At 46.0% G+C, this 71,717-nt stretch overlaps 4 protein-coding genes and 1 non-coding gene across 7 annotated transcripts; 1 reads left to right on the forward strand and 4 right to left on the reverse strand.

Moving 5' to 3' along the window:
• Positions 1–326: 326 nt before the first annotated feature.
• Positions 327–2,816, reverse strand: LOC124683268 (probable 1-acyl-sn-glycerol-3-phosphate acyltransferase 5). 2 transcript variants are annotated; one of them, XM_047217825.1, is made up of 3 exons: positions 2,080–2,816; positions 1,529–1,659; positions 327–844 (listed from the first exon to the last, which is right to left on the reverse strand). In XM_047217825.1, the coding sequence occupies exons 1-3, from the start codon at positions 2,703–2,705 to the stop codon at positions 402–404; spliced, it is 1,200 nt and encodes a 399-aa protein (XP_047073781.1). In that variant the 5' UTR covers positions 2,706–2,816; the 3' UTR covers positions 327–401. The 2 variants fall into 2 exon arrangements, with proteins under 2 accessions (XP_047073781.1, XP_047073789.1); XM_047217833.1 differs by having other exon boundaries at positions 1,529–1,655; positions 2,080–2,161.
• Positions 2,817–23,777: 20,961 nt separating this feature from the next.
• LOC124683285 lies at positions 23,778–34,838 on the forward strand. 2 transcript variants are annotated; one of them, XM_047217846.1, is made up of 11 exons: positions 23,778–24,212; positions 24,304–24,400; positions 26,510–26,554; positions 26,698–26,893; positions 26,924–27,023; positions 31,117–31,213; positions 31,301–31,396; positions 32,096–32,343; positions 32,432–32,512; positions 32,593–34,152; positions 34,249–34,838. In XM_047217846.1, the coding sequence occupies exons 1-11, from the start codon at positions 23,797–23,799 to the stop codon at positions 34,730–34,732; spliced, it is 3,420 nt and encodes a 1,139-aa protein (XP_047073802.1). In that variant the 5' UTR covers positions 23,778–23,796; the 3' UTR covers positions 34,733–34,838. The 2 variants fall into 2 exon arrangements, with proteins under 2 accessions (XP_047073802.1, XP_047073798.1); XM_047217842.1 differs by having other exon boundaries at positions 32,593–34,838.
• Positions 34,839–40,721: 5,883 nt separating this feature from the next.
• TRNAK-CUU lies at positions 40,722–40,794 on the reverse strand. The gene has a single exon. It is a non-coding gene; the product is annotated as a tRNA-Lys (tRNA).
• An 8,785-nt stretch (positions 40,795–49,579) lies between these two features.
• LOC124682592 (U-box domain-containing protein 19-like) lies at positions 49,580–50,174 on the reverse strand. The gene has a single exon (XM_047217249.1). The coding sequence runs from the start codon at positions 50,093–50,095 to the stop codon at positions 49,580–49,582; it is 516 nt and encodes a 171-aa protein (XP_047073205.1). The 5' UTR covers positions 50,096–50,174.
• Positions 50,175–50,191: 17 nt separating this feature from the next.
• On the reverse strand, positions 50,192–51,664 carry LOC124652576 (U-box domain-containing protein 19-like; the record flags this gene model as incomplete). Its single annotated transcript, XM_047191616.1, has 1 exon — positions 50,192–51,664. A coding segment is annotated over exon 1 (1,473 nt), but the record flags the coding sequence as incomplete, so codon positions are not given.
• Positions 51,665–71,717: the final 20,053 nt, after the last annotated feature.

Raw genomic sequence — 71,717 nt, forward strand, 5'->3', positions numbered from 1 at the left:
GCAAAAAAGATCATTTTGTCCCTAGCTTGTACTAATAAGAATTCACACCGAATTCTGGCAGTATGTCGATGTTCATCTGATGAAAGGAAAGTCAAGAGCTAAAATCAATTTATGTTTAGAGTATATCTGATTCTAGACGGACGGCAATTTTGACATATTGTGAAACAAATTGACGTTGAGGGATAAATCAAGAATTCTCTCTCAGAACTCATCAAAGTCGCTATATGTATCCATAATGCAGGGGAAAATGGTAATAGAGCTTCCTTCTCCTAGAAAACATCTCATCAAAGTCATCTTGCTTAATGAAAAGTTGAAAACTATACATATGACTGCAGCGAAAAATCCAGCAGTAAACACCTTCAGATATACAGTTTTCGGTTGGACAGTTTTTAGTCCGATAGTTACAGCATCTTATACAATACATTTTTGGCACGGAGGGAAGACATCAGTTCGGTTGGATGTATCGAGTAGTAAGTAATAACTGTAAGGTAAACACAGCTTACCACCACATAGATCTTGAACCACACAGATGAAAAGAGAGTTAGGTACAAGAAAATGCCTGTCAAGCTGACTATTGCGAAAAAGTTAGCAATGCATCTTAATGTGGATATATCTCCTTCACCTCCTTCATCAGGGAAGTGACCTCGGATGGAAAAATCTGACAGAAGTTCGTCCTTTTGCCTGAACCGTTCTACAATCCAATCAGCTACTTCATCTTCTGATGTAGGGATATTCTTGAGCTCAACAGTCCTGATGTGGATGTGGACTTCCGAAGGATCGATGCCATATACATTGTCTAGAAAATCGGGTTGTCGATGCTTATATGCCATTGTGACGTCGTAAACTGCATGAACCAGCATACCCAGACTTCAAAACTCAAGAGTAAAAAACACTTTTTAGCAATGTTGCACTCGGTATATTTTTGTGTGGAAAAAGCACAAGGCAGTTCTAAATTGGGGTTTTCAGGTATTTTTTTAATGTAATTGTGTTCAGGCTTCAGAGTTTCAGGAATTTAAAACCATATCGTTCTAGGTCCATATTATACTACAATTACTCGGAATGCTACCACATGTATGTTTGTCCACCAATTTATTTGAATCACAATCTTACAACATCATTAATATTTTTTTTTCTTTGAAACTCATGCAACCTTTCATTTATCATATGATATTTTTACATCATTCAGAAATGACAGGAGCAAAAGTTTAGGAGGATCGTCCAGGCAAGATGTACCCCTTGTTAAATAAATCAGATATATAATATACCATTAAAGTCGAAAAGAGGATATAACTAATATTCTTCATAATCATCTAAAAAATCATAAAGTTTATTGGTTTTAAGAATGTCTACTCTGTAACAAGAACAAGTCCTGACACGCAAGGACTGGTTACTGTAGATTCAGACTTACTGGTTCAGATAGAATGCTGGTAATGAAATAAACAAGAGAAACTTTTGCAGATAACTTAAAAATATTAAACACTTCGTTGATAGCAGAGAAATAAATATAGTGGGGTGTAGGGTTGGTTACCTGCATCTAAGGAGCTTCTGAGCTCTTCCAAACAAATAATGAACCCCTTTGTTTTCGGAAGAAGGACATTCTCTAGTACAGGCAGACCATGCTCGACTGCATATTCTTGACTCTTGATGCATTTTTGCTGACTAAGAAAGAAGCACCAATAAGCAACAAAGTATAAGAAATATAAAAATAATGCACAGTTAAATCATGGCACACGCAATAGAATGACGGAGCAATCTCGAACACACGCTTTGGTGTGTGTCTTTGTACATTAGAAGAAGGCCGCAAAGAAAGCGGGTAGAGTACAGCACATAGCAAAGCTACAAAAAGGAGAAAAGAAAGCGGAGAAAAAAGATGCAAAAAGGCAACTATACAAGGCTAACATTTGTTAACCTTTCCATGCAACTATACAAACAAAGAATAAAGAAAAAATGACAGGTGCACTTCAATACGGCTGTCTAGGCTGCCCATCAATAGACTTCAAAAAATGCAAAAAAGGAACAAACATATGAAATAATATTACAATCAAGCATGATGATTACATGAAAGACAAAAAATCTTACGTATAATCCGTGCCTTCTGGAAAAACTGCCAACCATAGAGGATCCCTGGGGTCCCTAAATTTTGATAATCTGTTCTGTATAGTTCTTTCATCAATCTCCCATTTTCGTTCTACTGGGATAAACTCAAAAAGATGAAATGCCCAGCTAAGAACAGGTAGTTTCATCAAGCTGCTCTTTAGGATATACTTGATATATCCCAATTGGCCTTTCCTCAATGCAAGATTCCACAAGTACATCCAGTCAACCTCGGTTCTGTGGTTGGCGAATAACAATACACGCTTTGCTGGAGGCACATTTTCACCAGAAAAAACTACTTTGGTCTTGTTTATTTTCTCAAACAAAAATGGCCACAATGATAACCACATTCCAAATAGAAAAGAAGTTATCTTTCGGCTGTAATGCACGCTGAACAACCGTACAAGGAAGGTAGTTACAGGAGCTATGTAAACTATCAGCAGGAATGCTGTTGACAGTATGGTTCCCACACACGCTATGCCACGGAATCGTCTCATGGGAGTCAACGGACGGTGCTTTGGTCCATTGTTCATAATAGGTGAACCTACGAACTGCAATTGCTTTGGCTTTCCATTGACATGCTGATGTTGGGAACCACTTGAATCATTCATGTTCTAGGACACTAAACTTGATCCTTGAACACTATTCAAGATTCAACGCAGGGTTAAAAATCAGCACTGCTCAGACTATCTAAACACCATGTTGCGTAGGAGCAACAAGAACTGCAAAAACAAAACAACATAATTGATCAAATATGTGTGACAATGATTCAATTCATTTGGAGGGAGATGGTAGCAGTGACGGTCATGGATATAACAAAATTATCAGATTTTGATCTTCACTATTAGCAGAAGCTCAAAAAGGGATACTGATCTCGGAATAACTGATGCATTTTGAAAAAAATCTGCAAAACTCTCTCATACTGAGAGTACGAGACAGTATGAGAGAGTTTGACACAAGATTATTGAGATCAGATGAGATGAGATTGATGTTTCTTGTCATTTGAAAAGGGCGAAGGGAATGAATGCAGCTTCCATCAATTTGTTTTTTAGATGAGTGGATAATGCAGTCAACGTTTTTGAGCCATAGGGTGTACCGTGAACGGAGACGGGGAGACTAATATCGGGGCTATGGCTTTGTAGTTCACATACTTGCACCTTGGCACTTGGGTGGCTTCTATTCGAATTCCTCATCTTAACAAGGTGAAAATTGAAAGGGAAACAATGTTTGAAGCGTCCTTCTTGATTTGTGAAAGAAATAGGAGTGTGTGTGTGAGCAGGTAGGATCCTTAATTTATTCCTTGTACTGGTATACCACAAACACCAAACGATAACATTAACGGTTTTGCTATTTCTCGGCCGATATTTCTGAACATTGATATTTGTGCAAGTGCAAAGTTAAGTGAAGGTGAAGATCAATATTGGATATCTATAAATATGGACCGAGAAAAAACTATTTCTAAGTCGACTGAAAAATAGTCACCCCACCTCGAAAATTTAAATCCTTGGGAGTCTATATCAAGTACCAACCCAAAAAAGAAAACAGCATGTGACCATGCCACTTGTAGTATATTAGTAGTACATCATGGCAAAAATTGTGCTCGTGCACCTTTCGGCCAATCTGCAAAAGTAATACCTAACGACTGATCTCACCTAACTAATATCTGGTACATATATATTATGTAGAACTGAAGATTATTTTCTTGCTGCAAAGTGATCAACCGACACAATTACCGAATGATTTTTGAACCCAAAAAAATGTTACTCGTACCAAAACGAGGAAAGATATTTCGGCAAATAAAAACTGATCAAGATCAGAATTGGTGCTGGGTGCATCTTAGACAGCAATCAAACAGTTGAGAGTCAACACTAATTCTCGGGAGAAAATACTTGGACGCCAGCAGAAGAGAGCACTAACCTTTTACATGAAGAACAGGGATCCGCGCCGGCCGGAACTGTGGCGACGACTGAGGGGGGGGGGGGGGCGGATCGGTAGTTGTGCTGAGAGAGGCGCACGGTGAAGCAGAGGCCGGGTTGAGGTGGTGGTCTGGTTGCGGCGAGGGTGGAGCGTGGGATGGGAAGAAGGTGGAAGGCAAGAGGAGCGGAAGGAGTGGATGAAAGGGGAGGAGGGCCGGCGGCCAGGCACTCCGGTGAGACGATGGATGGAGTGGAGAGCCCGCGCAAGGAAGAGGTGGAGAAGAAGAGAAACAGTCAAACCCACGGACCAGGTTGGCAGCTTTGCTTGTCCAGCCTGCCCCACTGCAGGTATGTTTCTTCTCAACACCCCACCTTGATGCGACGTTTGGCACGATCAAACTAGACCGGCGGCAGATGTTCTTTGACGTCGGACCCAGCAGGGGCGGCCGCCTTTGGCATGGAGCTGTGTAGGATATCTTTTCTTTTTTACATTCTCTCTTATAATCTGCAGATTGTATAATAATGTTGTTATCTTACTAATACTCGTTTCAATTTAGAAACAATGCATATAAATTATTCAAAATTAAATAATTGTAAGTTTGATCAAGTTTATAGTTCCGAGTATGGACATCTACAATATCAAATTAATATAATGGATTGGCCATAAAGTATATATTCACGGTGTATTCATTGTTGATCTTTTCTTTTAGTCAATCTTGGTAAGCTATGACCTTTGAATAAATCTACATTACTTGTTTCTTGAAACATGGTGATACTATATAATAATAATTTATGAGTTAATAATTGGGAAAAACTCTTGTTGGATAAGACATGTTCTATAATTAGTAAAAATAAAATATAGAACTATGTATTTCGATAATTACCACAGGATGATATAGAATTATTTGTCAAAGATAATACTGAGAGATAATCTATCACATAACCTTTTTTTTCACCATCTCTAAATAATCTAGAATGCGGAAAAAAGAATGGATTGCCGATCAACCATTCTGATGTTACACACCATCTAAATAAGACAAAAGCATGCTATATCTTTTCAGCAAACCTCAAACTATGTAGCGATTGAAATAGAATGGGAATTTTTTATCTTAATGTAAACAGCTTGTATCATAGAGAAAATATATCATATCTTCGTACTAAACTATTAAATTTTAGGACAAAATCATTATCTTGCAGTGTCAATTAGGATCTTTTTTTTTTGTTGCCTGGATGTAACTTAGGATCATTGTTATACCGAAAGACACAGAATTTTGTTCATCTTTTCTTACCTAAGAGATGACCATTTAGTGATATTTTTGTTGATTGTATGAGATATCTTTTTCTTACTCACATACCTTTTAGTTTAAGATTAAACGCTATACATTTCACAAGCATTGAATTATTAATTTATATAATAACACTAATATGTGTACTTCTAGGTGCAATGCGCACGGGCGTATAACTGCAATGTGTCCTTCCAAGTGCAACATAGGTGTATTTCCAAGTACAATACATGCATACTTCCAAGTACAATGTGTGCATAGAGTAATATGAAATCCTGTTCAAGTAAGGTCGTATCTCTCGCCCTGCTACAGTAGTTGAGAGGCTTTTCTTCATCGCCGGGCCGCTCTGATGTCCTCTCCGCCGGAATAGCCGGCCGGAGTAGGGAAGGAGCAGGCGCCGGAGTACATAGCTGTAGTGGTAGGTCTAGGTTTTGGTCCTTTATGGCGCTTGACGTCTATGCCAGGAGGGAGGCGACGGATCTTCTCAGTCAGATCTGGAGCCGCACCATCTTCTTCCCCTGCTTCAAGGTGCTCCGGTGGTCGGAGCCGGTGTTGAGGAGGTGGAAGGGAGAGGAGATCTCCATAAATAAGGCTGATTCGGCGGGATCTGGTAGTCAAGGCCGGAACTGCAAGTTTCTCCCCCTGATCTGTCATGGTGGCGTGATTGGGGAGGGGGCGCATGAAAGGACACGGATGTCGCCTAGAGGGGGGTGAATAGGTGGTTTAAAACTTTTACGAGATGGGCTTAACAAATGCGGAATAAAACTAGCGTTTACTTTGTCAAGCCCAAAGCCTATATACTATGGTTCACCTATGTGCACCAACAACTTATTCTAATCAATACAAGCAACTATGTGATAGTAAGATATATAAACTTATGCTAAGAAATACAAGCAACTATGTGATAGCAAGATATATAACTTCAAGCACGATGGCTATCACAAGGTAAGGTGCATAAGTAAAGAGCTCGGGTATAGAGATAACCGAGGCACGCGGGAGACGATGATTTATCCCGGAGTTCACACTCTTGCGAGTGCTAATCTCCGGTGGAGAGGTGCGGTGGCTTAGTGCTCCCGAACGCCACAAGAGGCTCCCCTTGAGGTGTGGTTGCTCGATGCACACCAACGCCACAAAGGCCTCACCCCAAGATGCGGTACTCACACCACACACCGAGCTCCACGAAGGCGCCTCACCTAAATCTCCGGTGACCCTCGCCACAAAGGCCTAGGTCACGGTTCCACTAAGGGATTTCCTTCGAGGCGGAAACCGGGCCTTACACAAAGGTTGGGGCACACATCCACAACTTAATCGGAGGCTCCCAACAAATCACCACAAAGGTCTTTCACCACCACGAATCACCGTGGAGAACTCAAACCGATGCACCAAATGCAATGGCAAGAACACCACAAAGATGCTCAAGTCCTTCTCTCTCAAATTCCAACAAAGCTACAAAAGCTATTGGGGGAATAAGAGAGGAAGAACAAAAGAAGAACACAAAGTTCCCCAAGATCTAGATCCCAAATATTCACTCACAAAGAGATGATTTGGTTTGGTCAAAGTGTGGATCTAGATCCCCTCAATCTTTCTCTCAAATAGATGCAAGAATCATGGGAAGGGGAGAGAGATCTCAAGCTTCAAAATGTCAACAACAATGGAGGAGAGAGGCTTGAGAGAGAGGAGGAAGAAGCAATGCAAAAGGTGAGAGAGAGGGGGCTTAAAAAGGAGGCCCAATTTTTCTGCCCGTTGGAGGCTGCAGCGTGCGAGGAAGGAGGGACCGGTAGTACCGGCCAGGTTGGGCCGGTACTACCGGCCAGTGTTGGCAGGAGGCAAGTTAGCAATTCAAGTTGAGCCCTTAGCTCAACATTCTCCTTCAAGATAGATGCTTCACAAGAAGTAGAGTTAGTAGCACAAGCATCATCACAAGACATATTAAGAAGAGAGGGTAACATAGCATGCTCTTTTAAATAAGAAGCATGGAGTTGCTCATGTGACTTGGTGAGGATAGAGTGTTCGCTCTCCAAGGCCTTGTGGGCCTTGTCTAGATCATCTAGATCCTTAACAAGTTTATCATGACCAACGCCAACTTTGGAATTTTCCTTTTTAAGCATTTTTACTTGAGCTTTAGCATGGTCTCTTTCCTTAGTGAGTTTAGAAACTATTACATTTTGAGACACTTCAAGGGTTTCAAGTTGCTCTTCAAGAGAGGCTACGATCTCTTGTTCTTCTTCAAGATCATTCTTTAGGGATGCTACATCATTGGCATACTCTCGTTCAAGAGCACCCTTTTTATCAATGGTGTTCTCATGCATCCAAATAAGTTTTTGGCTCTCAATAGCGGTAGTCAAGATTTCAAAGAAGTGAGAGCAAGCAATTTTATCTTTGCAAAGAACCTTGAATACACTCTCACCCTTATTGCGTAGAGAGACAACCCAATCCTCTTCTTCATACTCATCCTCATCCTTATCACCACGAGGAATATTAGGTTCCACGATAGGAGATACCGTGGAACTCTTGGCCATAAGGCATATATGAGAACCGTGAGATAAAGATGAGGAGTTACTTGAGGCTCCTTTCAAGATCTTGTCTTGACCACTAGAATCTTTGGTTTCCTCTACATTGTTAGTCACACAACAACTAGAGGAAATAGAAGTATTTTTATCATGGCCACAAGACAAAGCAAGCATATCATCATTAGATTTATTTAAGCAACTTACACATGATATGCATGGACTATCAACACAAGCATGTAAATCATTTCTAGTGCTAGATGTGTTAAAGTCCAAAGATGAACCATTGCAATGAGATATAGATGAAGAATCATCAATAGAAAGCTCAATATCAACATTGCAATTTCCATCACCACTCACCATATCATTACCTTGTGTATTGCCACACATTGGTGAAGTGGATGAAGATGAAAACTCATCACGGCCAGAAGTGGAAGCAATACAATCATCCTCAATAACATTGGACACATCATATTTATCTTGAAGCTTTGTCCATAATTCATGAGCGCTCCCAAAAGGCATGATTGAAGAAGTAACTACATTGCTCACAACAATGGAAAACACATGAGAAGCAAGAGCATCGAGACAAGAGTTTTTCTTCTCCTCAAGAGATAAATTTTGAGGATCCTTAGGAGAAGAAAAACCCATGTCAAGAATTCGCTCCATGTCCGGGAAATACCCCGCAAAATATTAAGCACATAAATTTTCCATAGATCATAATTTGTGCCATCAAATATAAACAAGTTATTGTGATCTAATCCCCTAACCGACATCTTTACTCTCAAGGCGGTGAAGCCTAAGAATGAGAGACCTTGCTCTGATACCAATTGAAAGGACACGGATGTTGCCTAGAGGGGGTGAATAGGCGGTTTAAAACTTTTACGAGATGGGCTTAACAAATGTGGAATAAAACTAGCGTTTACTTTGTCAAGCCCAAAGCCTATATACTATGGTTCACCTATGTGCACCAACAACTTATTCTAATCAATACAAGCAACTATGTGATAGTAAGATATATAAACTTATGTTAAGCAATACAAGCAACTATGTGATGGCAAGATATATAACTTCAAGCACGATGGCTATCACAAGGTAAGGTGCATAAGTAAAGAGCTCGGGTATAGAGATAACCGAGGCACGCGGGAGACGATGATTTATCCCGGAGTTCACACTCTTGCGAGTGCTAATCTCCGGTGGAGAGGTGCGGTGGCTTAGTGCTCCCGAACGCCACAAGAGGCTCACCTTGAGGTGTGGTTGCTCGATGCACACCAACGCCACAAAGGCCTCACCCCAAGATGCGGTACTCACACCACACACCGAGCGCCACGAAGGCGCCTCACCTAAATCTCCGGTGACCCTCGCCACAAAGGCCTAGGTCACGGTTCCACTAAGGGATTTCCTTCGAGGCGGAAACCGGGCCTTACACAAAGGTTGGGGCACACATCCACAACTTAATCGGAGGCTCCCAACAAATCACCACAAAGGTCTAGAATCCGTCTAGGGTTCCAAGAACCCAAGAGTAACAACCTTCTTGCTTTCACCACCACGAATCACCGTGGAGAACTCAAACCGATGCACCAAATGCAATGGCAAGAACACCACAAAGATGCTCAAGTCCTTCTCTCTCAAATTCCAACAAAGCTACAAAAGCTATTGGGGGAATAAGAGAGGAAGAACAAAAGAAGAACACAAAGTTCCCCAAGATCTAGATCCCAAAGATTCACTCACAAAGAGATGATTTGGTTTGGTCAAAGTGTGGATCTAGATCCCCTCAATCTTTCTCTCAAATAGATGCAAGAATCATGGGAAGGGGAGAGAGATCTCAAGCTTCAAAATGTCAACAACAATGGAGGAGAGAGGATTGAGAGAGAGGAGGAAGAAGAAATGCAAAAGGTGAGAGAGAGGGGGCTTAAAAAGGAGGCCCAATTTTTCTTCCCGTTGGAGGCTGCAGCGTGCGAGGAAGGAGGGACCGGTAGTACCGGCCAGGTTGGGCCGGTACTACCGGCCAGTGTTGGCAGGAGGCGGCGGAGGTGGTGAGCTGCGGGCTGGGAGGGGAGGCCGGAGTCTCCGGCCGTGGTACGGCCGAGGTACCGCCGGGCTCCAAACTCCCCGGCAACCATCCGTGGCACACAGAGCCACTTCCGGTACCTCGGGCGGTACCGAGCCCGGAGGCTCCGGCCATGGTGAGGCCGGTGGTACCGCCCGTGCCTCCGGCGGCTGCCCCTCCTCCCCTTTTTCTTTCTTTTACTTTTCTTTCTTTTATAAACCCAAATATGAAATGCAAATATCTTGAGATTGTAGAATCCAAACGAGATGAAACCAATTTCGTTGGAAAGAGGTTGACAAGAGCAATCCCTACAAAAAGTGAAAATATGGAAACTAGTAGGGGGTGATTTTCTATTATTTTTAGAGGTGCAACACCTCAACATGAGAAACCGAGAAAATCACCAAACTTGAAAACGCAACAAGTGATCTATGCGAAATCCGTTTTCGAAGAACTAGAGCTTGTCATGAGAATAAGCACAAGCTCTAAAACATCACATGGATAAAACCCAAATAACAACCAAGAAAGGTGATGCAAGGATGCAAAGGTTTGAGCTCTCTCCGAATGATACGATGAGTTACTCACTCGAGAGCCCTCTTGATAGTATGGCAACTAAACTATAAACCGGTCTCCAACTACACTATGAGACCGGTGAGAAAGAAACCCTATCAAGAGCAAACCTTATACTTGCGCATTCCACTTGAGCTCGATGATGACGATATTGACCTCAACAAGATGGAACGCCTTTCTTGATCGTGCTTGCTTGATGAAGTCTTGTGGATTGCTCCCCCATAATCCACCATGGGAGAGCTTCTTCTTCGGCACATCTTCACAAATCCATGAACACCATATGGATGGCAAGCTTCAAGCATATGATCTCTTCGGGTTGGCTCATCTTGAACTTGCACTTCATTTCTTCATTCTTCATCATGTTGATGTCTTGAGATAACTTGAGGGCTCACTTCATCTTCATCTTCAAGACATACTTGACACTTGATATCCTTCATCAATTTCTTCTTATTGCAACCTAATACAAACATGTTGATGTCTTGAAGTAACTTGAGGGATCACTTCATCTTCATCTTCAAGACATACTTGACACTTGATATCCTTCATCAAATTCTTCTTATTGCAACCTTGAAGTCAACATATGGTTCAAGAATTGCCTATGGACAACTCCTACAAATATAACTCAATGCAAACATTAGTCCATAGGGATTGTCATTAATTACCAAAACCACACATGGGGGCTCCATGCACTGTCAGCGCAGCTCTTGGTCGTCTGGCCACTGGATCTGAGCGGCGATGCTTCTCACCGGAGGTTCTCTATGGCGCCACTGTCGCCGTTCTACATGGCCGAAGGGCGGCTCCTCCAACCTCAAGTGATGGCTCTCGGCCGTCACTTCCAGGTCTTCTTCTGGAGGTTTCATACGGCGCCTCTGTCGCCGTTCATCCTGGCCGAAGGGCGGCCCCTCCAGCCTCGAGCGACGGCGCACGGCCGTCACCTCCAGGACTCAATCAACCTCCGGCGGAGGTTATCTAGCTTTGTCGTGGTTAGCTCCCACCTACATGCCCCAAGTGGTCTCGTCCCCGGCGGCATGCAAGTTGACCATGTCGTCGTGGTGAACAGACAGATGAGATCTCCAGGCAGCTCAAGGAGCAAGCCATCCAGGCCGGTCTCCGGCATGACGAGGAGATGAAGGAGGCCAAGGCAGCTGCTGAGGCTAAACTCGCTGAGGTGTTGGAGGAGTCCGCCAACGCCAATGCGGTGCTGCTGGCGGAGCTGGAGGAGGAGCGGAAAAAGCGGAAGGCGGTGGAGCACCGGATGGAGCTCATGACCACTGATCATAAGGAATATGATCGGCTGGTCATGCAGATTGACGCGTTGGCTCTCAGTAAGCTTCTGCCTTGTTCCTTTTTTCGCTTACAAGCTTTTTTCTTTTTCGTAAACATATTTGTGTTCTTTTTCCTTCCAGCAGATTGTTTTCCGGTAACTTATCCTTATGTTTCTTTCTTGTTCCTGCAGAGCACTTCCCGGACTCCCAGCCGCACGCCGTAAAAAAGGTGATGGAGGACCGGGTGGCGCGAGAGTTCCCGAACATGGATGCGCACTGGGATGGGTACGACTATTTGGTCGCACTCTCCGCCCGAGTGCAACATATGTGTTCCGTGGACCGGAGTCTTGCCGACCTTCCGGATATCGCCATCCAAATCTGCAAAGTGATGTGGCCTGGGGAGGCCGTACCAGCCAACGTCACGCTCACCGCCGATCGGCTGAGGGATGCAGGGCGCCGGATCCGCGAGTGGCAATGCTCAGCGGCCCGTGCCGGAGCGGACCATGCCTTGCGCATCACCTGCTCCTGGTATGAGGACCTTGACCTGGATTCCTTCCACAGCCTCCGCCGCGACGCTCCAACGGACACGGATCCGGTCCTCACCGCAAAGCGGAAGGACCGGGCCTACCAGATTGCGGAGTCCGCGCCGATCCGCACCTTCATCCCTCCTCCTCCTGGGGTCCAAGATTGGCTCAGCGACGAGGAAGAAGAGGAGGAAGAAGATGAGGATGCCGAGGACGCGCCCCCGGAAGCTCCAGAGGCCGGTGCTGCTCCCCCTGAAGCCCCTGTTGCTTGAATATTACCCTTTGTGCCTATTAACTTAAAACAATGTCGTCAAATTCTACCCCGGTATGCCGGGGTTTATGATGTAACATAAAACTTAGCTGTTCTTTTTTGGTGCTACTTATGCCGGTGTCTCTTTAACCGGTATGTTATTAAGTCAAGGTTGTTTATGAGCTTATCATATTGCCTTTGTTGTTTGACTTTTTCTTGCACTGTGAAGATTCCGGAATTGTTTCCGCATCCAATTCGATGCACACTTGGTTCTTTCCCTTTGCCTCTGCCTACCTCTTTTGGCTGTTTTGACGTATGAGTTACAAAGTTCTTTTGCCAAGCGAACATTTTCTTGAACTTAGGAATAATTCGAAATTTTTCACAAAAAACCGGTTAGACCGGGGTTAGATAAGCTTTTCCGGATTACTTGTTCCCACTTCCTCTTTTCGCAGTTCACGTGCTTAATTCCTACCGGTTTATATTGCTTGCCATGAAGCCGGTTTGCGGACAACGAGCGAGTCGAAGACTCGGTAGGTTTAGCACGTTACTAAACCGGAAGAAGAGATGTTCAAGAAGCAACCGGCAAACAGAAAAAATAAACATATTTCATGCAAGTTTGATAGAGGCAGTCCCCGAGAAACATTCGAGGTGCCGGAGTCTTTTATTCATAGCATAAGGTACAAAAAGGAACTTCTTACGGTACAACTTCAAGAGTAGAAAGGACGCAACAATGCTATGTTCCACGGACGCTTGGTCTCATCTCCGGATTTGTCCGCCTTTCCTTCTTTCCATTCCTGTGCATCAATTAGGTAGTAGGCATCATTGTGTAGTGCTTTGCTTACAATGAACGGCCCTTCCCAAGGAGGTGAAAGTTTATGCCGGCCTTCAGTGCGTTGCACTAGGCGTAGCACCAAATCTCCTTCCCGGGAAACTCTCGGGTTAACCTTCCGGCTGTGATAGCGTCGAGGTTTCTGTTGGTAAATGGCTGTTCTTGCCAGTGCCAGTTCTCTTGCTTCTTCTAGCAAGTCCACATCGTTTTCTCGGGCCTCTTTTACCTCTTGTTCGGTATAGAGTTGCACCCTTGGTGAGTCATGGAGAATGTCGGTTGGTATTACCGCTTCTGCTCCGTAAACCATGAAGAATGGAGTGTATCCGGTAGACCGGTTTGGAGTTGTTCTTATGCTCCACAGCACTGCCGGCAGCTCATCGAGCCAACAGCCCGGTGTCTTTTGGAGTGGTTCAATGAGTCTTGGTTTTATACCGGAAAGCACTAGCGCATTGATTCTTTCGACTTGGCCATTGCCTTGTGGGTGCTCCACTGAGCACAAATCCAACCGGATGTTTTTGTCTTCACAGAATCGCTTGAATTCTCCTTGGGCAAAGTTTGAGCCGTTGTCAGTTATGATACTGTGTGGGTATCCATACCGCATGATTACATCTTTTAGGAACTTCACCGCTGTGTGGCCATCACACTTTGCGATAGGCTTCACTTCCAGCCACTTGGTGAATTTATCCACCATTACCAAGATGTGGGTCATGTTTCCCCTTGCGGTTTTGAATGGTCCAACCATGTCCAGGCACCAAACAGCAAATGGCCATGTTAACGGTATGGTTTTCAGGCCGGAAGCTGGGGTATGATTCTGCTTGGCGTACCTCTGGAAACCATTGCATTTTCTTACCAGATCCTCAGCATTGTCCAAAGCCGTGGGCCAATAGAACCCATGCCGGAATACTTTTGCTACCAGCGCCCTTGATGAAGCGTGGTGCCCACATTCTCCTTGGTGGATCTCCTTGAGCATCTCTTTTCCCTCTTCCGGTTCCACACATCTTTGAAGGACACCGGTAACACTTCTCTTGTATACCTCGCCATTGATGAAGGTGTAGGCCTTGGCTCTCCGCTGGATTCTTCTTGATTCAGTTTCGTCAACCGGCAAGGTGCCGTTGATCAGGAATTCCTTAATAGGTTTAACCCAAGATGGTGCTTCTCTAACCACAAACACCGGCACATCTATATCCATGCTGTCCACAAGCATTGCTTCTTCCGGTATGGGCGTTGCAGTCCCCAAGCTTACCGGTGGAGTCCCCGGGTTCTGTTGGAGCAGTCCCGAGTGTGCCGGAACAGTCCCCGGGTTTCCTTCGTCGATGTCCATTGGCACCACATGTGACTCCGGTACGAAAATTGATTCCGACTCCGGGCTTGGCTTGATTGATGGAACTCTTAAGTGTGCCAAGGCTATTCCAGGAGGAATTTCTTGCCTGGACGAACCTAGCTTGGACAAAGCATCCGCGGCATCGTTTTCAGCCCGCGGCACATGGTGAAACTCACATCCTTCGAAGAAACCGGCAATCTTTTGCACATGAAACCGATATGAGGCCATGTTGGCATCTTTTGCATCCCAATCTCCGGAACACTGCTGCACCACAAGATCTGAATCGCCGTAGCAAATGATCCGGTGCGCACCGATTTCTTTTGCGACCTTAAGCCCATGTATCAGCGCCTCATACTCGGCGACATTGTTTGATGCCCTAAAGTGCACTTGCAAAACATACCGGAGATGATCTCCCTTTGGTGAGGTGAGTACCACACCGGCACCTAGACCCTCTTTGAGCTTGGATCCGTCAAAGTGCATCTTCCGATGACTCCACTTTGTGTTACGGTGGCTTGTACTGCATTTCCGCCCAATCAACTAGGAATTCAGCTAAAGCTTGTGATTTTATGGCATCTCTTCTTTCGTATACCGGCACGTACGGTGACAACTGAATTGCCCATTTTGCAATCCGGCCACTGGCATCTTTGTTACCCATGATATCTGAGATGGGTGCTTCACTCACCACTTTCATGGGGTGCTCCTCGAAATAATGCTTGAGTTTGGTGGCGGCCATGAACACACCATAGGTCATTTTTTGGAAATGGGGGTAGTTTTGCTTTGAGGAGGAGAGCACTTCGCTCACGTAGTATACCGGCCTCTGCACGGTTTTTCCTTCCTCTTCTCGTTCTACCACAACCACAACACTAACCACCCGGTTCGTTGCCGCTATATAAAGCAACATGGGTTCCCTTTCCAAAGGTGAGGCCAAGATTGGGGCTGTTGCAAGCATGGTTTTTAGCTCTTTGAACGCTGCGTCTGCCTGTGTGGTCCAGACAAAAGTATCCGATTTTTTCATTAAGGCATAGAGCGGCAAAGCCTTTTCTCCTAGCCTGCTTATGAACCGGCTTAGCGATGCCAAGCTTCCGGTAAACTTTTGCACATCTTTTAGTTCTCGCGGGACAATCATTCTTTCTATTGCCCGGATTTTTACCGGATTGACTTCAATGCCTCGGCTTGACACAAGAAAACCAAGCAGCTTACCGGCAGGGACACCAAAGGTGCATTTTGCCGGATTAAGTTTCATCCAGAACCGTCTTAGGTTGTCAAATGTTTGTCGGATGTCATCGATTAAGGTGTCTTTTACCTTAGTTTTTATCACAATGTCGTCCACATAGACTTGCACATTCTTGCCGATTTGATCAAACAAGCATTTTTGCATACAGCGCTGGTACGTTGCACCAGCGTTGCGCAAACCAAAAGGCATAGTAACATAGCAATAAGCCCCGTGCGGGGTAATGAACGCAGTTTTTATTTGATCTTCCTTTTCGGGGGATTTGGTGGAAACCGGAATACGCATCCGAAAAGACGACAACTCACACCCAGCAGTAGAATCAATCACTTGATCGATCCGAGGTAAAGGGAAAGGATCTCTTGGGCAAGCTTTGTTGAGGTTGGTGTAGTCGATGCACATGCGCCACACCTTTGGAGCTTTTGCCTCCAGGTTCTCTTCTTTTTTCTTTTCAACCATTACCGGATTGGCCGACCACTCAGTATGTGTGACTTCCACGATGAAACCGGCAACAAGCAGCTTGGTAACTTCTTCTCCAATGATTTTCCTCCTGTCCTCAGCGAACCGGCGTAAAGGTTGACGCACCGGCTTAGCATCCTTCCGGACGTTTAGAGAGTGCTCAGCCAGCTCCCTCGGAACACCTACCAAGTCATCAGTAGACCATGCAAAGATATTCCGATTCTCACGGAGGAAGCTGACGAGCGCGCTTTCCTATGCTTGGTTCAGGCCGGCACCGATACGGACGGTGCGCTCTGGGTAAGCCGGATCCAGCACAATGTCCTTTGTCTCATTCGTCGGCTTGAATGCCGGCGTGCCCAAGTTTCCACTCATTGCCGCTAAGCTCAGCTTTGAGGATTGAGCCAGCGCTACAACAGTTTGCATCCTTTTCTTTTCCTCCGCTATCACCAGCGATTCAGCTAGGTTTGATCCGGTGGAAGCAGTTTCCATTGAGACTTTGTAGTTTCCCACCACAGTTAAGGGTCCACGAGGTGCCGGCATCTTCATCTTGAGGTAAGCCGTATGAGTTGTGGCCATGAAAGCTGCCAATGCCGGTCTCCCAAGCAGTGCATGGTAGGGACTGTCCAGGTCCACCACCTCAAACAGAATGTTTTCCACCCGGCAATTGTCACGTCCTCCGAAAGACACATCCACCCGAACTTTTCCTACCGGTGCACAGGACAGGCCCGGAACGATTCCATGGAATGTTGTGTGGGTTGGCTGCAGCATGTTTTCAGTTATGCCCAGTGTACGCATCGTATGCTTGTACATGATGTTTATGCTGCTGCCGTTGTCTATCAGCACTTTGCTGAACTTGACTCGAGTTTCCGGCCCGCGCATGATTGGGTCCACAACAAGAGCATAACCACCCGGATTCGGCATGATTTTAGGGTGATCTTTGAACGACCAGGTGATTTCCTGATCTGACCACAGCATGTATTTGGGTACTGCTGGCATTACCGCGTTCACTTCCATGGAACGGCGATGCATGCTTTGCCTGTCGGTTGGTTCGGTGACAAAGACAACCATGCACAAATGTGGGTCCTCGTAAACATTCCGGCCTAAAGGTGCCGGTGGAGGTGGTTGATCACGATTCTCCTCCACCCGGTTAACTTGCTGGTGTTGTTGTACCGGTATGGTGTTGGCTCCGGTAAGAGGTGGTGGTGGTAATGGGTGCTGATGCAACATATCATGCGAGGGTGGCAGTATAGTGGAAAACCGTGTGCTTGCGCATCTTTTGCCGCACCCCTCAACATCAAGTGCTTGATCCATGAGCAATCTTTTGTCAAATGGTTTGCCGGCTTCGACGGATGTGGAGTATGAAGCTTGCACGGCTGGTCCATTGCCGCTTCCAAGGTGTACCTCATATGTTCTTGCCAATCTTTCTTCTGTCCCCACTTTTCCTTTTCAACCCACTTCTTTTTAGGACCCGCCCACGGCTGCGATCCGGTTTTTTGCCTTTGGCTTCCGCTGGGGCTGGAATTTTCCTGCACTGCGGCTACTTGCTGCGGACCATATCTTAGATCCGGAAAATCTTCCCTTCTCTTGTTATGCTGGTTATCCCGGTTATGATCTTGCCGGGGTTGTCCTGATTGTGCTGGCTCGGCATGCACTGCCGGTTGCAGCGGATCTCCCAACGCATAGTTTTCCGCCACTCGCATCATTTCAGCCAATGTGCTTGGCATATTCCTCTGTAGCCTTTGCCACAGTGGTGATCCTCTCCGGCATCCTTGACTGAACCAAGCAATCGCTTGTGCTTCAATCACTCCTTCACATGTGTTTCTCATTGACTTCCACCGGGTGAAATAATCCCGGTCTGTTTCATCTGCACGCTGCTGGCACAAAGCGAGCTGCTGGGGCCGGTTTGGCCTCTTGTAAGTGCTACTGAAGTTGCTCACAAAGGCTTCCTCAAAGTCCAACCATCCATTTATGCTTCCTGCCGGCAAGTTGTTTAGCCAGATACGCGCAGGTCCCACCAGGTAGGATGGTATAATTCTTACGGTCCAACGCCGGTTTACTCCGCCGCCTACGACATAAACAGCTGTGACATAATCCGCCAGCCAATCTTCTGGCTTGGTCGTGCCATCATATGTTTTTGTGTCCCGGGGCAATTGGAAATTGCGCACCGGTGGCTCTTCTCTCATGATCCGTGGGCCAAAACACTTAGGGCCAGGAGGACCTTCGGATTCAATCATCTCGGAAAGATACACTCTATCCAGCCTGTGCCTCGCATCCTGGCCTGGTAGGCATCTTTCCCCCAGCCGTTCCCCCAAAGGGTTCCGGCGGGCTTTAGTTCGTTCCACCTCGGAATCTGCCTCATCATATCTTTCCGGTTCCGCGGCTCTTGCCTGCCGGTACCTTGGTGGTGGCATTTCTTCTTCAACATACGCTGCCCTTGCAGCTCGATAATTTTGCCCGGTCTCATGTCTACCGGCATGATTGTTTCCGGCATAACCATTTCCGACATGATCATCTCCGGCATAGCCATTTCCGGCATAACCGCGACCTGCTCCATAGCTTTTTCTTCCGGCATCATGTGGCCCGGCTTTTTGTTTTCCAGCAAGGACCGGATCGTACACGGTCATCTGCCGCGCATTCACTTCTTTTTCTCTTCTTTTATCCGGATGGGGGGACGACGCCTGCCCATTGGATTTGCTTCCGGCAACTTTTGTCGACCGGGCTGATTTTGCCTCGAGCGCTGCTTTGTTCATTCTAGCAAGCTCATCATTTTGTGCCTGTATCACATCGAGTAATTCTCTAACTCTATCCTGCTGCTTAGCTAATTCATCTCCAGATAACGATTCACACATTTCCATTGCGGCCTTAGCAGCTTTTATAGTTTTATCCGGGCTACTGTACTTGGGTTTCTCTACAATGCTCACAGATATAGAAGTACTCTTGCCGGCAAGAACTTCCTTACGCAGATTATGATCTAGATTGCGAGCCTTAAGCCGGTTTTCCGGCATCCTAGCAGCATGAGCGCTAACAGAAGCAAAGCCATGGGCAGCGTTATACTCACGTAGGGTTAGGTTCAGCTCGCGCCGAGCCCGGATGATGTCTGCGCCACCGGTAGCGGTGCCTTGCGCGTGGCCTCCGGCTCCTCCCGAGCCTTTGCCGGGTCGATGTTCCGCGCGATGGGCGTTGCCGGCGTGTGCATCGCCGCTTGGAGAGGGGTTTCCGGTGGCGCCGAAGATGCTCCCGCGGCGCTGCGTCACGCTCCAGCGGTGGCTTTGCCGGACGAGTCGATGCCGCACGCTCAGCTCCTTCTTCTACAGCTCCTTTGCCGGTGTTGACCGCGCCAGCCATCATGACCTCCACGCTACCGGCGGCACGGCCAGCACACAGCCACCTTGGCGGATCCGGCGCCACTAGCACCGGCGAGAGGTACTGGCGCACAGGGACGGTGCCGAAGTAGACGCGGTGGCTGCCGAACTCGATGGTGCGGCCGTTCTGCGGGAACTTGCCGCCGTTGGCGAAGCAGCCTGCGTTGTCGTTGATGAAGTCCATGTTGTAGATGCGTTGCACGAGCGCGGACACCGTGCGCTCGCCGTTGACGTCGAGGATGCCCGCCCGAATATGAACTCCAGCAAGCGCCACTTCTTGCCCCACGGTGGGCGCCAACTGTCGTCATGGTGAACAGACAGATGCCATAGGATGGCTTAAGTTGGGGCCGAGTTGGACGCTAGAGGATTCGGGGGAGGGTTTTGGATCAAGTAGGATGAACTTCCGGGTGCTTTCCTCAAGAACTTGGCCAAGGCCAGAGGTAGAAGAAGAGAGACACAAGGATGAACTCCGTTCTAGATCTTCTCTATTCCATGAACAAGGTTACATGAGGTTTTCTCTCATACAAGCTAGTGCTATCTCATCGTCTATCTTCCGCGCCCGTGAAGGAGGCTGCCCCCTCTCCTTATGTAGGGGAGAGGGTGGCTTACAGGGGAAGAAACCCTAATGGCATCTTTGAACAGACAAACTACTTTACAAAGCTACTTTATAAAGCTACTTTAATCATAGGTGACGCCGGTATCTTCTTTAAACAGGGAGGCTGATGTCCTCCGGCTTCTTTGGACGTCACCTTCGTCTTTTACGTCACGGCTTCGTTTAAAGCCACTTTGCTTAGCTCATCTTTGTCTTCTAGCTCCTGAAGGAATCTTTGACCAGCTTGCTCATACCGGTAGTCCGGTATCTTGTTAGCTCATTCCGGCATGTCCTTCTTTCGGCATACCGGTATAGGCTTCCTTAGCTAAAAGCCTAAACTGTCAGTCCGGAATGAAGATCAAACCGGTATCTTGATGGCTCAAACCATCCGGTTTGGCATGCCTTTGGCATACCGGGGGTCATCCCCCCAACAGACCACGGCGAGCTCTGCAGTGGTGGAGATGGAGCTGGACCGGATTGCTTTTCCTGTTACGTTCACAAGGTCCTGTAATTTCTAGTTTTCCTTTGACCCTTTCTGTAAGTTGTACTGCCACCGCTTTGACTGCAATGAAGCTCTAGGCCCTTCGAGGCCTCCCCTGTTCAAAAAAAAGTACAATGTGTGCAGTACATGTATACTAGCAATCACTAAAACCTGGAAGACGACCATAGTACCCACATCCTCCTGAGTTATTCTTTATCATTATCCCACTTTTTTTTTCAACACATGACGAGTATGAAGACGGCCATGCATAGCGGTCCATGCAGTGGGAGTAGACCTGGCCATGGGCAGCCCGGCCCGGTCGGCCCGTAATTCTCGGGCCAAGCCTGACCCGACCATGCCTGTGGGGTGGGCCTGGGTCTGATTTTTTGGCCCGATGGCTGGGCTGGGCCGGGCCTGGGCCATGATTTTACGCGATTTAAGGAAGCGGCCCGGCCCGAGGTCCGACGGGCTTTCCTTATGATGGGATGGGCTTGTGCCAAGATTTTCGGCCCGACGGTTAGGCCGGGCCGGGCCTAGGCCAAGATTTTTCCCGTCGGGCTTTGGTCGGCCCGTTACTTGAGGAGCAGATAGGTCATCATACCGTGGTTCTTTTTACAACTCATGGCGAGTATAAAGGCGACCAGAGTGATCCTAGGAGAAGATGTTAAGCAGAGAAGGTGCACCGGGAACCTTTGGCGAGATCGTGCTTTTTCTAGTGAAAAATTGAGTTCTTTTTCTTGTATGCTAGCTTTATCCGTGAAAGCATTGATGGGCCAAATACTCTTGTGGGCCGCGCTTTGTCAGCCCTCTACCACGAGTATGATATAAGGCGGCTAAGGCAAACCCTAGTTGACGCCCGTTGCATTTGTACATACGTGACACCCACACCCTATTCATTGCACCACGCACGCACGAGCCACTTCTTGGTTGATTCCCCCGCTGCCACCGCCACCTGCAACCGCCTACTGCCGCTACCCGCGCTCTCCGTCGCTAATGCGTCGCCTTGCACCCCGCCCTCCTCAAATTTCTGCCTTCGTCGTTCCTCCACGCCCCCGACCATCCCTCTAACCCCTTCCTCATCATCTTTTTCTTTGGCACCAGTAAGAAAAACCCTAACCCTAAGTTCTCGCTGCCCCAACTTCGCAAACCAACCCTAAGTTCCAGAGCTCGGCTCCACCTCGCTCTAGCCTCGCCGCCTCCTTCTCCGCTGCAGCTCCCTGCCGGTCGCATAGTTGTTGTCGTCGCCAGCTCGTCGCGTTGTCGCTGAGAAAGCGAGGAAGGTGTCGCTTACAACTGGGCATGGGTAGCCCGACCCAAAAATCCTGGGCCGGGCTTGCACTTCGGGCCGAGCCAGGCTCGGCCTTCATTTTTGCGTGTTTTAGCCTGGTCGGGCCGGACTTTTTGCTCGTTCAGGCCGAATTTGGGCTTAAATTACAGGCCCAAAGCCCGGCCTGGCCCGGCCTGGCCCGAACTTTGCCCAGGTGACTGTCGCTCACCAACCACGCGGGCACCACCCTCGCTAACAGGCCGGCCCGCATGCCTAGACGGAGTATGCGGCGGGGATGTTCAGCAACGTCCGGCCTATATAGGATTTGGCCGAAACCGAACAAAAGAGAAAGATCGACACCGAGGGCGAGCGATTAGTTGGGCCGGCCCACCAGGAATTCAGCGTCGGCCCCGTAGTTGGCACGCGTCGATTAGGGGCTCCGGCGGCGGATGGGATTTGCTGGAGAAGTCTAAAAAAATCTCCCCTGCGCTCATCTGTCCCTTCACTCCCCTCCTGTGTTTTACTACTCCAATTTTATTCTGACGGAAACCCTGCTGTGGGTTTTGCGCTCGGGAAGGGGAAAATCGCCTCTGCTGCAGGTACTTTCTTGTCCCCAGCGACCAGCATCCGCCTCGATTCCTCCCGCTACGCAGGCGCCTGGCCCTCTAGATATTCCGTGTAATCGGCTTTGTTGCGCGCCGTTCTTGGTAGATTCCTTTTTGGTGAATTTGGGGGAGCGCAGTATGATCAAATCTAGGGTTCTTACCGCTGGCGCCTTTGCCGATTTAGACGAGACCTATTATGCAAGAGTTTTTTTCTTTCGATCCTTGCGGGGTTTCTTCCCAAGAAAATCGCATCGTTTCCGTGGGCGCAATTATGTGTAGGATCTCTCCGCTTGTTTCCAAAGATTGTACCTTTCTTATGCTGCTTATTTGTTGTTAATAAAGAAACCCCCGCAATCGTTTGAAGAAACGCTTCCTGTAATTCTGCGGAAGGGTCCTTAGATTCATTTGCAACACTTTCACCTACTGGCTTCGCAGAAATTGGATGATTGGCAAAGTTAGTCAGTGCTTGTAAATTTTTGTAGGGACGGGTACTAGTTCTTAAATGAATCCGCTAGAATACATCCTTGTAGTTACCCCAATGAAAATTAAGAATGCTTAGCATTCCAAGTAGGTTAGACATTTCGGTTGGCAATAGCTGAGATAGATATGCCAAATACTGCAAATGATACAATCATTCTTTAGTTTATTTATCATCAGATAATAAGAGCTCTTCTGCTAATAGTCTTTGGTGGACTATATTTTGGGACTCTCCAATTAATTCGACATGTTCACTGAATCCATTATGAAAGGCTAGGTTTAGGTCAGAAGCAAAAGGCTATGCCTGATATCTAAGTCAATGAACAGCTAACTACTATTCAACTTGTGAGTTCAAGCAGAGTTCAAAACTCCAGATTCTGTACCAACCCCTACCCCCGAATTAACTAGATAATGAGCCCTAACTAACAATATTAATCTTATGTCCCGGTGGGCTAATAGTTGACGTATCTCATGCTTTGGAATTCAACAATGATGACAGTTTGCTCTTTGATTTTACTTAGATAATTGATTTGTCGCCTTCTGTTGACCCTTAATAGTAGCACAGACGCACAGTACTTTAGGTTCCTTTCGTTTGGCTAGGTATTAGTGTTCTGGTCCATGCTGGATTTGTTAGGAGGATTCATAAATTTAAATTGATGAACTGTTGGTCTTCATTGAAGTAAAATCTATTATTTTATCACTGCTAGAATCCATCAACCAGGATGTTTGATGACGATGACGATGATGTGGACCCGGGATTCAATGTTGTTGATAAATATCACTTTGAGGATGGCGATGGCGACCCTGTTTGTTTCAGTGTTTTGCCTCTGAAGTTCGGTGAGATTGGTGAAGTAGCACGTCTTGATTCCAAGAAGGTTCATTTGCAAGGGCTTGCGGACGGTCTCCTCCTTAAGGTGCACAAAGAGGTAGTGGCTTGGAGGGTTGGACTTGACAATGAGCAGCCAAAGATCTTGGCGCTTTCAAGTGAGGGCAAGTGGATAGAATTGTTGAAACCACGGAAATGCTACGAGAATACTGTTCGATCTATATTGATCACGGTTCAGATGCTCCACTTTGTAAGGAGGTGGCCTAGAAAACGAAAGACAAGCCTTTTGGATCACCTGTCTGAAGTTTTCAGGTACTCCACCCACATGCTTCTGCCTTATAAGTATATCATTGTCAGGTCATTAGTAACTCATATGGTTTATGATTTGCTTGTTTCTTTGTAGTAAATTTGACATCAAGCCTTCTGAATATGACTTAAAGAAGCACCGTTCCATAATCAAGCTGTTTGCAGAGAAGGATCCGACCTTGATGAAGTCAAAGGTATGCATACTGAATCTCGATGTAAACATAGGGTTGTAGTACTATATTCGCATGCTTTAGGCACCAATCGGGGTGCAGGAAATTTCATGGGGAATGATTCCCGCAGGAATTCTTGCAAATGGCCCAAATTCCATGGTTTGGTGGCAGGTGATTTAGTACGTGAAGGTATTGAGACGGACAAGGCACATGGCTGTGGTGTTATAGTGGCATGAGTGGGGGCACACACGGTCCAACACTAGCAACATAAGGGGATGGTCTACGTCTGGAGTATGAGGGCAGGGGTGAAAAATTATTCTATACAGATGTTGTTATTGCCTAGGTAGTCATTGGTGTGTTCGTGCTTCTGTGCATGTTAACGCAAGCCTGTCGGCAACTCCCATATTCACAAATGACAGTAGCAGATTGCAGTGCATAATGACTGCGGATGAGGTGCACAGCTGAGTATGCTAGGATTATATTAAAATTAAAGAAAGCTAGAGGTAGCTATTATCTTGTTATAGAATTATAAATAAGAAGTATAACAGTCTCATATCAGTTAGCTAGTGCCCCATCTATATAAGTAATGAATTATGCTAAAAAGAACAATCTTTCTGGAGTGCCCCATTTATACAAGTGTTCTTGTAATCAAGCCATCCAAAATTATAAATATGGTACCATTATAACTCCCAATGCATAGGATATGCTTCTCCCGATCCAGCACTAATGCACGGTATTGCTATTATGGGGCCTGTGCTCCACGCGCCCACCTAGGCCCACGACTATATGTGGTGAGAAGGTTGTTAGGATTGTATTATGGATCATTAGGGATGCATGAATTACAATCATACAATCCCATGCAGGCAACATGATGCAAATCGGATCATAAGTAGAGCAGTAAGAGTATATAGGGTGGGAAGTATGATAAAATGATCATGCTTATGATTGGTGGGATAATGATTCTGACAACAGGCTATCAAGCATGCAAAATTTGATACACCCTTTCCTGGTTTGGGTTCTGTTAATCTAATTGGTTATATTTTCTCTATGCACGTACTATCCTTTTTGTTGTAAATAATTAATTTACAGAATGCAAATGATGTAAGATTATGATAAAATTTTAATTGAACTTGATGTATAAGTGCACCAACATTAACAGACACATTAGTCAAACATATGAATATATCTTGTAGACTACTTATGTCAATGCACAGTTGCACAATACAACTCCATGAAACATATATATGTTCTCAAATCTGGTAGGAGTCGTGATCCTACAATCTTGACCCGTCAACTGACAACTTGGACTGTTCATCAGTAAAGAAGACACGGTTGTATACACTACCCTCTAAAATTCTTCAATGGATGCGTTCCCATTGATGTCATGCCAGTTTACTTTGGTCATGTCCAGTGGGATCAAGTAGTCCAAATATAAGTATATATAGTCTTTGTAGTGACGTGTGCTGTGATGTCATGCTTTATAAGTGGCTTGTGCAACAAGGATAAGTTGTCACTCATTCTTTCGGTGGTTGTAATGTTGGTTCATTATTATGTGCAACTTGTGTGGTGGTAACATGGAATCTCTCGGACATGTTTGATTTACCTACCCCTTGAAGTTGTACTTACTTGGGATATGTACCTATCATCTTGGTGGAAAAGTATGTATTTAGACTTTGTGCACAGAAACATACCAAGTAGTGCCATGTGGGGCACAACCTACAGTATGAGGCAAGCCCATGTGGCAGACTGGCAGGAGGCCAGGCGGTGCGGTACATCCTTCAGACATGCATCACTAGGGATTAGCTTCCCTTTCAGATGTGTTTCCTTGAAATCAGGGATTAGGGCAGTTTGTTCCTTAGTAACTTCTGTTGCATAGCCTAGAGGCATGTGGCATTATAAACAAATTAAGCGGATAATTCCCAAAACTCCTTTGGTTCCAGTTGACATGGTTAGTACCTGTTGCCCCTGTTGAGCACAGTTACAACTTACAACCTTCGTTCCAATCCTCTTCTGCGAAAACCCGAAGGAAATGGGAAGGAGTTGCTTGTTATTGCAATGATTTCGGACTTTGTTATTTACAATTTTTCTCTGTTTATTTAGTAGGTGTCTTGACATGACTTTTTCTGCAAACAGATTCTTCAAATGTTTACTGAGAATACCTCCAGGAACATCAGAGAGGTACATTATGAAGCTAATCTTCTGATATCTGAACGTAAAAAAATCAGACCAGATATGCATTCTTTGAAATCTTTTAAAATACTGTTGAATCTTGTCATTGTAACAGTTTTTGTATTTATAATTTGAGCCAGTTCATTTTACAGGCCGTGCGTACCAAAAAGCCGACTGTTATGAGCAGTAGTGACGACGAAGAAGACTTGGACAATGATAGTGATGATGATTACACTGGCCAAGAAGACAAACGTGATGCTGATTATAGCTGTGATGATGACGATAGTGATGATCAAGACAATGATGATGACAAGAGCAATGATGATTACAGCTGCAATGATGACGATAGTGATGATGATGGTGATATTGGCAATGTTGGTGATGATGATGGTGATATTGGCAATGTTGGTGATGATGATGGTGAAGCTGGTACTGATAACTTATGTGCGATATGTGACAATGGAGGGAAATTGCTAAGGTAAGGATGCTTAATAATTGATGTGATCAACATTTGCATTGGACTGTGCGACAGTGAGGGTAGTGTTAAACCAATTGATCATGTGTTTCTCTGAAAACCTTAGGGCTCCTTTGATTCAAAGGATTTGCATAGGAATTGTGTAGGATTTGGTTCCTATGGGAAAAATTCCTATATATGTTGTTTGATTCATAGGAACATATCCTATAGGAAAAATTCCTATAGGAATCTTGTAGTGTAATTCCTATAGGAAAAAAGCATTAGCTCATATCTCATGGAAAAATTCCTTTGCTACAATCAAACAAACTTCATCTTCCTATAGGTTTCAAGTAGACATGCCATTCCAATCCTATACATTTTCTATTCCTATGCTTATCCTATCCTTTAAATCAAAGGAGCCCTTAGCATTTTTTTCTTGGCTAGTTCAGAAAGGCGGAAGATATATGTCATTTAATGGGTTATGCATATGGGATGAATGTGGCACTTCGTCTAAAATAAACTAGATCATACCCTGCGCCATCTGCGGGAAATTATGGAAAGTAATATGCGAAAAGTTAGAAGCATCCAAAATTATTGATCGAGTACAAAGACCATAAACTGAATTTGTGGTGCGTGGAAAGATACAACATTTGCAGTTGCAAACTTAGGTCAGAGTAACACAATAGTTAAAATGGCTTGTATACCATAATAGGAACATTAGTCACAAAGAAAACCGAGGAATAATTCTAAGTTTCTTGATATGGCCAACTTAGCTGAGTAAGCAAATTCTGTAAAATATATATGAGGCTCAACCATGTCGGGCCTAGTAGGTCATATAAAAATGAGGAGTGACTATATGAAAAGAACTGTATATGTTTAATACAAAATCATTAATTTTATGGAGAATTTTTTGTGCGGGGTACAACAAAGAAAACATTTTGAAATGTATGAATCAGGTAAATAAGTTTAATGCACATAGGTAGAGGCTGCTTTTATTCTCCCAAAAGTTCAGTTCAACAAAACAGTAAAACTAATTATGTAGAACTGGATGGAGTAGTTCTTAAATAGCCGAAATTTGTTCTTGCAAATTGTAAGCAAGCATGTAATAAAATATGTGTCGATGACATATCATAAACGTTTAATGCACAATCTTAAATCGACGGAGATGGCATACACCCTTCAAGAAAAATTACATGGTAAGGTAATTTAGTAGAGCTTCAGTTCAGTAATTAATAGTCTGGTAGTAGACCCAAATAATTTGTGGCAATTTAAAAAGGTGAACAAATGGGACAGGAACATGGTTTGATCGCACAGGTAAAAAAGGATTTTGACTATCGAAACCTGTAAAAAATCTTGTACTGAAATTCAGTTGCACACAACTGCACATCTGTAGATAAATTCATGTGGACACTCTGATCCATTTGGTGTTGGAATAAGCATCTGGCTCTTCCCAAAAAGCTCGCAAAACACTTGAAGCTAGTAGTAATGCATAGGCTAGTTATCTTTTAGTTTGGTTGGCTTTTGAGCTTTTGAGGTGGCAAGTTTTTGGCAGCTGTTTGCTGAGTGTTGGTTGTAATGCCTGGCTTAGCTTTTTCTCTTTGGATTCGTGTTAAGACCTTTTAGCTGAGGGAAAATTTGATGTAGGACACCGTTATTTTTCAATCTTTGTCAAAACACACCGTTGGAACGCGTCTTTGCTAAGTACCATTATAATTTCGTGACACCTTTGCTACATCACACTATATGGCCCAAAACGGAAAGCTTGAATTTTCAACAGGGGAAATTACCATTGTACCCACAAATATGCCCAGAACTTTGCCGAACAGTTTTTTTCCTACCGATCAGTGCAGTCTCATTCGTCGTTGATCGATGAACCCTAGCGCCATCAAGCCCATTCTCCATCTCGCCGCCTGCCGCCATTGAGCTTGTCTCCTTTGCTCCTAACTCCAGTATCGCCTGGCCGTCCCCCACCTGCGGCCCCCAGTCAGGCCCCCATGACTGCGGGCTGCAGGGTCGCAGGGTGACGCCCCGGCCTGTGAGCAGTACAAGCCCTGCACCAACGCTTCCGGCCGCAGTCATCGGCGCCCTTGTGCTGGATCACGGCACTGAACAGCCACTTGGCCTGGGTCCCCGGCAGGGCATTTCTCCCAAACTGTTTTCACAGTTGATGATCCGTTTTGTAGTCTGTAATTCATGTCCCCGTCATTTGTATAGGACGAATAATAGTTCTGCTACAAGCCTACAAGAATTGATGTTCTGGTGTACTCGTACGCTGAATTTTTGATGATCACCGGACACAAGTGTGCCATTCACCGGACACAAGTTGTTGACAGAGATTGCTTCAGTTTCATAAATTTCAGTAAAAAATTGATACACACAGACTGCATGGGGTCAACAATTGATTTAGAGAAATAAAAACTGCTGAAATCTGGACGTAGGCATCGCAAGTACAAAGGTGAAACTTTCCATTTTGGGCCATGTGGTGTGTTGTGGCAAATGGGTTACAAAATGGTATTGGGCAAAGACACATTTGGGTGGTGTGTTTTGGTAAATGCCTGAAAAAAACGGTATCCTCTAGCAAATTTCCCCTTTAGCTGAACACTGGGTTTCATTTTGAAATGAAATGGAACCGGGGAGATGTGATTGCAGCTTCTCGTCCAGTTAATTAACCAATCATTAGAATAATACTACAATGGTCAAGAAGTTAAAACTTAAAATGAGTATCCCAAGTTTACCGACTGAGTGGGACTTATAAAAGGAGAAGGGGAGGGAAAGGGATTAGAGTTAAAGATCCTATGAGGAACATGGATAATTCAGTTAGTTGGTTGCGTTCAGCGAAGGCAAAATGTTCCAGTTGCCCTTAGCGAGGTATGAACGGCAATTTTTTCTTGCGCAATGTTGTGTTGAAAGGGAAGAAAACACTCCAGACTAATGGAGAGGAGATATCGTCAGTGTCTGTTCGGTACATCTGTGGCGAACAAAAAAAAAAAGCAATGGAAGCCGGAAGAAAATACGCGGTGTGTCTTATGGCTGCACCTAGTCCGGCCGTCTGCTAAATAGAACGCTTGAAGTAAACATGAGTGTTGCGTTGGGAACTAATTAATAGTGTTAACACAATGTTGCCGTTGGATTAGTTGGTGATTAGTATCACATAGATGGTGAGGTCAATAAAAATAGAAGAGATGATTTATCATAGCTGCATAAGTAAGTAGGATGATGCGGCATACTATGATTGCTCGGTGAAGATCTATGATGTGGATAGCTTGCATGTTCAGAGAATTGCGTTTAGTGGGTTGCTCTAATTTAGATATTATAGATAATACTGTAAAGAGTTAATGATTAAGGGTCTGATTTTAATACTGTAGAAGGTTCATGATTAAGGGTGTACGTATAGTATTGTAGAAGGTTCAAGATTAAGGGTGTATGTATGTAGTGAGTGAACCACACATTCATAGGAATATGCTAAGATAACATGTGGCTCCAAAGGTAATGCTAAGATAACATGTGGCTCCAAAGGAATATGCTAAGATATCATGTTAAAGACACTAGAAGATCTCATTTCTGTTGGAGATTGTAAACGTAATCTCCTTTATTTCCCTAGGAAAAAAAAGTCATTAATAGCCTGGGTCATCTATTTCCTATTTTTGCAATAGAACATATATCTATATTTCTTTCTCTCATTTTCAGCTCTTGATTCTTTGCACTGATCATATGATGACCTCTACCTCTCTTGAACAACCCATGCGCTATTGCCAGATGTCTTAGTGTGTAGTGGCATTTGTAGTACCAACCCCTTTTTATTTATTGTGGAAACCGTTTAAAAAAATCGAGAAACAATGTTGCTTAAAGGTTGACTGAAGTTGAAAACTTGAGGAAAATATGAAAAGAAAGGAAAAGGAAGAGGCACCACACTAGAAATCTAGAATACACTGGTAAACCTCTAGTTACCAGCTAGCCTAGCCGGGGGACTTGGGATTTGCCCAAAATCCAACAAATTGAACAAGTAGGACGTCCATTAATTCCATGGAGTCTTTTTTGTGTCAGTAACCTATAAACTTCAGGCATATAGCCTGCTTTTGTTTAATCAATAATTTGATTATATTCTTGATTTATGTAGCTGTGTAGGACAATGCAAAAGGGCCTTTCATCCCAGAGAGAAAGATGGAACAGAATCTAATTGTGAAACTCTTGGTTTAACTACTGCACAGCTAAAGGTACTTTCAAGGTTATGACTAACTTGTCCTGCAGCTCTTTTGTTTTCCTGGTTCAAATTTGTGACGGCCATTTTTACATATTCACAGGAAATTGATCATTATCTGTGCAAGAATTGTGAATATAAGCAACACCAATGTTTCAGCTGTGGAGATCTTGAGCCATCTGATGGGCCAAATGCTAAGGTAACATCTTGCATCTTTTCTTATAAGAATGTGAACATGTGTATTGTTGGGATCACGGGGCTTTCTGTAGCTGTGGAGTTCTCCCGTTGAAGGATAATTCTTACCTTCATATAGCGAGTATGCTTGTTGCTTATTTTCTATTCTATTTAGTGTTAGACAAACAGCAACTTGTATTACCAGGAGGCCAAAGGCCACATTATATAGCACTACAAAAGACTTGGCACAACCGCACAAGAATAGTAAACCTAGACAAATACGGACTCATAGAGACCTAGACCAATACTAATACTCCTTAACATTTAGCACCCTTCATCATGTGCCTTACTAACTGAAAACATTCAAATCCAGTTTCATGATTTCTTTCATTCTCATGTATTTTGAATTCTGAGCAGCTGAGCTGTGTTGTTATTGGTGCCTTCTTCCTTTTGTGCTTTTCTGTGAGGCATAAGCCTCCATAAATACAGCTACACGTGGGGGAAATATGCAGGAAACCCCTTATACAAGGGGATATTAAACAGTTACTATAGGGAAAGTATATACATCTCAAACACTGATGTGCATGTGATTGAGTCTCATGGGTATAATCCTCGAGTGTGTTCCAATAAAATTACGATACGAAGTCCCCTATCTGAATCTTTATTCTTTTCATATCCTCATAGTTCTTGTCCTTCCAAGTTTCTTAATTGTGCATTCTTCTAGGTGTTCCAATGCTATAAAGCATCTTGTGGGCACTTCTACCACCCCAGTTGTATTGCCAAATTACTTGAGCCAGATGACACTGATGGAGCTTGTATGTTGGAGAAAAAGATTGCTGCCGGTATGTCATTTACATGTCCGGCACACTGGTGCTCTAAATGTGGAAAGATGGAAGACAGCGCTAAAATAGCACAATGGCTTGCGGTCTGCAGACGTTGTCCAGTGTCATATCACAAAAAGTGTTTGCCAAGGTGCTCTGTGTTTTTGAACTTAGTTGCTTATAGTTTATATAGTTTGTGTGATTTTCTCATTCTCATTACATCTAATGGTTTACCACAGCGACATTTCCTTTGAGAGCAAGCGTGGCAGAAGAATACGTGCTTGGCAGCTGGATGATAAAAGGGTTATCATTTACTGTGGGTATGTTAACTCTTGTTTGTTTTGCAAAGCTTTAACTCACTTGCTCCTTGGAATAAATGACTTCTGTTTAAATCTCACAGATACCATAAACTAGAAAAAACTACTGGAACACCTCGCAGAGACCATGTAAAGTTACCTTCTATTACCGAAACGGACACCATTGGATCACATTGCATGGACCATACACCTTCTGTTGCAGAAATTGATAGAACAAGAGATCTTTCTAAGAAGAAAGCAAAAGTGACTGGTAAAAGGAAATTGAACACCGATCAAGGCTCAACAGGAACTACGGAGATGTCAAACAAGCTATGCAGAGAAGAAGCCGACCAAACCCAAAAAGTAGCTACGAGTAACTCAAGGGAACATATTAGTCGAGAAGGGAGAGGCGTTCTCAAGAATGACACCACCCATTTAAGTCTGGCGCACAATGATGAGCAGAACAACTACATTGCGGAAGGAGAGGCTGAAGGTGATAAAAACAACACCAAATCTGGAAAAGAGAAAGAGACTCATAGGGTAGAAAATGCATATGAACATGACTTGATTCTTGAAAAGGAGAAGATTCCTGAGAAGGGAAGTATTAAATCTGGTTTAACTATTGGGGGGTTTGCATCAGGGCATGTTGATGGCCGCTCTCGAGAAAAGCTTGCACATGTGAAGACAACTACTTCAAACAGAATAGGTACCCAGCAAGACTCTGAATGGGATGGTGACCAACAAGTTGATAGAAGCTATGCGGGCAAGCAGGAGCTAAACAATCCCCAGTGCAATGGTACTCACAAAGCAACAGAAATAGATACTTCAGGTGACAAATCAAGAATGAGTCAGGAACACAAGGAACAGGCAGCTGATTGTAAGATTTTGAACTTGGAAAGGAACAGAGAATTTTTTTACATAAAAACTGAAAGAGATGATTGTCGCAAAGCTCAAGATCCTCAGTGTCTTCATAATCACGAACCGGATGCTCTGGATTACAAGTTGAGAAGCCGTGATCTCGGTAGTTCTTCCACATCAAAAAGTCATCCTCGGCATAATGATGATCAGAGCGCTTCAAAGACTGAACTCAGATCCAGAGACGGTAGGGGACCAGGTAGAAAAGAGTGGAGGAGTAATATGGGAGTGAATTCTTATAGGGGCAATTCACCCTCGGAGAGAAGACACCCTCAAAAGAAATCGAGGGTCAATTCTCCGGAAGGTCGAAGAATGGACTATGATAACTATCATCCTAGAAGCAACGACCAACACAATCGTCGTGAGGATTATTCCAGTGATGTTGATGGTTATAGGAGGAGGCAGAATCGTCGTGAGGATTATTCCAGTGATGGTGGTGGTGATAGGAGGAGGTCGAGTCGTCGTGAGGATTATTTAAGTGATGGTGGTGGTGATAGGAGGAGGCCGAATCATCGTGAGGATTATTCCAGTGATGGTGGTGGTGATAGGAGGAGGTCGAGTCGTCGTGATGATTATTTCAGTGATGGTGGTGGTGATAGGAGGAGGCCGAATTGTCGTGAGGATTATTCCAGTGATGGTGGTGGTGATAGGAGGTCGAGTCGTCGTGAGGATTATTTCAGTGATGGTGGTGGTGATAGGAGGAGGCCGAATTGTCGTGAGGATTATTCCAGTGATGGTGGTGGTGATAGGAGGATGTTGAGTCACCGTGAGGATTATTGCGGTGACGGTGATGCTGGTAGAAGCAGGCCGGGTCCCCGGCACAGTGATGGTGATGTTGGTAGAAGGAGGCTTAGTCCCCGGCAATCAGAATTTTCTCCTCCTGCTTCATATCCGACAAGAACGGAGTATGGTGGTCACAGAAGGCATGATCCCCCTTCATATGATGGAAGGCATGACCCTTATATGAACTCAAGAGAATCAGAACATGTAAATTATGCAATGGACCAACGAGGCGTTCCCTTCCATGGTAATCCACCCAATGTCCAGTATCATGAATACACCGATCTCGAGTATGGCAGACACAACACTGCTCCTGTTGATAGGTATCCTCTCCAAGAGGACTCTACTGGATTCTATGGTGGGCATTTCAGCGATTACGGAGAGGGATCAGGTTATCGACAAAGGAACAGATTAAACCCGGAAGATAGGGATTTGTCTTGTGGTCCGGTTACGGAAAAGTATGCCCTACGCCTTGACCGAACGAACCATCATCCAGTAAGAAGGCAAGGCGGACTTCCGGATGCAGGCTTCTCGCGTGATGCTTGGTGAGACGAGTACCTATGTAGATGAGCCCTCCTGCCAGGTAGGTTGCTAATGTTGTGATTCTTGTCCCAGTCAGCCTAAAAGCCCTGCAGGAAAATCAGCTGTTAAACCTTAGCCACCCAGGTAGAACGGCTTGGGCTCATCACACTTTGTACCTCTTGCTTCTGGCGACTTAGAGTTGGTTGTTTTTTGGTTTTTCCCTACACTTGGTTCACTGTCACGCTTGGTCAAATGGTTTAAAACCCAACACCGAACTGAATTATCAGTCAACCGATCTGCTGGTACGAAATCATGGGATGTGAAACCACTCGTCTAGTTTAAGCAGAACTGGTGTTGCAGCTGAAGTCTTTGTCTATTTGTATGGGAAAAAGAATACTCCGACGGGGAGAAGTTGAGAGAAGAAAGAAAGTAAGCGTAATGGTGTTTGCTTTAAGCAGGTGTTTTTGTAAATTTGTAAGTGCCCAAAATGGAACCCATTTCTAAGGCTAAGAGCATCTCTAACGGAGCCCGTAAACGGGCCAAAACCGAAAAATAACCGTCGTTTTACGGGTGCGGGGCGAAAAACGGCGCCGATCAGTGACCGTAAAAGGGGGGCAAAACCGAAAAACTTTTTTCGGGCGAAAACTCAAAACGGCCTGTATTTGTAGGGGTCGATCGAGCGAACCGAACGCTCGAGTCCTATCTAGGGCGCGCTGAAGTTTCAGCTGACGCAACCGCTCGCTCCTTCCCCCAAGCTCCCCGCGCCGCCACCACACTCTGCCGTCGCTGCCCCGCCCAATTCGCCCGAGCCCTGCAACCCGGAGGTAGCGCCGGTCGCCCCGCACCCCGTTCCTCGCCCAACTCTGGCTGCCGCCCCCACCGCCGCCGCCGTTGCTCCGTCGGAATCGAGGATGAGCTTGGGCGACGATTTCGATCTGTTGGATTCGTCGAGCTCCGACGATTCCGACCTCGAAGAGCTGCTCCACGATGACGACTTGGAGGCCACCATGCTCCTCCTCGCCGTCAAGGACCTGGAGGATCGCGCGAAGCTGCTGAATCGGAGGCGCGGCTCCGTGTTCGGCCGGAACCACATCCAGCGGAATCGCCTCCTCGGCCACGAGCAGCTGATGGAGGACTATTTCGCCGAGGTACCTACCTATCCTGCCCATCTGTTCCGTAGGAGGTATCGCATGCGGCGTAGCTTGTTTGTCCGAATTGTCAAGTACTGCGAATTGCATTCGAATTTCTTCAAGCAACGTAGGAATGCCGCCGGGGTGATGGGTTTCAGCGCTTTCCAAAAGATCTCTGCTGCCATGAGGGTAATTGCGTATGGCATCTCGACGGATTACACCGACGAGTATCTTCGAATTGGAGAAGATACTACCACGGAGTCAGTCCGCAGGTTTGCTCGCATGATTATCAAGTTGTACGGGCCTACCAATCTCCGAGCTCCCAACGAGGATGACACCAAACGGTTGATGGAGATAAATGAGAAAAGAGGTTGGCATGGTATGCTTGGTAGTCTTGATTGTATGCATTGGACATGGAAGAATTGTCGAAAAACATGGCATGGACAGTACTGTGGCAAGAGCAAAGATGCAACCATTGTCCTTGAGGCCGTAGCATCACAAGATTTGTGGATTTGGCACTTTTTTTTTGGTTTGCCGGGGACACTCAATGACATCAATCGTCCTGCAAAGGTCTCCTTTGTTTGCTAAATTAGCAAATGGAGAAGCACCCACTTGCAACTACAAGGTCATAAACAATGAGTACACAATGGGATATTACCTAGCCGATGGCATCTATCCGAATTGGGCAACTTTTGTTAAGTCTGTCAAGGATCCCCAAGATAGAATAGAAGCTGAATTTGCCAAGGCTCAAGAAGCAGCTCGCAAGGACATTGAGAGAGCTTTTGGTGTTTTGGAAGCAAGGTTTGCCATACTTCGTGGCCCATCCAGATTTTGGGACAAGAAAACCCTTGTCAACATCATGACATGTTGTGTGATTCTTCACAACATGATCATCGAGGATGAAAGAGACTTGAGGTTGCCCTGCTTCTATGACAATGTTGGCACCCGAGTGGAACCCCAACGCAATCCGGATCGCATTGAAGCTTTCCTGAGGCACATCGGCAGATTGAGAATTCCAGTACCCATGCCCAGCTCGTCTATGATCTGAAGATGCACCACTGGCAGCGACATGGCCGTCGCCTTTGATCCTATCATTCCATTCATTTGCTTGTCACATGTATCATTGTTGAGACATTTGTGCATTTGTCCAATTTTCCCGAAGTTGTTGTAATTTGGTTGAGACATTTTACATTTATTCAATTTTCCCAAAACTGTTGTAATAATTTGGTTCAGACAATTATTTATGTGTTGTAATAATTTAGATGATTATTTGATTAATTAAGATATATTGTTGTATGTGTTGCATATGAAAACCCTGCTTTTACAGGTTCGGAACCCGCATGCGCAGAACAGCCTGTAACGAAAACTGAAAAACAGAATGTTCTGTTCTGCGCCTGCCATTTTCCGGCCCGTAAACACGAGTTCGGTGCACTGAACTTGTGTTTTTCGGTTCGCGTTTTTACGGGCTTTGTTAGAGATGCTCTAAGGATTGCACATGCACAAAATTCCATTTCTAAGGGCATCTCTCGCCGACCCCTTATTTTTGAACTTTTTATATTAGCTTCTCTAATAGTGTGTTTGGTTGGGGAACTCGAAACTAGGGAACGGGAGTTTGAAGGACGTGGGACTGAGAATCTCCGATTGTTTCGTGGGTAAGCGAGTTGAGTAGGGAAGTGGAAATGGATAAAAGAAGGAAAACGCTACTAATCACCCGGGGGATCGCACGCCCTGCATCCTCCGGGCGCGGGACCGTCCGATGGACATCTATCGAGCGCGCGTGATCCGAATTGTGCATCTGCCGCGCGTCCCTGGCCCCACACAGAACGTCCTCTCTCTCCCTTATCTCTTTCTCTGCATCGTCTCCTTCAATCCCCAACCAAGATCTCTCTCCCGATGAGCTCCATGACGGAGACTCGGGCCGATGCTCCACCACCACAAGCACCCGCACCTCCACCTGCGCCCACACGAACGGCGCCGCCTCCACCTCCGTCAAACTCCCCCCCCCCCACACACACACCCCTCTCACTCAGTAGCTACCGCTGCAAGCTCCGACACCGCCAGATCTTCCTCTGTCTCGTGCGTTTCTTCTAGGATACCGTCGGTGTTGCAAGAGGCAGGGGTCGCCGGTGCTGCGGGTCCCAAGGATCTCACCACCGGCTGCAAGGCCGGGACGACCCGTAGCCGGCAACTCGCTACACGAGGTGCCTTGTATTGCTGCAAGCGGCGGCAGCTGAGGGCGTTTGCTGCTACAAACGGCGCCACCGACTGCTAGTCTGCTACAATCGGTGGTGGCAGCTGCTACAAGCGGCGGTGGCGGTTGCTGCAACCGGCGCCGGCGACTGCTTCTGGTGGCGATGCGGCGGTTGCGGTGGCTGCTACAATCGGCGATGTCGGCTGCTTCTAGGAGCGAACGGCGCCTGCTACATGCCGCTGTGGCGGCCGCTACAATCGGCAGTGGCGGTTGCTACAAGCGGCGCCGACGACCGCTTGTAGCGGCGATGGCGTGGCCGCTCTACATACGGCGGTGGCGGCTGCTCCAACCGGCGGCGACGGTTGCTGCTGCAAGCGGCGGCGACGGCTACTGCTACAAGCGTAGGTGGTGGCTTCTACAACCGATGGCGGCGGTTGCTGCTGCAAGCGGCGGCGTGCTACAAGGAGGCCGCCAACGACATTTTTTGGCCGCCGTCAATGCTTCGTTCGGCCGGCGGTGGTGCTACTGAAAGCCAGGGGTGTTGCTACGAAGAGCTAGCGGTGGTGCTACCGGCCTGGTCAACGCCGGCGAGGTCTCTCACCGGAGAAGACCGACTAGGGGCGGGGTGTATGGGTGGTAGGGAGCTGCTCGTCGGGCGGGCCGGCCTGTGTGTGCTTATTTTCTGTGGTCAACGAAGTTTTGCGGACGGATGGAACGAACCGAGGAGAAGAGGTCATGGGAGTATGGGACACGTGTCAAACGGTAGAGGCGGGGGATCGGAATTCCGATCCCCCGGGGGACGCTCAGCACTTCCCTAAGAAATACGTGGTCAGGAGGAGGACACGTGAATGGGAAGCAACGGACGATCAAAACTGATCTGACGGTAACGAAGCAGGAGGATGTATCGTGCGTGATCCCCCGGGGGAACGCCAGCTTTTTTCCATAAAAGAAGCACGGCAATGTCTTCAACAGCGTCGACTCGGTGTGTTTCTGGCCTTCCACCAGGTCCCAGTTACTCTCTGATTCTCTCACGTACCAGCTGTGTACGAGCAGGACGACGACGACGAGCGCAAGCTGAGAGTTCCGATCAGGTTCACGTCAATCTGCTGTGAACGATTCGATCGATTTGCTGCTTCTCTTGGCTTGTTACACATGCGTGTGTGTGCTGCAGGTGGCCTGGTGCTTGGGCAATCAATCCAGAAGCTAAAACATGCAAAGATCTTCATCAAATGCATGCACCCACAACAGTAGCGTCAGACGTGCACCGGTCGGCATGGATGAAAAGTGGCGCTTCTTTTTGGCAGGTGGACGTTTGTAGCAACGGCGATACATGGAGATGACATCTGATGAAGGTGACATCGCGGCTTCTGAACTCATGAGTCATGAACAGAAAAATAGCTTACTCTTGGGAGTAAACATGAAGGTCCCAAGGCTAATCCCCACACTAACTCCCCCTCTGAATTCCCACTCCCTATCATCAAAGTTACCAAACACGCTATAAAGAGAAGCAGTGCCTAGCCGATACACTATAACTAGCTACTTATAATTTTTCAAGCCAAATACATGGAAGCCGATTATAATAAAGTAAAATACATTGATTCTGAAAGGGTAAAATTTAAGTTTACAACCAAATTATTCAACGCCAAATACGTGGCAGGGTTTAAATACAGTGAATAGCACGAGCGTTCAAATGAAGACACACATACATATGAAGTGTTCTAGAGTTGTCAGTAATGATCAACAAGATCATCTTGCAGCTGAGTATGAATGTATCGGTTCTCGATGCTTCGATGCGCTGTGAGGAATCTTTGTGTCATGTTTGCACCATGTTCTGACTCAAAGGACCCCCATTAGAGATGTACCGAAAGTTTGCTGCCATGTCGTGCTCATCTTCAATGATCGTGTTATGCAATGTGATGTAACGTGTTATTATTTGCCATTGCACCTTAGGTTTTTAATACTTAGCGGGGTCATTTCGTCGTAAAAGAACACGAGCATGTCTATTTTGGCATCATCATCGTCTTGTTCCTTCTCCTACAACGAAGATTCGCGTCGAAGATTATCTCCCTCAACATCTTCATCTACACTGTAGAATTGATTATTTTGAATTTGATTGACAAAAAGCAAAATAAAATGCAAATAGCAAAAGCAAAACTCACCTAGTTAAATCGTCGAACACTGGAGGACGGAGGAGGTGAGAACGTTGGTCTACGGCGTTGCAGCGATGGTCAGTCGAACACTGGAGGACGGAGGAGGTGAGAACGTTGGTCTACGGTGTTGCGCTACTACCGAAGTTGCAAGACCCCGACATGGCTCGAAGGAAAAAGTATCAACTCCAACCTTGGCGCCCGGGGCAAAAGATGGTCAGTCGGGATTTCGCCGGACTACCTCGACTTTGGCACTCTCGCTTCTCATTACGTATCGGCTGGTGTCGATTCTAGGCTTTTGTTTATAGCGTTCGTTTTTTTTTTTTTGACTTGTATAACCTTCGGTCTTGGACTTACATGCATATGGTTTCCGTCCGCTCTGTCCATCTTGTAACCGCAACTCCGAAACGTTTTTTCTAAATCTAAGGCGTTCATTGTTATGTTGATAATTCTTGCTTAATCTGAGCGACTCGGTGTGTTTTAAGTTATCAGCCAGATAATAGGCGCATGCACAAAAGTAAGTAGGTGGAAAAAAACAAAGCAGATGTCGCCCACCGTGGGGCTCGAACCCACGACCACAAGGTTAAGAGCCTTGCGCTCTACCAACTGAGCTAGACGGGCTTGTGCGAAATGGAGATTTATACAGTCCTCATTCATTAAACGAGAACACGCCAAAGATCACCCATCAACTTTCTTTTCCTCTGCTCTTAGCTAAAGCAGTTTCGTTTACTTCTTGCCTGGTTTTTTGAACTATACTTGTGCTCAGTTTGTAAACCTGATCTATGATCTTAAAAAAAAAACACTTCCATACACACACAATCATCCCTCTTGCAACTGCTGCCACCAACTCTAACTCGATCTGACACTTGTCTCGCTCCATCCTGTCTCTGTCATTCCTTACTGCAGGTACCCAAATCATCTGATGGGAAACAGCTGCGGAGAACAGAACGAGTAGATTCCCCAGGCCGCATACTTCTTTGATGCTTCCTTGAGGTGATCGGCATCGGTCTGCAATTCTTAATCTGGTAACTGCAAACTACGAAATAGAGTGGCAGACCAGACACATTCTCCCTCTATCAAAAAGGAAGGCCAGAGCATGGATGTAAAATACCAACATATCATCATAGAACTTGGAATCATCTAGCTTAGAAGTGCTAGGATTCAGCATGACGCTTCTCCCAAATTAAGAGTCAACTAATTTGGGACGTAGGGAGCACTGTCCTATCTGCAGCAATCTGGAGCCTTGGATCATAAGCCTCCTTGAACTCAATCCTATGTCAACGTGTGAGCTAAATGTTTGTACAATAATAATGTGCAATCATAATGTAAAATGCCCCCCCCCCCCCTGCCTGAAAAGAAAGTGTTTTCCGGTTGAATTTGAAGAGGCGTTGACTGAAAGCAAAGCATTTTGTTCACTAAATTCGCCCAACATTCCATGCAAACGGAGATTCAGCTATCCGGACACCGTTCAGTTTTCTTCAATCTTCAGACAAAGGAGATCACAAGAAACAAGTCGGTTTTGCTATAAAACCAGAAGCAAGATATATGTCTGTTGCTGCAAACCAGTTGCTTGCAGTAAACCCTTCCCGAATTGCAGATCACGAGCAGCAGTGGTTCCAATTTCCAAACTAATCACCCAAGCTGGAAATACTCTTGAAATTGCAGTCATCGACACCTCAATGCATGGGTTATTCAAGTCGGCACAACGTTCATTGTCTGTATAATACAGACTGTATTGTACTACTAAGCTTAGTCATTCATCACTCATTATTTGGCTCTCTCTTAGGCTGGTGCCAATGCATCACACCACTCTCACCCGCCACGTCAGCTTTTTCCCTCACTCTCACCCCACTCTCACCCCACGGTGTCAATGCACGGGCTATAGTGCCAGCTCTCACTTCTCTCTCCTCCACATCAGCTTTTCTCTCTCCTCGACATGAGCATTTCTTTTTTCAGATTACAACATTAAAAATAATGCAAGGAAATTTTTTGAACGGGTGGGGATGAAGTTTTGGGGTTTTTTGGCATTTTTTTCGGATTTTTTGAACCAGCAACGGCTACCCCAACGGCTAGCTGAGGTGGACCAATCAGATCACGCCACCTCAGCCCCTCCCTCTCGCCCCGCCTCTCGCCCCGTGCTGCCAGCGCGCCGCCCCGCCTCTCGCCCCGCTCTCGCCCTGTAACACCCCAAATTTCAAAACAAAGATAAAATAAATTTCCTTTTTCCAAAAATGAGAACCAACAAAAACTTTTCTTCAATAGAGTGCTATGCATAGTGCTCATACCTATTACTTGTGTTTTTGCCATAATGAGTGTTACTATGCTTATGTGATAAACCCTAAAACCCTAAAGTGATCAAGTGAAGATCACATACCAAATACAAGAGAAAGAAATCAAATAAGAAAAACCCTAAACCTTAACCTTCTCAAAAATCATTTGGATCTATTTTGAGAAACCTACATTAAAGAAAGAGATATGTGGGCATATAGCCCTAATATGTAAATTTTGAACTCTATCTTTTATTACTTGGCTAAATGGAAGTGAACCAGTGCAAAACTTACAAAACCCTAAACCTCATCCCTCTTGTCATCAATCTTTGCAAAATAAGATGAAAAGAAAAGATCTTATTTAAGAAAAAGGCATGTGCAAGCCTATGGCTACTTTTTGGAAAAATGATGAGCTTTGCTTTGTCTACCTTGAATAGATGAATTGAAATACCTCAACACAATCAACAAAGCACCTACAAATCAATTCAAGTGAGAAACAAAATAAAAATCAAATTTATGCATAGAGGCATATGTGGCACTTAGCCAAATTATCAAATCTTGGCCTAGCCACTTCCATTACCTCAAAATGGTTTGAACCTTTCACCTAACTCAATCTAACACCAAATCAACCTCACTCATGTCAAAATGAAGCAAAAGAAAAACAAAAGAATAAAAGTTAGAAATTCACAAAACCCTCACATATGGCTCTATGCCATTTTTATAAATCTTGACCCTAGACCATGTGGGTCTTCACCATTAGTTGAATAATGTTTCTAAACACTTATTACAACTTTGGGAATCAAATAACCACAATTCAAATAATTTTCAAACACAAAAATAGCTCACATAAGATATTGGTCAAAACTGCCATTTACAATCTGGTCACCACTTTGAGTCCTTGCATTTCGAAATTTTCAAACTAAACTTTGTCAACTCTTTGCACCTCATCCAAGTCAACATCAAGGTGAACACTTTTTGTAAAGATCCCCATTCCAAACTCTTTCTTGATCCATAGCTATGCTCATCCAAAGTTGCAACATTTTATTAAGTTCAACAATCTCACACTTGTCCATTTTTGCAATTCTTTGAATTCAAAAATGCCACCACCACACTTCACCACCTCTGGTCATTTCTAAATCATTGAGATGCTCACAACACCACACTTGCAACCTTGTAAACTGAATCAAATTTAAACAAAATTCACAAATAGCCTCTATGTAACTAGTTGACACTATTTGAAATAGTATCCTATCTAACCCTAACCTACCCCATCTCCACCCTACCTGTCCCCTTGTCCCCTCTCTCCCTACACATGCACAACAAACCTAATGGAACAAGAAAACCTAACCCTAGACTACACCATGCCGGCCATGTTCCCCCTCACCTCTCTTCTCTCCATCCCCACACTCCCCACCATGCCCTACTGCTTCCCTACCACCTCCTGAGCACGCCGGTGTGCACCATTTGTCGAGTGGTGGGCGACAAGCGCCGGACCAGCGTGTGCCCACGACGTCCCGTGCGACACGAGCGGCATGGCCACGTCGCCGTGTGCACGTCCGCGGGCACTCCCAGGTCGCGCGTCGCCCCGACGCTCTGCGCCACCCCTGGCCCCCCTCTCTTCTCCCTGAGCATCAACGCCGCACCGCGAACCCGCCAGACAAGCTCCCCTGCCCGCGCTCGTACTGTCGCCGGCGACCTCATCGCCGCCCTTCTGCCACGGCCTCGCACGCGCCCGACACGGTTAGACCTCGCCTAGCCTCGCCAGCACGCTCCCCAGAACCGCCCGGAGACCAGGACGCTGTTGCGCACGTCGTCTTGCTCGCTCGCTCGCCGGAATCGCCGCGCAGCTGTCGCCCTCGCCGCAGAACCTCGGCCACCTCGAGCATCTATAAATAGAGCCCTCCCCGCGCCTTCACCTCCACACCAACCTTGCTCCCCTCTCTCTTCTCAAACTCCTCGTCCACTCCTCTCCCTCGATTAGCCACCGGAGTTGTGCAATTTCGGTGCCGGATCCCGCAGAGGTGCTGAGATCGCCGCCGACGAATTCGGCCACCATCAAAGACACCGTTGGTACCAGCGCACTCGCCGTCGACGACAACCTCGCCTCGCGTCAACGCCGCCCTTCGCCGGAGTCCAGGATCGCCGCCAACCCCCTACCTCCGCCGCGCCAGAGCTCCCCTCTCGTCGACGACGACGACAACTCTCCCCCGTCCGATCTGCTTCTGATCTAACGGCTCACGATCAAAGGTACCGCTTCGGGTTTTAAACCCAATGACACCTGGGTCCCACCTGTCAGCTGGCCCGTGGCGTGTGAAGCGATACTGGGCCGGCCCACCTCTCCCTTCCACGTTTTTGGCCCAGTAGTTTTTCCCGCCGGCCTTTTTAATTCAAACTCGATTTAATTAATTCCAAATGATTTTGAATACTGCCTCCACTTTGAAATTCATTAGATTCAAATTAGCTCAACCAAATCTGGTGAACTTTATATTGTTGGAAAGCTAGAGAAATTATCTATCAAATGCCACTGGTCACATGGCCAGACTCTTTGTAGAATTAATGTGATAAAAATAACAAGGCAGGGACTTTTCCCTATTCAAATAATTATTAAAAATAAAATAAAATAGATATTAAGTTAATTCCAACTCTACTAGCTCACTTTGGACTTACACTAATTGATTATGCAATAAAATGGTGTGGTCACTTTGCATGATCATGCCCTAGTTAAAATAATGGACAATATGGCTATTTTATTAAAGTAGTATTGTCCAAAAATATTAGGTAAATCATATGAAGTATTATGCTTCATTTAAATCTTGTCTCAAATGCATTCATATGAAGTGGGACCCCTGGTCGAATGATATCATATGAAATGCTTGGAGATATTAAATCATCATAGGCATTATTAAATGGTATGATGTACTCTACCTCATTTAAATCATTTTCTCAAATAATGAGGATGAAGGGTTGACTTAGGTCAATCTAAACTCATGCAGGAGTATTTGAGAAATTAAATCTTAAGAAGATTCAATGAGAGGAAATTATTCTTCAAGGACAAAAGAGAACTATCATTTACATAGATAATGAGAGGAAATTATTTTCCATGACTTAAATAGAAACATTAATATATGCAATGGGAGGAAATTATTTTTCTTAAGAATAAAACAATACCAACCAACATGATGGCAATGTGTTACCACTAGAATAATTTGTGTGATTTAGGTGTGTGCTTAGTATAGCTCTTGATCTGTTGAGTGATTGTATCCTCGTATTCGTGTATAGACGCTAGTACCGGAGAATACCAGGAAGAGGAAGGATTCTACCCCGGAGAAGAAGAGAACTTTGACCACATCAACAACCAAGGCAAGCTAACACTATTGCAAGCTCTATGGTTGCAAGCTAATATTCTTGCAAAGTGCAAAGTTCTACCAAGAACAAGGCACACTCACCCCTTTTCTTATGCTTCATTAACTCATCCCAAGTTTTACTCTTACCAGTTTTCACTTTGAATATTTAAGCTTCCTTTTATAGTTAACTTTGGTCTAAATCTAGAGTACTACAAGAGTATCAAACTTAGCCTAAAGAGCATTACAAATAGTTAGCACCCCTCATGACTAGTGCTAGTGCTAATATTAAAACTTGACTACTCTAGATGGGAACATGTGACTTAAAATGAATTTGAAACTTTGGAATGATGATGCATTCCATTGAATGAATTTTTGAAGGTGAATATGACCAAGAGAAGATAGTGATTTTTGAATAAAAACTGATATTGGTTTGGATGCGATACCTTTCCAATTTTTGAGTACCCCCACAATACCTGATTATGGGTAAGGGCTTAACTAGAAATTTATGTATTTTAGTATGGGTTCCCTCTGAACACACGTCATAGGGGTTATGCCGAGGCTGCCTCCGTTGTTGAGAAATGATGTGAATTGAGGTGAATTGTACGGCCAAGCCCTGTGCAGTTCCCAGGTTGACAGTTGATCTTCACTGGGAGGCCAAGCTCATGGGGAGAGGTGCTCATACTAGAGTTTGTAAATGAAAGGTTATGGTTGATGATCCGCGTACTGTGTTACGATGACTCGGGGTTATCCCGACGGATGAAATCAAATGTTGTGGCACAAGTGTGCAACCTCTGCAGAGTGTAAACCTATTCGAATAGCCGTGTCCACGGTTACGAACAGTTGGAAAGGCCATACTGTTACCAGTGTCAGATTCTTTGAAAATAGTGATGGAGTGAATGGTGAATTGGTGACTTGTTTTTGAATCACAACTTGAGTTGTGGGAATGACACTAATGTTCCCACTTGAGTTAGTTAGTACATGAAGAGTCTTTATTTCAAATACTTGTGAACTAAACTTGGCTTTATGCAAAAGAAATTAGAGCCTAGTACCCCTTTTTTTATATTTAATAGCACTTATATTAGTATTAGTTTGCGAGTACTTTAAAGTACTCACGGCTGTGTCCCTGGCTATTCAAATGGCCAGACTATGAAGAGGCGCAGCAGTATGAAGATGATGGACAGCAGGACGTCTACGACAACTAGGACTACTCCTGACGTCAACAGTTGCCTGTGGAACAGATGGACCAAGACCGCTACTTCGCTTCCGCTATATGTGTTTTGTATTTGGATCTCTAGATCCACTATGTTGTAAGACTGGATCAGGTGATCCTCTATTTGTAAGACGATTATGGTATGTAATGAATGATGTGTTGTGATATCAATCTATTATGTCTCGCAAAAACAATATTCCTGGGATTGCGATGTATGGCATAATAGGCATCTGGACTTAAAAATCCGGATGTTGACACGCCCCTAACGCGGGCAGTAGCGGGCGATAGCGCCCAGCGCCAGCGCCACCACCCCGCGCTGCCCTCCCGCCCCTCTCCCGCCCGCCTCCCACCCCGCGCCGGGCGATACCGCCTCCACTCCCGCCCCCATGGTGCCAATGCACCACACCACTATAGCCTGCCACGTCAGCTTTTTCCCTCACTCTCACCCCACTCTCACCCCACGGTGCTAGTGCCAGCTCTCACTTCTCTCTCCTCCACATCAGCTTTTCTCTCTCCTCGACATCAGCATTTCTTTTTCAGATTACAACATTAAAAATAATGCAAGGAAATTATTTTATTGAACTAAAATTGTTACCGATTACATCATAAAAAAATTACATAAAAATTTGAAAAAATTACATAAAAATTTGAAAAAATTACATAAAAATTTGAAAAAATTACATAATCTAGGCATTAGCCCACACATGCTCAATCAAATCATGCTGGAGCTGTGTATACATCGGTGAGTCCCTCATTTTGTTGTCCATCTGAATCCTGGCTGCTAGGCTTGGTGGTGCATGGTTGTGTATTGCAGGGCCGACATTGGAATCAACGGTCTCATAGATGTTCTCCAAATTTGTACCACGCTCATCGTCGATGATCATGTGATGCAGAATGACACATGCACGCATGATCAACCCAAGAGTACGCCTCGAGTAGGAGCGTCCCGGAACTGCTAGAATGTTGAACCTAGCCTTCAGCACTCCAAAGGCACACTCGACATCTTTGCGCCAAGCTGATTGAGCAGCAGTGAACACTCGCTGCTTTTCACTTTGTGGAAGAGTAACACCTTTCGTGAACACCGGCCAGGAGGGGTAGATGCCGTCGACAAGGTAGTAACCATAGTTGTACTCGTGTCCATTCACCGTGAAGTTCGCTACGGGTGCTTCTCCCCTAAGCACATCAGTGAACAACGGCGACTGGTTGAGTACATTGAGATCGTTGTTGGACCCGGCCACTCTAAAAAAGGCATGCCAGATCCAACGATCATACGACGCAACGGCTTCTAAGATTATGGTAGGGTGTTTGATGTCTCCCCTTGTGAATTGACCAACATAAGCCACTGGGCAGTTCCTCCACTGCCAATGCATGCAATCGATGCTCCCTAACATGCCCGGAAAGCCACGCTCCTCGGCTTTCGCTAACAGACGCTGAGTATCCTCGACAGTTGGTCGACGGCAAAACGTCTCCCTATAACAGGCAATGATGCCTTCACAGAATCTATCTAGACAATCTGATGTAGTTTGTCTAGCTAACTTAAGCCACTCATCTATCGTATCTGCAGAGGCTCCATAAGCTAACAGACGCAAAGCCGCAGTACACTTTTGTAGGGGAGAATGACCGGGATGGTTGAGAGCATCAACTCTTTGGGTGAAATACGGAGAGTATTCACCCAATCTATCCACAATGCGCAGAAAAAGGGATCGCCTCATCCGATACCTTCGCCGAAAGAAGCTCGGAGGATAATTGCAGTCGTCGGTGAAGTAGTCATCGAAGAGCCGATCGTGGGCACCCATACGATCACGTCTGATGAACTCTCGGCGGCGTCGCGGCCGTCTTGGCTCCTCCTCCTCGTTGAGCATCTCCTCCTCATACTCCGCCTGGAATGCATCGATCAGATCACCCTCTATTCCGTCGCTCGAACTGCTGCTAGACGAAGACATGCCGTTGAGAGGAGTGGAAATGAAGAGTGGAGGAGATGAAGTGAGGTGTGGAATGAGTGAAACCATATGGGGGTATTTATAGGGGGTGGGGATGAATTTTTGGGGTTTTTTTTCCGGATTTTTTGAACCAGCAACGGCTACCCCAACGACCAATCAGATCGTGCCACCTCAGCCCCTCCCTCTCGCCCCGCCTCTTGCCCCGTCCTGCCAGCGCGCCGCCCCGCCTCTCGCCCGCCTATCGCCTCCCTCTCGCCCCCAGCGCGGGCGGTAGCCGGGCGGTAGCGGGCGATAGCGCCCGGTGCCAGCGCCACCGCCCCGCGCTGCCCTCTCGCCCCTCTCCCGCCTCTCTCCCGCCCCGCGCCAGGCGGTATCGGCTCCACTACCGCCCCCAATGGCACCAGCCTTATGTGCAAGAGGAAAACAATTAAACACAAATCATCCTGCACATCGCTCTCTGTACAACCTTACATTCCTCTGCACCACATTACATATACACATATCACCACCGTTGTATGGAAAGCCCATCCTTGCTCTTCAAAAAAGGCGAGCTGGGACAGAGCTAGAAAAGAGAAAAATTCCTCCAAAAAAACCCAAACTGAAGGATTCAAATGTATAAGGTATGGGCGACACAAAGTTCGTGTGCTAAACTCGAATGACACGGTCACCAGCCGGCGGCGCGACCGGCGGAGGCGGTTGGCGATGCTCGTAGACCCGGTGGATTTCGTTGATGAGCCACCTCGCTCTCTTGCCCGCCACAGGGCTGCCGTCGGCCATGAGCGCGTACAGCGCGGGCATCAGCGCCGGCATCTTGCCCATCAGGGCGACGACCTTGTCGCCTCCGTGCCGGCACAAGGAGGCCAGCAGCGACACGCAGTGGTCCTTACCCGACCGAGACGACGACGCGCCGAGGGAGTCGACGACGCTCGTGACGAGCTCCGAGCTGGCCAGGATTGCTGTCGCGCCGGCCGGCTGCTCGGCGATCCTCGCGAGCAGCGCGACGGAGTCGTTCACGATGTCCTCGCGGTCGCTGGACAGGAGGTTGGCGAGCACGGCCACGGCGCCGGCGGACACCGCCTTCGCGATGCTGGCGGCGCCCTGGAGCACCCCGTAGAGGCTGACCAGCGCGTTCTTGCGGCCGCGGTAGGTGCCCTCCCTCATGAGGTGGACCAGCGTCGGGATGGCCTCCGGGATGCGGCCGATCTCCTTGCAGTAGTCGGCGTTGGAGGAGAGGTAGAAGAGGATGGCCGCCGCGTTCTGCTGCGCCTCCACCTTGGCCGCGACGTTGACGGCGTCCACGACGAGGCTCAGCCCGCCGGCCTCCACGAGCGCGCGCCGCCCGGCCGCGTGCTTCGACAGGTTCAGCAGGCTGGCGACGGCGTTGTCCTGGACGGACGCGTCCGCGGAGGAGAGCAGGTGGAGCAGCCACGGCACGGCGTCGGCCTCCACGAGGCACGCGCGGTGGAACACGTTGCGCTTCGCCAGCTTCCGCACCTCGTACGCCGCCTTCTTCTGCTCCTCCGGCGCGCCCCTTGAGAGCCTCGCGATTAGGCAGGACACGGCGACGCGCACGCCGCCGGCCGCCGCCGGGCCGAACGCCGCGACGGTCTTGTCCACCGCGGACCGGTGCTTGCTGCTCGGCTGCTCGTGGAGCGACGTCCCCTTGCGGAGGAGCAGCTGCTCGACGATGCCGCGCACCGCCACGTTCGGCACGAAGTGCGCGCTGCGGAGCTTCTCGCCGGTGACAGGGCACGTCCGGCACCCGCTCTTGACCCACCGTTTGATGGATGTCCGGTCGTACGTCTGGCCCGTGGTCACGGTCACCGGGTCGGTCATCAGCTCCAGAGTGATCGGGCACAGCAGCGCCTCCTGGCTGGGCGTCCACGGCGTGCAGCTCGCTGCCGGCGTCGGCTCGGGCGCGGTCGCGTCAGCCTTCTTCTTGGCATCAACGCGGTCGAACAAGACGACGCGACAGTACACCAGGAACGCCATTAGGCCGCTGATGAGCACGAGGTCGTTCTCGTTCTCGCGGCCGTCCTCCAAGCGATCCAGCATCTCGGCCTCCAGGAACGCCACCTCCTCGGCGCAGTCCCACCAGGTCGTGATGCCGACGCGGCCGAGCACCATCCTGGCGTCCTCGGCGTGCGGCGCGGCGCTGGTCCTGAACTTGGCGAGCATGGAGCGCACGCTCCACGCGGCGCGGCCGTCGTCCGCGTCGGGCCCCACCGCCGCGCGCCACGCCTGGTCGGACACAAGCCTCGCGAGCTCCCTGGCCTCGGCGGACGCCCCGGCCACCTCCGCCGGCAGCACGTCCATCGCCGTGGCGACGGAGCCGAGGACGAACCGGAGCTCGGAGGCGACCAGGTCGGCGTTCATCAGCACCCACAGCCTCGCGCCTCGCCTCGCGCAGTCCGCGAGCAGGAGCCGAAGCTTCTGCATCGCCACGTGCAGCTCGGACAGGCCGAGCACCGCGGCGCCTGGGAGCGGCGCGGCGGCCGACGCCTCCTGGAGCTCCTCGAGGAAGGCGAGGAGGACGCGTGTGATGCGCAGGGCCTCGCCGGCCCCTCGCCGGAGCACGGGGAACGCCCCGGCGTCACGGCTGGCCACGTCGGCCGCGAGGGCGAGGAGCGACGTCAGCAGCGTCCCCGGGGAGATGGCCTCGCACGGGCACACCGCCGGCAGCGCCAGCATCCGGCGAGCCGGTGGCGCCTTACGGTCGTGCGGCGGCATCTCGCTCGCGAATTGTGGTGCGATCGGGCGATGGCAAACTGGATTTGGAGGGAAGCCGATCGACAGAACAAAATGGGAATGTACAAAATCTGTTGCGCCGAGAGAAATGTGTCCTCTTCTCACTCTTGTTCTCGCGGCGGCCACCAAAAGCTATTTGTAGCGACGACGTACACGTGTTCTTTCACGTGGGGAAGATTGACGGGACGGCGACACGTGTCGATCAGCAGACATGGACGGCCATGGATGATGGATGGGGCTGCGCGCGGGCGGTGCTTCCCCGATGGTGGCGCGTCGGAATGTGGCGACGGCCGGTGGACGGCAGCTTCCGGGACGCGCCGATTTTATGATTGCACACTGCTTCAAATGGATGATGATGGGCTAGCTCGATTAGCTGCGAATTGAGAAGATACGGTTGGTTGGGCAAATACACATATACTCCTTCCTCCAGCTCAAACTACTTGTCCCAGCCGGAGGTGTACTTTGTGTACTCGCTCCGTTTCAATCTACTCCGTGAGTGAATTGGGCACAACTAGTAATCAGGCGACTGAGACTAGCTAAATCTCAGTCACCTCACTTGACGCTAGGCTGACTCGGCCTTAACTTGTTATATCTAGTAGTACAGATAAAGCACTAGCAGGCTACAGAAGAGGTCACAATTTTTTTAATAGGTGAGGTCCACTATTTTCTTGTTACGTTACATAACAGAGAGTACATGAGAAAAAACAACAAAGCTCCATACTCACATCTTTCACCGGAGAAAATGAAAAAAAATCCTAATTGCAATTCGTATGCCATTAGAAAACTTTGGTTGCAACACGGGCGCAATTGAAAAAATCTCAGCTACAACTTACGTGAAACTGAAAAATCTCAGCTACAGCTTGGAAAAATATCAGTTACATCCATCTACAACAACAAAAAAATCTCAGTTACAACCTACATGTAAATGGGAAAATTTTAGTTACAATCCACACGTAACAAGAAAAGTCTCAATTGCAACCTATACACAAGGAGAAAAAATATTAGTTGCAATCTACGTGCAACTAGGATAATGTCTGGCGCAACCTACATGCAACTAAAAAGAATCTCAGTTACAACCCACATATAACAAGAAAAGTCTCAATTGCAACCTACATAAAATTGAGAAAAACTCAGTTGCAACCTACATGCAACTGAGAAATCTCAGTTGAAACTCACATGCAAAACACGACTATCACATGCAACTGGAGTAGTGACCTACATGCAACTTGAAAAAAATCACTTGCGACCCCACGTACAACTGAGAAAAACTTAATTATGACCCACATGTATCTGGGAAAATCTCAGTTGTGATCTGCATGTAGTTCCGACCCACATATAACATAAAAAAATTCAGTTGCGACTCACATGCAACTGGGAACATTTCGGTTATGACCACATGTAGCTAGGAAAATCTCAGTTGCGACCCACATGCAATTCCGACCCACATGTAACTTGAAAAACATTCAGTTCCGAGCCACATATAACTGGGAAAATCTCGGTTATGACTCACATGGAACTGAAAAAATCTCAGTTACGACCCACATGCAGTTCCGACCTACATGTAACTTCAAAAACATTAAGTTATGACCCACATGCAACTGGGAAAATCTCAGTTACAACCAATTTATAACCCCTAAACTAGTACGAATAGTGACATAATCCAATCCTTGGACATTTTTCTCAGTTGCAAGAAATGTGTCGATATTAACTTGTTTTCAACGAACAAGAGCGAGGCAGAGAATAAAGCAACAAAAAAAAGCTAAACGCCAGCTGCTACAAAGGCACAAAAAAGAAGCGAGCCAAAGCGAAGCCCGTGAAAACGCAACAGCCCACGACAAAACAATAACCAGTGGCCCGCGTCCAAAATCACAGCGTGCAGCGTCCCTCTAGAGATCCTCAGAACAACAATATTGCACGAATTTTGATGCACTTAATCTAATGGATTGATAGGTGACTGAGATTTATTAAATCTCAGGCGCCTGATTTCTAGCAATTCACCCAAATCTATCATAATTGAGACAGTGGTAACGGGTCAGTACCATTATTGGATTTTTTTTTTTGCTAAAAACTACAACTTGTGAGACGTGGAGTCACAGATCGCTCTAATTCTCGTGTGATGGCATTTTAATACGTCTCCAACGTATCTATAATTTCTGATGTTCCATGCTAGTTTTATGACAATACCTACATGTTTTGTTCACACTTTATATCATTTTTATGCATTTTCCGGAACTAACCTATTGACAAGATGCCGAAGTGCCAGTTCCTGTTTTCTGCTGTTTTTGGTTCCAGAAATCCTACACAGGAAATATTCTCGAAATTGGACGAAACAAAAGCCATACTTCCTATTTTCCACGGAAGGTTCCAGAGAGCCAGAGAGGGGCCAGAGGGGAGCCAAGGGGGCCCCACCCCACATGGCGGCGCGGCCAAGGGGGGGGGGGGCGCCCCCCCTATGGTGTGGGTCCCTCGGGACCCCTCCGAGGCTGCCCTTCCGCCTATAAAGTCTTCCAGTCACGAAAACCCTAAATCAAGAAGCCACGATACAGGAAAAGTTACGCAGCCGCCGCCATCGCGAAGCCAAGTTCGGGGGACAGAAGTCTCTGTTCCGGCACGCCGCCGGGACGGGGAATTGCCCCCGGAATCCATCTCCATCGACATCAAGGCCATCTTCACCGTCGTTGTTGTCTCCCATGATTAGGAGGGAGTAGTTCTCCCCCGAGGCTGAGGGCTCTACTGGTAGCTATGTGGTTCATCTCTCTCTCCCATGGTGTGATCTTTATGTGATCATGAGCTTTGTATCACTATTAATCTATGTGCTACTCTAGTGATGTTATTAAAGTAGTCTATTCCTCCTCCATGATGTAAAGGTGACAGTGTGTGCATCATGTAGTACTTGGCGTAGGTTATGATTGTAATCTCTTGTAGATTATGAAGTTAACTATTATTATGATAGTATTGATGTGATCTATTCCCCCTTTCATAGCTATTGGTGACAGTGTGTATGCTATGTTAGTACTCGATCTAAATTGGAACGGTCTATTATACACTCTAGAGGTTACTTTAATATGAACTCCGGATGTTGTGGAGCTTGTTTACTCCGGCTTGAGGGAGCTCTTGTAGCCCTACACAATGAATGGTGTTTGTTATCCAACAAGAGAGTGTTTGAAAGTAGCACAAGTGAGGAGAAGTTATTTATTTATTATGTGATCAATGTTGAGAGTGTCCACTAGTGAAAGTATGATCCCTAGGCCTTGTTTCTAAGCATTGAAACACCGTTTCCAACAAGTTCCGTTACATGTTTGCTTGCTGCCATCTTTATTTCAGATTGCAATTGTTAATTATAATCATCCATATTACTTGTATTTCACTATCTCTTCGCCGAACTAGTGCACCTATACATCTGACAAGTGTATTAGGTGTGTTGGGGACACAAGAGACTTCTTGTATCTTAATTGCAGGGTTGCTTGAGAGGAATATATCTTTGACCTCTACTTCCCTGAGTTCGATAAACCTTGGGTGATCCACTTAAGGGAAACTTGCTGCTGTTCTACAAACCTCTGCTCTTGGAGGCCCAACACTGTCTACAGAAATAGAAGCGTGAGTAGACATCACATTTTAACACAATTCTGGCAGGTGGAACCTAGTTGACAGAGCTGACTGGTCAATAAAAATAGACAACTTGGCATGCTTGACTGGTGGGTCCCAACGTCAGGCTGATGTGGCAGGGAGGGAACATTGTCTTCTGTTTTACCTCATCCTTATCACCTACAGTCAACACATCTCTAGCCTCAGTTGGTTCCGACGAGGCGACGTCCCTGGGCACGAGGGTGAGGAAGACGCGGTGGCGTGCTCGGGCACGAGGGTGAGGCTGACACAGTGGCGGCCCTAGGCGGCGGTGGCGGGCAGCGGAGCTACTGGCACTCGTGGACGAGCACCACCACCTCGCCCTGCTCGGGGACGAGCACAATAAACTTGCCCCCTTCTCGCGGACGAGGAACACGGTCGCACCCGTCGCTCGCTGAATCCCTTCGCGGTCGAAAGTCATCGGGATCGTAGAAGAACGACATTGCGCGGCTCGGCTCCGTCGAGGATGTCACTCCGGTGCTCGCCCAAGTAGACACAGTAGCCCAGGGGATGCAGGGAGCAGCCGTGGTGGCCTTCTTCTCCCGCGGGTTTCTGCCCTCCCCTTCCTCCTTCGGGCGCCGCCCTCCCCTGTCTCATGCTCCGTCGTAGGCCGACAGATGAGCTCCGGCCGAGAGGAAGAAGAGATAGGGAAAGAAGAGGCGCTGACATGTGGGTCCTATGTCCACCTCAGCTCCTGCACCAAGTGTGCTGCCAACTAAGCTTTGTCAGATGGGTCCTACTAGTCAGGATTGCTGTTGAAATGTCATTAGACAGGAATTAGTGCGATCTGTGACTCCACGCCTCACAAGTTGTAGTTTTTAGCAAGAAATTCCAAGAATGGTACTGACCCGTTACCACTGCCTTAATTGTGGTAGATTTGTGTAATTTACTCCTACTCCGTATGTTTCAATGTATAAGCATTGTATCTAAAAAGTTAAACTAAGTAAGTTTTAGTTATAATTTTTAAAATATTAACAACTATACTATTATACTACGAAAATTCATTTTATGATTTATCTAACGATATTTATTTTGTATTGCACATGTTAATAATTTATTATAAAACTTAGTCAAACTTTACGTGGTTTGATTTTTTATATAAGAAAGTACTCCCTCCATGTCGTAAAGGATGTACTCCCTCCGATCCATAATATTTGCCGATGAATCGCATGTATATAAACACATTGTAATATGCCTATTCACTCATTTCATTGACAAGTATTATGGGTCGAATAGAGTATTAGATTTGTCTAAATTTAAAAATATCGAGTATATGCACTATTTCCTGGAATGGTAGTATTTCTTTTAGCTCTACATATTTGTCGCAGATTTAGGAAAACTATAGGTTAAAAAATACTCATTAAACTTGTAACAAGTATTTAGAGTCAGAGAAAGTAGTAAATGATTTGTATATCCCACATGCTTTGAAGCCTAGAATACAGCAAAATACATTGGTAAATATGAAAAGAAGAGGAAACATGGAAGGGCGTGCGTTTTCCATGCGCAGGAAGCTAGGCACAAGCCACAGATTATGGATCAGTTTAACAGCTATCGGTCGCTGTTTTTAAGAGATTTCCAGCTGGACCGCGCCCGAGGATTAGCAAAGTTATTCTTAGGAGGCCACGTGCACATTTATCTTCGTGTCTCGTCGTGCTCAAAACGAAGGAATATTTAGGTCCTATGGGTAACTCAAACTTTGATGTACTATACTTCTTTCGTCTATAAAAGGTAACAAAACTTTTGTAAGTTTAGATGTATCTATACACTAAAAAATATTTAGACATATTTAAATTTAGATAAATTTACAACATCATTTTATGGATAAAGGTAGTACATGATTTTATTGAAATTATATATTCTTGGGAGAAAGAAGGAGGGGCTCCTCGTGCCACTCGATATATGAAAGCTTTCCAAAATTATTTGACAGATTGTTGTCTCGAGGATCTTAGTTACATTGGAGGCATATTCATACATGGAGTTACATTGGACGAGAGAGACAAACATTGGAACATGATATGGAGATATCAACAAACATGTGAGGATTGAAGAGGACGCTACGAGTGAAGATTTCAGAACTTTGAAGCCACCATAATGAAGAAAGACGAGATTGGACCAAATATTCATGATGACATCTCATAATTTCGTCCTAAGTATGATATGGTGCCGCGTCACCTTTACTTTTGGGCCAGGCCCATGTTAAATTCACAGGAATTATTTCAACCCTTTTAGAGTCCGTATTGAAGGAGAAAATGATTCTAGAGGCCGGTTCCGCCACCACATCTAGGGTTTGTGGGATCCCTGACAACTAGGGTGCCATGGACCTATGATTGTTGGGCCCACGGTAGCTACTCAGAAACAATAGCTCGCGGAGGCTACTCCCGAGTGAGGCTCCGCGAGGCGTAAAATTCTCTTGGAGACACCGAGCTGGAGCAGAAGGTAGGCTCGGGGAGGAACTTCCTCGTGGAGGTCCCCAAGCTACTAGCCCCCTCAACTCGGAAAGCCCCTTTTTGGGAACGATAAGATAAAGGAAGGAACCATTGTATTCCCACCTCTCAAGACCTGCAGCGAGGACAGGAAGAGAGGCCCTAAAGGCTACAATACAAGTTAGGATGGAGCCGCGCACGTCATGGCTGAGCTCAAAAGCTTTGTCCCGAGGAGGCGAGATTCCATTGCCTCTTTGGTGATTACTTCGGACATGTTATTTCTCAGCAAACACAGTAATTAATTCTAATCAAATGCGATGGATATATACATGCAGGGTGTCCCTATATACATGACTCTGATCCGAAGAACGAGCATATCAGTGATTATGCCAAGACAAGTATTGATTTAGGAGAACATAAATAAGTGTTTATTACTAAAACCAAAGTCTTGAGGATGTGATGGCGATTGTTTTGTAAACATGTTTTATGTATAAAATATGAATCTAATTCTTGCTCAAAAAATATGAATCTAATTGTTTATGTTGGCAATAACTTGAGCAAAAGCTTACTTTGTTTTTCAAGTAGGATAGAAGCAGTCAGACCGGCTGACTTATTATCGATTAGCGGAGATGTGCACAATGATTGTTTGGTTCACATTATCATAAGTACAGATCCGACTTCCTAAACCCGTTAATGAGAAAAAATGGACCCCCATCACTAGAGTTTTTGTAAAGGAATGTTTTGTATTTTTTATACATGCATAAATATCATGTATTTTCTTACTAAAATAGATAAATAACACGAGATACATTAAAGTTGGTGCTCTCGCATTTGCGAGGGCCGGTGTGCTAGTTAGAGGAAAAACAAAATAATTAGGATTTATAAAAAAATAATTTTATTTTGTCAAAACATGGATATGATGCATGATTTGATTATGGATATCAAGCAACGAGAAAAAAAATCTAATATAGAGTTTTTCCGGGTCGTTACATCGGAGGCATGCGAGGGGGCGGTTGCGAGGACAAGGCACGACGAGACGTCTCCGTGCGTGTATGGGGAAACTGCAACATCGTTGCGTGGAAATTTATTTTTCCTTGGCTATAGGTAGACGACGGGTGCACGACGACCCTGTGTGGATGACACGGCTTAGCCCGCCACTCGCGGCGTCGCTTTTAATTGTGTCTGGCTCGTATATAAGCTGAATCCGACAAAAAGAGCTTTAGGACACGCGGCTAGAGATGGTCAAACGTCCGACCCGCCCTAAATCTTTTCGAGGGATGCCACTGGATTACCTGATTGGAGAATCGCCATGAAGGCTTTCCCTAAAGTTTCATTTGGAGCTGCTCATAGACAGTTGTATTAATGCCTGATATTCAATAAAAGTTTTTCCTAAAAAGAAAATTTGTGAACAAAACGTTGATTGGACCCGTTGGATGCCACATGTCGGTACGGCATTCAAAATGGCCCACTACAACATTGCCCGGCCTGGTAGTGTGCACGCTCCGGTTCGCTGTTCGCACACTTTTGACAAGCAGAGGAGCGAAGATAGTGGTGAGACCACCGGGAGGAGGGCAACAACCCGCCGCCACCCAAACCCCAAACCCTCATGGAGCCGCCGGTGAAACCGCCTCCGAAGGTGAATCCGCGGACCGTAGAGATATTGATCCAGCAATGGGTCGGGATGCAATACGAGGAGGGGGAGGATGACATCGACTGGGAAGAGGGGGAGGAGGACATCGACCGGGAAGAGGCGGGGGAGGGGGAGGAGGACATCGACTGGGAAGAGGCGGGGGAGGAGGAGGATGAGAGCGACTGGGAAGATGCTGTGAGCGAACTGGAGGAGGAGGAGCAGGAGGGCCTGTACGACGACCTCTGGCTCAACAATGTTGAGGGGGAGGATGGGGAGGAGGATGAGGACGAGGAGGAGGAGGTGGAGGAGGAGGAGGTGGAGTTCTTTTTCCAATCTCTCTGGGATGCTGCCTTGGCGGAAGCCGAAAGACGTGTTCGGTTTCACAAGCAGACCTTTTTGAGTGTAAGTTCGCTCAGCCTAATTATATGTTATGCGAAGTAAATTGTGTAACGTATGCGAAGCATCACGCAATGGTTACATGGATGCCACTTTATGAGTTTAGGTAAATTTTAATTGTCCGATCTATATATGCCTACCTTAGCATTTAATAGTAGTTTACGCGTGAAAGAACATCAACCTGCTGTAGATCGTTTACAGTCAAAACGGTTTAGATTTGTGGAACAATCACATTATTTATACTTCTTATTTCTCTTATGCCCGTAAATCAGCGCCATTGCTCACCTGATTTTGCACTGGACAGGATGTTCCAGTTTTCCGAATCAGGATAAGCGACATCAGTGACAAATCATATAACAAGCTGATTGAAAGACTTTATCGCCGAATGAAAGAAGTTCAATCCATGTCTCTTGGTGGAACGCCTGTCACACCACCCAGAATCCTAGATCAGGAATCTCTCCATATAATTGAAATCATCAGTGATATTGAGGATCCAAAGGGCACTGTCCGGTGCCTATTCAAAGAATGGAGTCTTTACTTCTCAGCCTTCAGTGTCGTACCTGCAGGATCTACTGAGCCAAGCCAATGGTTTATCTTTCTCGATGAAATTCTTCCTGACTTCATAAAGGGAATAAGAATACCCTTCAGTTCCAGCCATGGAAGATTGTATGCATTAATGCTCTTTGTCTGATAATATTTACAATTCTATCGGTGCAACATAACATGCTATGCATTTTTCAGTCTTCCACGCTGCATTGGTTTGTTGCACAACGCCATCACTCGAGTTTCAGAGTTGCATTTAGTGTTGCTAAGTTTTTATCTGGGCCATCCTGAAAGTAAAAGTTACTTAGAGTCAAACCATCTCCTTTAATAACATCATTGGCCGGTAAGCATAATCAGTAGGGTAAAAACACTGAATTGTTCATCCTGTAAAATGTGTGGGATTTAAAAGTACAGAAAATGACATGTTGGTCAATGGTCATTGCAATTTCCCCTGGATAGATTTTGTGTACTTCATTGCAACACTAGTTATGTAAACCCTGAATCTGCTGTTTTCATGACAGAGTTAATGTCATAATGGGGAAGTACTGGTGGCGCCACATTTTTAACAAATTACTCAAGTTCCCCTTGGCCTACATGGAATCAGCCCCTAATGAAGCGGGTTCAGTCAATGGAGTTCAAAATGCCTCTAATGAAAAGGCATCAGGCAGTGATACTCAGAGATGCTCTAAAGAGGAGGCTTCAGCCGCTGATGTTGAGAAAGCCACTAATCAAAAGGCATCAGGCAACGATATTCAGAGAGCCTCTAAAAAGAAGGCTTCAGCCAGTGGCAGCAAGATAGTCCTCAATGGGAAGGCTTCACTTACTAATGTTCAGGAAGTCCCTCAAGAGAAGGCTTCAGACAGTAATCTCGCCGATAAGAAGACTACTTCAGATAGTGCTGGTTTTCAGAAAGTTTTAAACTGGAATATGCTTGTGCTTGCTGAACCGCGGCGTATCAGATCACACCTGCGGAAGGTCAAGGATACGCTAAAATATGACACGGTCGAGGAAGTTGAAGAAGAGAAGGAAATCCACAGCTGGTCATCGTTGAGCCGCACAGGTTTCATGTTTGTATTGGAACCAGAAAAAGTTGCTTTCTTCGAGCGGTTGATGGTACACCACAAGTATAAAATCTATAACGAGGGGAAAAATGAGTATGATCCATGGGGTTTATTCGGAAGATTTGGTGATATTTCTATACTAAAGTACAATGAAGCCTATGTGATCCCACTCCTAATGAAGCTCCAAATAGCAGCAGCGGAAGTTGCAAGAATATGGAGACCAAAGAAGAAAATGCTCAGCAAGATCTGCTTCCTGTTGAATGACAGATCTGACCAACCCCTCTGGTGGAAACAACGTAAATATAAGAACATGAAAGACTTTCACTGTGTCAACACCCGGATTTTTAAGTCCAGATGCCTATTATGCCATTCATCGCAATCCCAGGAATATTGTTTTTGTGAGACATAATAGATTGATATCACAACACATCATTCATTACAACACATAATTGTCTTACATCGAGGGATCACATGATCCAGTCTTACATCATAGTGGATCTAGAAATCCAATTACACAAATAGTTGATCTATTGATCAATAAACCCAACATCTAGCGGAAGCGAAGTAACGGTTGGGGTCCATCTATTCCACAGGCAACTGTTGACGTCAGGAGTGATCCTAGTTGTCGTAGACGTCCTGCTGTCCATCTTCCTCGTACTGCTGTTCTCCTTCATAGTCTGGCCATTTGAATAGCCAGGGACAAAGCCATGAGTACTTTAAAGTACTCGCAAACTAATACTAATGTAAGCACTATCAACTATAGTAAGGGGGTGCTAAGCTCTAAGTCTATTTGCATAAAGCCAATTTTATTTCATAAGCATTTAGTAAAAGCCTCTTCATTTGCTAACTAACTCAAGTGGGAACATTAGTGTCATTCCCACAACTCTGTTGTGATTCAAGTCAAAGTCACCATTTCAAGTTCAAATCACAAGTCACCCTTCACATGTCACATTTTTGAAAATGGTCTGATGACGGAACAGTATGGCCTTTCCAACCGTCCATAACCGTGGACGCGGCTATTCGAATAGTTCTACACTCTGCAGAGGTCGTACACTTGTGCCACAACATTTGCAATAATCCGTCAGGGTTAAGCGGCCCTGATTTATCACACTCCGTGTGCGGACTACCAACCATAACCTTTCACTTACATATCCTAGTATAGGCACCTCTCCCCATGAGCTTGGCCTCCCAGTGAAGACAGACGATCGGCACAGGAACTGCACGAGGCTTGGGCCGGACATTCACCTCATATCACGTCATTTCACATCATTTCATATTTCTTTGGAGGCAGCCCTTGGCATAACCCCGATGACGCTTGTTTAGAGGGAACCCATACTAAGATACATAAACTTCCAGTTAAGCCCTTACCCATAATCAGGTATTGTGGGGGTACTTGCAAAATTGGAATGGTATCGCATCCGAACCCAACCATCAGTTTTTGTAAAAGTCACCAAGGCATTCACAAATCATATTCACCTTCAAAATCTTTCAATAGAATGAATCATCATTCCAAGGTTTTCAAAGTCATTTCATTTCACATATTCCCATCTAGAGTAGCCAATTTTATTTGTTTAGCACTAGCAACTAGTCATGAGGGGTGCTAACTAGCTTGTCTTGTTCTAGGCTAACTTGGATGCTCTTGTTCTACTCTATATCTAAACCAAGTGAATCATGAATCAAAAAGTAAGCTTTGATAAACCAAAGTCAAAAACCTGTAAGGTAAAAACTTGGGATAGGATCATTAAGCATAAAGTAAAAAGTGGTGGTGCCTTGCTCTTGTAGAGCTTTGCACTTAGCAAGAATATTAGCTTGCAAGAGTATAGCTTGTTTTGGGGTTAGCTTGCATTAATAATAGCTTGCCTTGGTTGGAGTAGTGATCAAAGTTCTCTTCCTCTTCAAAGTAGTCCTCCTCCTCCTCGGTGTACTCCTCGGTACTAGCGTCTAGATACGAGTACAATACACACAATTACCACACAAAGCCTAAGTACTCGACTAAGCACACACATAAATTACTCCTACTAAGCTATCACTCAACATGCTTATTAGTTGAGTTGATTTACTTCTATTCTTAAGAAAAATAATTTCCTCTCATTATAAATATTAATTAGAGTTTCTATTTATTGTTTTAGAGAAAATAATTTCCTCTCATTAACTATTATTAAGATTTAATTTCCTTCATGAATAAGATGTGACCTAGGTTGACTAAAGTCAACCTCTTCACAAGTATCAATTGGGAAGTGATTTAAATGAGGCACACTACCTCATGTTTTTTATTACTCATGATTAATGATTTAAGATCATCAACTAATTTGATATGAGTTTAAAATTGACCATAGTCTATTCCTCATATTAATCTTAGTTGAGGCAAGATTTAAATGAGACCACTACATCTCATAAGATTTAATAAGTAGCCTTGAATAATTTAAATACTACTATGAAAATGCTTGAATATTTTTAAATAAGAACCTATGGATTATTACTACATGTGTCATCAATCCTCATTGAATCCCTTGGAGTAAGTATTTAAATGAGAGGCTACACCTCATATAGTTTAATACCATCTACTAATGATTTAAATGAGGTGTAGCACCTCATACCTTTTAATTCTAACATGGTAAGGATCTAATATTATCAACAATTCATATGAGACCTAAATGACCAGAGTCTCTAGTTTATTTTGAATTGTTCATGACCAGATTTAAATGAGAGAAATATTCCCATAATATTTATTAATAGTTTTGGACAATATCTTTGACTAGAAATAGCCATAAAGTCCTTTAATTCAACTAGGCCATGATCATTCAAGGTAAGCATGGTATATTTTTGCAGAAACAATTAGTGTAAGTGAAATGTGAATTATAGGAGTTGGAATCAACTCAAAAGCATTTTTGGTTGATTTTTAAGAATTAATCTAAGGCAGAAAAGTCCCTGCCTTGTTTATTTTGTCAGATTTATTCTATAAATACTCTAGGGTTGGGACCAGTGTAGTTTTGTAGATATTTTCACAAGGTTTCCAAATATATAAAATTTGTTAAATTTGGCCAAGTAGATTTGATTCTATTTAAATTGGAAAAAGTATGCAGTAAGCAATTTGATTAATTCGAAATATTCAAATTCAAATGCATGGGCTCGCGCGGGAAAGCAAATGGGCCAGGGAGAGGGGGAAATGGTTGGGCCGGCCCAGCTAGCGCGTCTCACACGCAGCGGGCCGCCTGACAATGGCCCCCGCTTGTCAGCGGGTGATTCTTACTGTAACATCCCAAATTTCAATAAAATGAACAAGAGAGAAATTCAAGAACCCAAAAATTAGGGTTAACAAAAACTTTTTCTCATCATATAGGTTTATGCATGTAGAGCACCTTATTGATTTTTTTTGAATGTGCAATTGCCATGATGCTTGCTTATGTGTTCTCTCTCACTCTAAAACCTTAGCCATGATCTCTTAATCATCCAAAGTCAAATAAAAAGAAAAGAGAAAAGAAATAATAAAAATCAATCTCACATACACATGAGGCTTAGGCCATTTTTACAAATCTTTGTTAGAGACCATTTTGGCTTGCACCATTAGGTGTAATTGATTACTAAACATATATTAACAACTTTGGAAACAATCAAACACAATTTAAATCAAATTTGAAACAAATATGAGCTCACATATGCTTATGGTCATATGTGACATTTATAATCTGGTACCCACTTTGAGCCACTGTATTTTCACTTTTCACTTCTACACTTGGTCAATTCTCTTCACCTCATCCAAGACAACATCAAGCACTACAACTTTGCCCAAAACCACCACCCCAAATTCCGTCACCAATTTCAAATGGGAAACATGCAAAGTTGGGACAAACTCACATATGTAAGATCACATGCAAAGTGAAATTTTGCAAATCAATTCCATTTTGAACCCCACCACCACCAATATGCTACATTTAATATATGTTTGCAACCCACCAAAAAGATTTGCAAAATTCGAAAATAATCTTCTTGCGGGCATTATGTCAAACACCTTGCAGGCAGGGTATCACTTTGAGCCCATACTGAATATTTTGGGTTGGACTTGGTCCAAACCTGCCTTCTCTGCGCCCTGGCACCTCCTCTTATCCCTCAGCATCAGTGCCAGCCACTGTGCTTCCCTCCACTTGCTCGACATGGTCAAAACCATGCCATGCCGTGGCATGGCATGGCCTCACCGTGCCATCTCCCTCACCCTTCACCTCTGGCCTGCACCACCGTGTCCCCTGGCTCCCTCTCACCTCCCTGGACGCGCCCGTGCCCTCCCCTGGTCAAAGCCACGCACACACACGACAGCACTGACGCGCCCAGACACGCCCAGCGCATGCCAGGATCGGCATGGACGCGCGCCAGGACGCCCTGGACGCGCCAGCGCGTGACGTCGCCCCAACGCCCCCCGCCACCACTTGCTCTCCCCTCAGCATCAGTCGACGCGCGACAACTCCCAGAACCGCCAGGACATGGCCAGTGGGCCGCGGGAACGCCGCAGGCGACGTGAGCTTCCGCGACCTTCCGCCATGCCCTGCGCGCTCCCGTCAAGCTCACCATCACCACAGACCCCCTGCAACGCCACGAGCACGCGCGTCAGCTTCCTCATGACGCCAGCCACCGGACGCGCCCATGCCTTGCCCCTTCGCCACCATGGAACGACGGCGACGACGACGACCCTAGCCGGGCGCCACAGCCACCATCCGCTCCTATAAAAGGAGGGCCTCTCCCACCCATTCGAGCACACCGATTCGTCTTCTCTCCTCTCCTAGCTTCTCCCCGCCACTCCAATTCCACCAGACCGTCGCCGGAGGCCGCCAATTGGAAGATCGCCGCCGCCGCCAGTACACGGAGCAAGGAGGAGCAGGAGGCCACCCCAGGAAGCGCCGCTGCTACCAGGCGCCTCCTCGTCCTCGACAACGTCGCGGCGCACCCCGCCGGCGACCGCCGGAGCCCCCGAGCGCCCTCCGACCCCCTACCGCAGCCGCCGGTGAGCTCCTCGCCCGCCGTCGACGACGACGCGCGTGGGCCGTGCGATCGTGCTCTGATCGCACGGCTCACATGCGGCACGTACCGTTTCGGTCGGCCAAGCCCCGCCGACGGTGGCCCCCGCCGTCGGACGGCCCGCTCGCGCCGGACGCGAAGTGGGCCGGCCCAACTCTTTTCCCCGTGCAGCCCGAGTTATTTTCCCGCGCGAGCCCACCAGTTCAAATTCGATTTTCCAGAATAAATAGAATATGCAATCTGATGCAAACTTTGAAAATTAATAGGGACAAATCTACTCAGTCAAATTTTACAAACTTTATATATTTGGAAACCTTATGAAATTATCTACACAATGCCACTGGATAGAACCCTAGATCTATTGTAGAATTAAAATGACAAAATAAACAAGGCAGGGACTTTTCTGCCTTATAATAATTATTAAAAATCAAACATAAATGCTTTTCAGTTGACTTCCACCTCCAATAATTCACATTTCACTTATACTAATTGTTTCTACAAAAATATGCCATGCTTACTTTAAATGATCATGGCTTAGTTGATTTAAATGCCCTTATGGCTATTTCTAGTCAAAGATATTGTCCAAAAATATTAGTAAATCATATGGGAGCTTTCCTTCCATTTAAATCTTGTCATGAACAATCCAATATGAGGTGAAGACTCTGGTCATAAAAATCTCATATGGTTTGTTGATGATATTAAATCATTACCATGCTAGGATTAAATTGTATGGGATGCTACACCCCATTTAAATCATTTTCTCAAAATGATAAGTGTGAAGAGGTTGACTTGGGTCAACCTAGGTCACATATTATACATAAGAGAAATTAAATCTTAAAAAGATAATGAGAGGAAATTATTTTTCTGAATAATTCACAGCAACATGAAAGATTATTATGAGAGGAAATTATTTTTCCTAATCAATAATAAAAACCCATCCACCAACATAATAGTGATATATAATGCTAGTTTAATTTGTGTGAATCATGTGTGTGCTTAGTTTAGTACATGAATTGGTGTGATGATTGTGTACCCCGTATTCGTATTTTAGACGCTAGTACCGAGGAGTATCCAGAGGAGGAGGAGGTCTACTGTCAGGGAGAAGAAGACCACTTTGACCAGTTTCCCAACCAAGGCAAGATAATACTCTTGCAAAGTGTTAGCTCATCCTGAGCCAAGCACCACCCAGTTACTTTATATTATGAGCCTAATTCCCAGTTTTATTTTAAGTTTTACTTATTGTTATTTTGTACTATTGTTTCATAATTTCATAGGGTAAATGTTAGATTAGTACAAGAGTATCAAAGTTAGCCTAGGAGCAAAGCAAATTACTTAGCACCCCTCATCCTTAGATGCTAGTGCTAAATTAAACATGACTACTCTAGATGGGAACATGTGTGGTGAAATGTTGAAATGATTTTTGAAGGTGAATATGACCAAGAGAAGATGGTGATTTTTGATTAAAAACTAGTATTGGTTTGGATGCGATACCTTTCCAATTATTGAGTACCCCCACAATACCTGATTATGGGTAGGGCTTAACTAGAAGTTTATGTATCTTAGCATGAGTTCCCTCTGAACACACATCATAGGGGTTATGCCGAGGCTGCCTCCGTTGTTGAGAAATGATGTGAAGTGAATTGTACGGCCAAGCCACTGTGCGGTTCCCGGGTTGACGAGTTGGTCTTCACCGGGAGGCCAAGCTCATGGGGAGAGGTGCTCATACTAGGGTTGGTAAATGAAAGGTTATGGTTGATGATCCGCGTCATTGTGTTACGATGATTCGGGGAAATCCCGACGGATGAAATCAAATGTTGTGGCACAAGTGTGCAACCTCTGCAGAGTGTAAATCTATTCGAATAGCCGTGTCCACGGTTACGGACGGTTGGAAAGGCCATACAGTTCCCGTATTAGAATTTGATCATATTGTTGATATGAATGGTGAATGGTGAATTGAGTATTTTGAAACACAACAGAGTTGTGGGAATGACACTAATGTTCCCACTTGAGTTAGTTAGCACTTGAATAAGTCTTTAGTAAATACCTGTGAACAAAAAAATTGGCTTTATGCAAATAAACTAGAGCTTAGTACCCCACTGCTAGAAATGTTAGCACTTACACTAGTATTAGTTTGCGAGTACATAAAGTACTCACGGCACGTGTCCCCTGGCTATTCAAATGGCCGGACTATGAAGAGGAGCAGCGAGTACGAGGAGGACGGTCAGCAGGAAGTCTACAACAACTAGGAGTACGCTAACGTCAAGCGTTGGCCTGTGGACTATAGAGTCCTTGTATCTTACGCTTCCGCTATGAACTTGTGTTGGTTCGTTGATCAGTTCGTTGATCGTTAGATCAACTATTTGTGTAATATGGATCATGTGATTCCAATTTGTAAGACTTTATGAGTTGTAATGAATGATGACTGTGATACTTAACTATTATGCCTCGCAACAACAATATTCACTGGGATTGCGATGTATGACATAATAGGCATCCGGACTTAAAAATCCGGGTGTTGACAAGTTGGTATCGAGCCATTGTTTGACCTTAGGAGACCCTAGTTTAGAATGGACGTTCCGAAAAATTTAGTTTCTAAAACAAATTGAGTGAATACTTGGGAAAAACTTACTCATTCTCTTTTCTACCGGATCTTTTCAAAAATGATGACCATGCTCTTCTTTTTAAAATACATCTAAAATATTGCCACACTTAGTCACATCTCTAACTTACTCATCCATTTCACTTTCAGATGGAGCCCTACGTCCAGACGGAGACCTACGACCTGGAGAACGGAGGAAGCCTGGTGTTCGAGCGCGACTTGTACCTTGTGTCCGAGAGGCTCGAACGTCCACCTCCCAAGTTCCATGGAGTCCGGATCCACGACACCCCCACCGGGGAACAGCGATGGATGATCACCGCCGACTTGAAGGGAAGTTCGGAGCCTCCCATCTCGGAGAGGATCCTTTTCTCCTTCAAGGCATGCAAGCTGGCCGGATGGGCTTGCTCACGCTCTTCAGGAGGGACTTGCTCGGGTGTGCGGACAGCACATCGCCGCACTCCGGGGAAGCCGCTTCGCCTACTTCGCCAGGCACGACACCATGGGAGAACCCATGGCACCCTCTTCACACCCGGTGCTCATGATCCATGTGCAGCATTTGGACTTCATGCTTCATGAGACCCGGAAGGACCTGGAGCGGACGCGGGTTCACAACCACCGTGCTCAGATGACTGTGGCTCACCATGCCGAAGCTATCCAGATGCTCGCCAAGGACCGCAAGATACTCCGCCTGCAGCGCGCCAAGAAGGATGCCACTATCCGCCGCCTTCGCGAGAAGATCCGCACTTTGGAGGTGACTGTCCGTACCCAGCAGGACCAGATCCGGGAGATGGAGGAGGAAGGAGATGACATTCGGGGAGGCGATGACTTCACGAGTGATGACAACGACTTTGAGGATGATGAGTTCACCGATGAGGAGGACTACGAGTTTACGGAAGCCGCGGAAGATGGGATCATTCCCATTGATGTGGATGAAGATGACGAGTAGTGTTGCACTCGATCACATGTGTAGGAATGGCTTGTACCCGTCCTTTGTATCGTAGCATGAAGGGTTCTTAAAACCCTGGGTATGAGTATGTATCCGGTCCCTTGTATCGTAGAAGGAAGAAGAAGGGTTCTTAAAACCCTTAGTGTGTTAGCTTGTAATCTGTGATGCTTGTTATGAATGAATGGATGTTTGTGTGTTATATGCATCATCAAAAGTCTTTAAAGTTTAAAAGTTACCCAAAATAAGCCATAGAAAATTCCCTCTTATCTCATGATCTATCTATCTGTTCAGATGGCTCACCGCAACGCGAACTCAGATGCGATGATGCAACTGCTGCAGACCCTGATGGCAGACAGGGAGACAGATCGAGCTGAACGTCAAGCCAGCCTCGCAGCACTGCAACAGTTAGCCAACAACCAGCAGGGCCATGGACACCATGACCATCCAGGATCCAAACTCAAGAATTTCCAAAACACCAACCCACCTGTGTTCAGCAAGACTGAAGAACCCTTAGATGCAGATGATTGGCTGCAAACCATGGAGAATAACTTGGAAGTAGCTGGGGTGGATGAGAATGAGAAAGTGCTGTTTGCTACGCACTACTTAGCAGGACCAGGCAAGAGCTTGGTGGACCAGCGCCCGTGCATTAAATGCCGGACGGATGATGACTTGGGCTGACTTTAAGCTCAAGTTTAGCAAGTACCATGTACCACCGAGGTTTGATCAAGAAGATGAGGGATGAATTCCGGGAGCTGAAGCAAGGCCGGATGTCGGTGGTAGAATACCGCGACGAGTTCCTAACCACTGTCAAGGTACGCCCACGATGAAACGGACACCAATGAGAAAAGGAAGGAGAGATTCCTCGAACGGCACCGCACGACGAGATGCGAGACGAGTCCTGGTCAACATTCCCTTTGCTGACCTTGAAGCCTTAGTGGATTCTTCCATCCAAATGGAAGGCAAGTTGCACCAGGCCAATGAAAACCGCAAGCGCCGCATGATGAATCGAGTGGGCCCGAGCAATGCCCCGAGATACCGCCCTAGCTCAAGCGGTGGTTTCGCCCCCGAAACAACAAGCCCCGAGAACCAAGTGTCGCGCCCGGTTTTCGGAACCGGAGCGGAGGAAACCCAAGGCCAGGAGGCCCCCACCACAACGAGCAACAACCCCAACTCCTATGTGCACCACAACAGCAACTTCAACCGCGCTCCGCCGCGAGCCCCCAACACCAACAACAACAACACCAACACTGCACCAAGGACCGGAAGCAATGCTATTCCGGTGGGAACCAAGGACAAGACCACAATCACCTGCTATGAATGTGGAGTTGTGGGACACTTCTCCAATGAGTGCCCCAAAAGACTGGCCAAGCTCGCCGGCAACACCGCTGCACCTGCTCAGCAGCAACGCCGTGTCTCCACCGGCAAGAAGTTCGCCCCCAACAACCCGCACAACCGCGGAGGTCGCCTCTACCACATGAACGCCGAGGAAGCCCAGGAAGCCCCAGATGTGGTGCTGGGTATGTTCTCTGTTAACTCAATACCAGCAAGAGTGTTGTTTGATTCCGGAGCATCACATTCATTTGTCACCGAAGATTTTGTGAGCACTAGTAAGATTCAACCAATCAGCTTGAAACATGTCATGATAGTTCAAATACCTGGATCAACAACTAAAGCTAGAAAATTTTGCAAAGAAGTACCCATCAGAATTCAAGAAATAATGTTTTTTGCAAACTTAATTGTTACGGGAACAAAAGGATTGGAAGTAGTACTAGGAATGGATTGGATGGCGAAACATCATGGATTGAT

The sequence above is a fragment of the Lolium rigidum genome, chromosome 1 (assembly GCF_022539505.1).
Source record: "Lolium rigidum isolate FL_2022 chromosome 1, APGP_CSIRO_Lrig_0.1, whole genome shotgun sequence".
Lineage (NCBI taxonomy): Eukaryota > Viridiplantae > Streptophyta > Magnoliopsida > Poales > Poaceae > Lolium > Lolium rigidum.

Coding starts and splice junctions, on each gene's coding strand:
- LOC124683285 (XM_047217842.1), top strand. CDS start 23,797: ATGTTTGATGACGATGACGATGATGTGGACCCGGGATTCAATGTTGTT. Junction 31,214..31,300: donor TAACTACTGCACAGCTAAAG/GTACTTTCAAGG, acceptor ACATATTCACAG/GAAATTGATCATTATCTGTG. Junction 31,397..32,095: donor CTGATGGGCCAAATGCTAAG/GTAACATCTTGC, acceptor GCATTCTTCTAG/GTGTTCCAATGCTATAAAGC.
- LOC124683268 (XM_047217825.1), bottom strand. CDS start 2,705: ATGAATGATTCAAGTGGTTCCCAACATCAGCATGTCAATGGAAAGCCA. Junction 1,660..2,079: donor CCAGAAGGCACGGATTATAC/GTAAGATTTTTT, acceptor CTTCTTTCTTAG/TCAGCAAAAATGCATCAAGA. Junction 845..1,528: donor CAGAAGCTCCTTAGATGCAG/GTAACCAACCCT, acceptor TGGTTCATGCAG/TTTACGACGTCACAATGGCA.
- LOC124682592 (XM_047217249.1), bottom strand. CDS start 50,095: ATGAGGGAGGGCACCTACCGCGGCCGCAAGAACGCGCTGGTCAGCCTC.